Below are 60,948 nucleotides of genomic sequence, written 5' to 3' on the forward strand. Positions count from 1 at the left end.
TGAGATGGGAAGGGGGTCAGCAGAGAAATTGAGAGGGACAAAGATGCTAGATCTGGTATAGGAGAGATAAAAATGAAGAGAGCAGTGAAGCTGGAGTGAATCGTGTAAAAAGGAGAGAGGGGCATAAGCTGGATGGAAAGGGGAGAGGGGCATAGAAAGAAGACAAATACCATATGGATGGGGGAATGGTCAGACAGTAGATGGAAGGGGCAGATGCTGGATTGAAGAGACAGAGAGGGCAGACGCTGGAAGGAAGAGAGTGAAAAGAAGATGAAAGCAGAAACCAGAGACAACAAAAGGTAGAAACAAATAATTTTATTTCTATTTTGTGATTAGAATATATCAGATTTGAAATACATATCCTGCTAGAGACATAACTGTTAGCATGATATTAAGTATTCTGTTAGCATGATATTTCAATGAACTTGGCTTGTTCAGTTTTCTTGATAGTAGAGGGGATATATGTGAAGGGGAGGGGAGACAGGGGTTTTGTTGGTCCGTGTTCTGTATATTTGTATTTATAAAATCACAATTGTTCAGAATATTGTTTCTTTTTATACTTTAATAAAATACATTCAATATAAAATCATAATTGCGGCTTGTGCAGATGGAATCAGATGGTTTGTGGGGACCGAGCTCGCGGAGATGGGGGCGTAAATGGGGTTTTTAAATTTTAGTCCTAGTAGTTTGCCGGTCCACAAAATAATTCTTTTATTTCTGCTGGTCCACGGGTGTAAAAAGGCTTAGGCTGCTTCTGAGACTGGGTGTCCTATACAGAATCCAGCCCCTTATGTCCAGAAGTTTGAAGAGCTTTTAATTTGGGGGAAGGACTTTTACGTTAAGTGCTTGTTTTTATTGTGTTTTACTTTTTCCTGAAGTTTTGGTCTTTTGTACATCATTATGGACTGTTTTCGATATGTGCAGTGTATAAATAAACAGTCTGTATTTGTATGACCTATTTGTTTGATAAATTAGAGGCATTTCCAGCAGCAATTGTTTGGGCTCCTTCGACACAAGTTGGGCTGGAAATTTTTGGGCCATGCGAAAAGACAGAAAAGTTCCAGACTTGGAAAAAGCTCAGCAAAGAAAGACGACGAATCACGTGCGAAGGGAACCAAGCCACGCCTCCCACCCCTACAGAAAACATTTGCAGCAGCCGGGCTCGCTCTGGTTGGCGCGCGCGGCTGGCGGGCTGGCCCGTGATTGGCCGAGCCTGTTGCTGGGTCGCTCCTTCCAGCTGCGGGCAGAGCTCGCGCGAACCCGTACGAACCGGCCGGGGACGTTCGAAGGCATCCTTTTTGTTCTCGCGCTCGCCCGCGTGGCCTCTCCGAGGACGGGAAGCAGCTTTACAGGCCGCCGCCTACGTCCCTGAGTAGCGAAAGCGGAGCCAAGAAGGGGCTCTCTCGGTTTGCCAGCTTGGAAAGGCGTGCATGACCTCGTTGGGACCTTAAGAAGGGGGGATGGGAGGGGGGGGTCTTTGACTAAAGCTTATCACGTGTGTGCAGCAGAGCCCAGAGGAATCAAATGAGCAAATGGGGCTGAAATGAAATGTTCCCCTGGGGTGGGATTTGGTATTTGCAGGGAAAGTACATGCAAAAACAAAAAAAAAACAACCAACTGCAGGGGAAATGTACAGGAATTTATTCAATAAAAACAACATCACATATATAAAAGGAGTACATAAGCTGCAATATTTATATCCAAAAGCTGGCCCCGGACCCCAAAACAACATTGGATCGTTGTCCCTTCTGAAAGACCCTTCAGGGACCCCTAGTGAGGGAGGAACTGGCTCCACTTTATAGAGAAAATGTGGTTGCAATCAATGAAAACAAAAATCTCCCCCTGTCAGCATGCATATTGCTCTGTCATGGTGTTATATACCCTTAGGTGTGTGCTGGGAATCTGCTGACTTTAACATGGAAAAAGTCACCACATCTGATGATGCTTTTATGTTTTCTTTTGACTTTGTTGACCTATGAGGGGCCAAATGAAGAGAATTATTATAAACTGCATGCTTTCTAACACGGGGACAAGTTAGGGCAGGCTTTCAGGATATGCATGAGAGAGGTTGCATATTCGGTGGGGGCATGTTGACTATCCAAACAGGTTGGTGCGCTGGAGAGCCAGAGCTGCCTCCCTCTGCTTTGACACCTCAGCCCCGCAGGGCCCTACCTTCAAAGGCTCTGTTCTGTCTGCAGGATGTAAAGAGGGAGCAAAATGACACCCAAGTTGAGCAGATTGCTGTACAGAGAATGAGATCACTGTTGGCTCAGAACTGCTTTGTTGACACAGCCATTAAGCATGTGGAAGGGAAAGAGTTAGTGCTGCAGCCTCCCATCACAGACCAGATGTGGTGGTGTGGCTCAGACAACTGAGGCCAGGGAAAAGGCTTGGAAAACAAAAATATATTCAGGAGTTAAGTCTAAGTTTTTCCAGCAAACTCTGTGGTGATTCCAGGACTTGTTTTTACCATAGTGCACCCATGGCTTTTCCAGTATCATAGGGAGGCATTTCTCCAAAGGGGAGAGGAAGTCTTTTTTTTTTTTTTTTTTTGCATTATTCAATTGAGCTTTCTATGAGCAAGTAGTAATCAGATGAATAGCAGGCAGTGGCCAAGAAATCCAGGGGGTGCAAATTCCCTTCCCCCAAATGCATACTAGCCTTTTCTTAGAGATTACATCACTGACTAGTGGACACTAGCTGATGCACTCTTTCTCCATATCCTATGGCTATGTGATTTTAGTTTGAGTTTAGACCAGTGGTTTTCAGGACATATCCAGCCAGTCTGATTTGCAGGATAAAAACGGAGAAAATAATGGCAGATAAAGGCAATATGGCTCATTTGTTTATCACACGCTCTGTCTTCCTTCCCCTAAAAGATCTCATCTCTCCCATGCTTTCTTGAATTCAGTTACAGCACTTATCTGAATCAGATAAACTTGCATTGTTGAAGAAATAAGAACTACACATCCCTCCAGTAAAGCCAGGCATGGATAAGCTTGTTCCTATGCTATGGATTGGAGTTAATAACCCTAGTTATAGGCTCTGCTTGCAGAGCTGCCAAGTTGTCCAGGAAAGAGAGATTTTTGGCCATTCTTGGTTTTAAAATTACATCTCAAAGTTATGTAGTATTTATTGTCCCTGGTTTTGCCCATTTAAATCAATGCTGCAGGATCCCATAATGCACCAGAATAGATGGAAATCCAGGACTGGACTTCAATAACATGGCTGCTTTGTAGATGTTGCTTAAACAGATACTACTGTAGGACATGCAGATACATATACAGAGGATAATTTTATAACAAGGCTCATATGTTGTGCCTATTTAATAAAGGCAATGTACTGTACTCCTATGTTCCTTTCTAAAAAATCCCCAGGGAAAGTAGGTGTACACCTTTATACCTTCTCTGAGTCAGGTGTAATTATGTGTCAGTAAGAATTAGCACATATGTGCATATATTATCAACTGCACATAAGTGCCAGTTTCACTCTCATGTGGACTGTTATCCACTCAGAGAAATGTGTACGCCTGTGTTATGTGAAAGTGGGAGCTCGGTGTCTGTGGTCTCGGAGCCAGTGCAAGATTATTGGAGGACCTAGGGAAATCTCCAGTCTTGCTTTCAGGTCCCTAATCTGCCCTCCCAGCTAAAAATCAGAAAACCTGGTTTCGGTTGCCCACCAGTGTGGGTTGTGTGTAGTTGAGTGGCTAGGGGCATTAAAGGTAACAGGGTGGCTGGATGAGTGAGCGATGCAGTTGAGTGGATGAGAGGTTATCTGCATAGACACAATAACATCAATACTGTAGCTTGTTTACAAGAAACACGCCTAGAAAAGTGGTTCTTAAACCTGTCCTGGGGGACCCCTAGCCAGTCATGTTTTCAAGATATCCCCAATGAATATGCATGAGAGAAATTTTCATGCCAACTACCTACTTTATAGAGAAATCTCACTCATTCCTGGTTTTCAGAAAGGTTTGGACAATTTCCTGGAGGAAAAGTTCATAGTCTGTTATTAAGAAAGATATGGGGGAAGCCACTGCTTGCCCTGGATCGGTAGCATGGAATGTTGATACTCTGAGATTCTAGAATCTTGTTACTCTCTGGGATTCCAGAATCTTGCTATTCTTTGAGATTCTGTATGGAATGTTGCTACTCCTTGAGTTGTAACCAGGTGCTAGGGACCTGGATTGGCCACCATGAGAATGGGCTACTGGGCTTGAAGGACCATTCTGACTCAGTAAGGCTATTCTTATATCTTGAAAACCCAACTGGCATATGAAATTGTAGAGGGATTGGACAGAAGAGACAATTTTTTTAAAAAAATTATTTTAAGGGGTGGCAATACTCGAGTAAAACATTGCAGTAAAAATTGCGTTATTTAAGATCTGCACAGATATTTTAGGGCAGGAAATACTTTTGATAGATGTAAATGGCTGGCAAAAAAATTCTCAATCTGATACATTTGGGAGTCATATCAGGTTGTCAAAAACTGGATTATTTATTTATTTAACAATTTGTACCCCGCCTAAAAACCTAGGTGGTCTTCAAACAACATACACAATCAAAAAAAAAAGAAATTCTATATGCACATATATTTGCACTAATGTTTTACTCCTCGCTCACATAAATGCACTTACAAATAAATGTGCCTGTAATAATTTTTTTTTAATTGCCCTGCCAGCGCACAAACATACCTGTCTTGGCAATGCATTGCAAAGTTTCACCCTTGCTGTTGAAAACTTTGAATCACTTTAAATGATGTACGTTAACTACTCTACTGACAACCTCACACTGCTTTTCTGGTCTTAATGCCCTCCCAGGGCGGGACAGCGCCAACATGTCATGAAAACCCGTAGGGGCTACGTGATATACAGTCTGGTGAATTATTGACAACACAGTACAGGAAGCCGGTGCATTTGTCACATGGGCCATCCTTGATGCTTCAGTAATCAACATTGCAGCAGTGTTCATCAAAAGCTGTAAAGCCTTACACTTTGTTTTTCTTGGAGATTTTAAGTTTCCATAAATCAAAAGTATAGAAGGACTGGAGGAATATACCAAGTCACTTCCTTATAACAAATTTCACACTCCAGTAGATTCAAGGAGGTTTATCTAGTAAGCACACTCTAAAAGGGATGAAAGAAACAGCCTCAGATGTCACAGGGAACATATTCCAATGTAACCATAGAAAGTGAGCATTTTAAAAACTTGCCCTTGTTTGCAACATCCATCATAGACATAAAAAAACATTAATACCTTTATTCTTTATATTTGCTATTGAGCACTAAATTCCATCAATATTCATTTCTAAGCCATAGTCCAAAAATGATTTAAATAATTATGCGTATCTGAAGCCAGTACCAGATCCCTCCCAATAGTGGCCATCGTTTCGTGACAGTTACAACCGCTGCTTCAGGGCTAGTGGGCAATAAATATATCGGGCAATAAATATATGCTCTTGCTACCACTCTTTTTTAATTCAGCCAAGATTTTAAGTTTACCATTCCCCTGATGGACAAATCTCGCTTCACTCATTTGTGCCAGACCCTGATGCATGGCAATTATGCTCACTTATCCTGGGCACATGATACCTTTTCACATATTGACTACCTTTTTCACATTTTGTTATTTTGAACAAGTTGATAGAGCAGAAGTGGGACCACTAGGGAAGTGTGTGGTCAAACCCATTGTGCTCCTTGTCCCCCTGGGCAAGTCACTTAATCCCCCCCCCCCCACTGCCCTGGGTACATGAAATAGATTGTGATCCCACCAGGACAGATAGGAAAAAATGCTTGTGTACTTGAATAAATTCATGTAAACCATTCTGAGCTCCTTGGGGAGAACAGTATAGAAAATTGAACAAATAAATAGAGATTTCTGACTATACTCCAATAAGGATTAGTCTAGAAACTAGTGTTGGACAAATGGGAAACATGCCGTCATAAACAGCAACACAGAGGTGATTCCTTACTATTTTGGAAGACCACAAAGTGTTGTTTGAGGGGGTGCTGAAAAGTTCTCAAGAGCCATGAAACGTACAAATTATTCCACCTATTCACCTCTAAGTTCAACATACTTGGCACATTGTGTTTCTGTAACCCTTCCAAAAAATTATTCTAATTTCTGGTCACTGAAATACTGTTCTGCTGCAGTCACCTCCAAATCACTCAAAATTGTTACTCTTTCAAACTCTTTTTAAGGTTTGGAAACAGCAAATAGGCAGATGGAGCAAGATCTGGTGAGCAGGGTGGATGTTCTATGCACTTAAATCCCAACTGCGTCAAAACATCCATCGTTTTGCCAGCCTTGTGAGCGGTGCATTGAATTGCAAAAAGAGAACTCCTTTCTCCAACTTCCCTCTCCTTCTTTCTTTCAGTGCTTCCTTTAATTGGCACAGCAAGTTACAATGGTATTCTGCATTAACTGTGTGGCTCCTTGGAATATAATGTAACAAAGTTGATGGAACACTAATAGTGTATATAACGTGATTTTAATCAAGGGAAAAAAGACCTCAAAATACCCCTAAAGTGTGATCAATGAAGTCACAAATATTTTGGGGTTAGGTATCATCACCGGTCAAAAACCCTTGAATTTTTAATATTTTTAATTTTCATTGATTTTTAGTTTTTTAAAACATTTTTTCTTTTATTATAAATATAGTATATGTCAATTTCATGCTTAAATTTTTCCTTCTAAACAATTGAGCATTCAAATGATCAGCAACTATTGGTTCAATACCATAATAATCATCCTGCTTATATTTAAAAGATAGTAAGCACTTATCTTTGATAATCCAACGGAGGCCCGGTCCGTTTCGCACTAATGGGCTTCTTCAGGGGTAATGAAAAGGCTTATTAAATTGCCAGTTGAACTTCCATTTTGCTCAAAGATCGTTAGTGAGACTTTCATCGACTCCACATCCATAAGCAGGATGATTATTATGGTATTGAACCAATAGTTGCTGGTCATTTGAATGCTCAATTGTTTAGAAGGAAAAATTTAAGCATGAAATTGACATATACTATATTTATAATAAAAGAAAAAATGTTTTAAAAAACTAAAAATCAATGAAAATTAAAAATATTAAAAATTCAAGGGTTTTTGACCGGTGATGATACCTAACCCCAAAATATTTGTGACTTCATTGATCACACTTTAGGGGTATTTTGAGGTCTTTTTTCCCTTGATTAAAATCACGTTATATACACTATTAGTGTTCCATCAACTTTGTTACATTATATTACTATTTGGACACTATTTCGTTTTCCATTCTTTTATTCAGTTGCTCCTTGGAATATAGTCATTACAACAACTTCCTAATCCCAGAACACTGTTACCATGACCTTTCCTGCCGGCTTTTGGGTCTTTTTATTTCCTTGGCCTTGGAAAACCATGCATGGGGCTGTTGTTTTGTCTCAGGATCATAGGTGTAACCATGTATCCTCAACAGTAACTAGTTCTAAAAAGTTGGCACCAGCTTGCAAAATCAACTTGAAAGTGTCCTCTCAAAGTCATTTCTTGTCAGCATTCAAACATTTGGGCACCCACTTAGTTGACAGCTTCTTCATACCCAGCTGCTCGTGGATTACACAACCAACACATTCCCTGGATATCTGTAGTGTCTCAGCAAATGTTTTAGCTGATATTTGCTTATCTGCCAAAATCAGGTCGTGGACATGGTCAACAATTTCAGGAGTTGACACCGTTTGAGGCCTCCCAGACCTTGTTTTATCTTTGGTCTCAAAATCTCTATGCTGAAAGTTTACACACCACTTCTTTACTGTGGAGTATAATGGGCATTTGTCACTCTATCATACATTCATGAATTTCTTTTGAAGTTTGCTGGAATAGGAACTTCTTGATTGCTCGGAGTTCCACACTTGAAAATTCCACTTTTCATTGATATGATTCAATCAGTGATCTAAAACAATGTCAAAATCTAGCATTATGATTCTGCAAATTGGCACTTTGCAAAATAAAATACACTTTTCAGCTACAGTGGCAAAATACTACTACTATTTATCATTTTTCTAGTGCTGCAAGGCATACACAGCGCTGTACATTTAACATAGAATAGACAGTCCTTGCTCAGAAGAGCTAATAATCTAATTTGATAGGACATCTAAGGGATGGGAAGATTATGGTAGAGGAAATGATACAGTGGGTATAGGTATGGTATCTGACATCAGTGAGTGGGAGTTGAGTTGAAAGTTTCAAAAAAGCGGGCTTTTAGCTTGGATTTGAATACTGCTAGGAATGGAGCATGACGTATTGATTCAGGCAGCCTGTTCCAGACATACGGTGTGGCAAAAAAGAAAGGACGGAGTCTAGAGTTTTCAGTGGAAGAGAAGGGTACAAATAAGAGGGGTTTGCCAGATGAACGGAGCTCATGGAGGAGCAAAGGGGGAGATAAGTGAAGAGAGATATTGGAGTTTGAACTGTATTCAGAAATGGATAGGGAGCCAATGAAGTGACTTGAGGAAAGGGGTAATGTGAGAATATAGGAAGTTGAATGGGTTGAGAAATTATAAGCACCCCCTCATATGGGGATATTATTTCTTATACTAGTTTTTAAGCCCATTACATTAACGGGTGCTAGAATAGATCTGTCTGTCCGTCTTACTCTCTCTCTCCTTGGCTGCTGTTTGTCTGTCTTTCTTTCTGTCTGTCTCTCTCTCTCATTGGCTGTCCACCACCACCCCTTGCCTGCTCCTCCTGTCCATCAGCAGCCCTTCTCCCTTCCCTTTACCTCCCCACTGTCCAGCAGTAGCCTTGTAGTAATTTTTTTTCCTTACCTGTTCCCCCTGTCCAGCATCTGCTAGGCCGTGCAGCCTCGGGTCTTTTGCTAGGCTGGCCCAACTCACAATATCTAAGTGGGCCGGCCTAGTAAATATTCCGCGGCTGCTTGAGGAGACCATGGCTGCTGCCGCTGCTGGTCCGGGAGCGAGAAGAAGAGGCATCCCAGCAGCCTGGAAGAAGTTGTGGAAAGCGCCAAACTGCCACAGGCCGCATGCGTGTACGCGCTGCACACTGTAGTACTGTACCATGTCTCTACCACGGAGTTACGGATCACGGAGGCAAGGATCACGGCATGTCAACTGCGCATGTGCGGTAAGGGTTTTAGTTCAGGAAATAGCTTGTCTTTAATCCCAATTAAGGGATGGGTAGTACAGAGTCCGTTGGGCTAAACCGATAGGAGGCTAAACTCAAGGCAAGTTGTTTACAGAGTTAAACAAGATATAAGGAACTGCTTTAGTTACCGTGTGTATAGCAAGCTAATCCTGGTGCAGAATGAATGTATTAAAGGCTTGGGTGAAGGGCCAGGCTTTCACCTGCTTCCTGAAGTACAGGTAGTCTGGAGTTAGACTTAGCCCAGAGCATAGAGGCTATTCCTGAGAAGGCTCACCTGGCAAATATCGTATCGTACAATTTCTTTTGATGAAGGTACAGGTAGTGATGCTCCTTGAGAGTACCTCAGAGGTCAGGAAGTTGTGCAAAGGGTTAGCTTCTTATTTAAGTATTCCGGACCATTTTGTCTGGGGCCCATGAAAATCAAACCTAGAGTTTTAAATTTAGCCCTGTAAGGTACCGGTGTCCAGTATAGTTTTTGCAGAAAGGGTGTCCAGCATCAGCCCCATTGCCGGAACCATTGTCAAAGCTAACCCCATCTACTCCCGTCTTGATATACTGAAGAAAGTCCGTAGAAGTCCTTCCAGCATCAAATTCACTTCCCCAATGCTGAGGCTACATTTAGGCATCACTCCTGCGCGTCATAAACAAAATTATAGCTGATCTGATGATCCTTTTTTTTTTAAAAAAAATCTTTATTCGTTTTCAAACTTACAATAAGTGTATCAATATGTTAAAACAGATTAACAATAAGTATATCACTTAATAATTGAACCTGTAAAATTAAGGGAAAAAATGTTATCTAATCAGTACAATATTTTGTTAATGGCTCCCACACATCTTGAAATTTCCTAAAACACCCTCGCTGTATTGCAATAAATCTTTCCATTTTATAAATATGACATAAGGAATTCCACCAGAAGTTATAATTTAATCTACTCCAGTTTTTCCAATTATAGGTAATTTGTTGAATGGCAACCCCAGTCAGTATAAGTAATAATTTGTTGTTATTTGAAGAAATCTGACTTTTTGCTCTCATTGCCATACCAAACAGCACAGTATCATATGATAATGCCACTGGGTTGTCTAATAAACAATTAATTTGGTCCCAAATTGATTTCCAAAAATTCATAATAAATGGACAATAAAATAATAAATGATCTAAAGTTCCTGCTTCGAGATAACAGTGCCAACAATTATTAGACTTAGAGCTATCCAACTTTTGTAATCGAACAGGGGTCCATAATGCTCTATGTAATAGAAAAAACATGTTTGTCTCATAGATGCTGACATAGAAACATAGAAATAGACGGCAGATAAGGGCCAAGATCCCACGTGTCTATCCCATTTGGCCTTAAAATCAGGCACGCTGCTGGCCTCAATAACCTGAAGTGGAAGACTATTCCAGCGATCAACCACCCTTTCAGTGAAAAAGAATTTCCTGGTGTCCCCGTGCAGTTTCCCGCCCCTGATTTTCCACGGATGCCCCCTTGTTGCCGCAGGACCCTTGAAAAAGAAGATATCTTCTTCCACCTCGATGCAGCCCGTGAGATACTTGAATGTCTCGATCATGTCACCCCTCTCTCTGCGTTCCTTGAGTGAGTACAGCTGCAACTTATCCAGCCGTTCCTCGTATGGGAGATCCTTGAGTCCCGAGACCATCCGGGTGGCCATTCTCTGGACCGACTTCAGTCTCAGCACATCCTTACGGTAATGCGGCCTCCAGAATTGCACACAGTATCCAGGTGGGGCCTCACCATGGATCTATACAATGGCATAATGACTTCAGGCTTATGGCTGACTAAACTCCTGCATATGCAACCTATGATTTGCCTTGCCTTGGATGAAGCTTGCTCCACTTGATTGGCAGTCTTCATGTTCTCACTGACGATCACCCCTAAGTCTCATTCTGCTTCAGTTCTTGTTAGGATCTCGCCATTAAGGGTGTAAGTCTTGCATGGATTTTGGCTGCCCAGGTGCATGACTTTGCATTTTTTGGCATTGAAGCTGAGTTTCCAGGACCTAGACCAGTGCTCCAGTAGGAATAGGTCGTGCATCATGTTGTCGGACATTGAATTTATGTCTGTTGTGCTTTTGCCCACTACATTGCTTAGTTTGGCGTCATCGGCGAATAATGTTATTTTACCTCGCAGCCCTTCTGCCAAGTCTCTTATAAAGATGTTGAATAGGATCGGGTTCAGGACCGAGCCCTGCGGCACTCCACTAATTACCTCCGTCCAAATTTGTGGCCATTGAGACGCAGAAATTTGATGCTTAATCTCAATGCTCCAAATGTCTCTCAGACCAGTGTTTGGTTTCTTTTTAATAAATCCAGTCAGCAATTTATACCACTGGGCAGCCTATCTGATGATCTTTTGAGTTTTGTTTCAATACTATCCTCTTTCTATTTAGGAACTCTTTGTTTCTATCCCATGCATTTTTTTTAACTCAGTCACTGTTTTTGCCTCTACCACCTCCGCAGGGAGGGCATTCCAGGCATCCACCATCTTCTCTGTGAAAAAGTTTCCCTGACATTACTCCTAAGTCTACTACCCTACATCGTGATATTATGTCCTTTTGTTTTACCACTTCTCCATCTCTGGAAAAGATTTGTTTGTAGAAAAGATTTGTTTGTAGATTAATACCATTCAAGTATGTAAATGTCCATCATCTAATCTAATCTAATCCTTAGGTTTGTATACTGCATCTTCTCCACGTTCGTAGAGCTCGGCACGGTTTACAGGAGATGAAATAGGAAGGAACTACAATAAAGGGTTAGAGGTCGAAGTATGAAGAATATTTAGAGGACTTGGGATGCCAGATATGAAGAGTTTTTGAGGACTTGGGATACCAAAGTTGGAGAGAGGCTTACAAATTTTGAGGCTTACAAATCTTAGTATCATCATATCTCCTCTTATCTCTTCTTTCCTCAAGGGTATACATATTCAGATATTTGAACTTTTTCTCATATGTCTCGGTGCAATCCTGATTTTCGATGCCTTCCTCTGAATCACTTCAAGTCTTCTCAAATCCTTTGCAAGATACAGCCTCTAGAACTGAACACAATATTCCAAGTAGGGCCTTACCAATGACTTGTACAGGGGCACTAGCACCTCCCTTTTTCTGCTGGTGATTCTCTCCATGCATTCCAGCATCCTTCTAGCTACGACCACCACTTTGTCACGGTGTTTCATAGCCTTGAGGTCCTCAGACACTTATCACGCCAAGGTAACATAGTAACATAGTAAATGACAGCACATAAAGAACTGAACGGTCCATTCAGTCTGCTCAATATTCACACTCGTTATACATTCATGTTTAAATTGTCTTTTCTTTAATATTTCTGGGCAGTAGACCATAGAAGTCTGCCTGGTTTCCACTGCTGGATTTGCCATTGAAGCCCACTCCAGCCTATCCTAACCATCCTGCCATTGGAGCTTCTATCAAAGCCCTCCTCAGTTCATTCTAAACAAATCACTATATGGAACGTCTAGAACTGCCTTAATCTGTTTTATACCATTTATTTTCTAATTAGAGATCTTCTGTGTTTGTCCCGTGCTTTTTTAAATTCCGTCACCCTAAAGACTGGGCAGACTTCTATTCTCCACCACCTCCCTCGGGAGGGCATTCCAGGCATCCACCACCCTCTCTATGAAAAATAATTTCTTAACATTACTCCTAAGTCTGCCAACCTGCAACCTCAATTCATGTCCTCTAGTTTTACTATTTTCCTTTTTCTGGAAAAGATTTGTTTCTATATTAATACCTTTCTATTTAAATGTCTATCATAACTCTCCTCTCCTCTAGAGTATACATATTCGAGTCTTCCAATCTCTTTTTGTATGTCTTTTGGCACAAGCCCCATACTATTTTCATCGCTTTTCTCTGGACCACTTCAAGTCTCTTTACATCCTTAGCCAGATACAGCCTCTAAAACTAAACACAGTATTCCAGGTGGGGCCTCACCAATTGACCTGTACAGGGGCATCTTCTTTTTTTCTGCTGGTTATGCCTCTTTTCTATACAGCCCAGCATCCTTCTGGCTACAGCCACCGCTTTATCATACTGTTTCGTAGTCTTCAGATCCTCAAAAACTATCACCCCAAGGTCTTTCTCCCCCATCTGTGCACATTAGCCTCTCAGCACATATAGTTCCCTTGGATTTCTACTCCCCAAGTGCATCACTCTGCACTTCTTCACATTGAATTTTAGTTGCCAAACATTAGATCACTCTTCTAATTTTTACAGATCCTTTTTCATGTTTTCTATTCCCTCTGGGATGTCCACTCTCTTACAAATCTTAGTATCATCCTCAAAAGGCAAACCTTAACTCTTCAGCAATGTTGCTCAAATATATTGGACCCAACACCAATCCTTGTGGCGCTCCACTACTCACCTTTCCTTCCTCCAAGCGAATTCCATTAGCCACCACCCTCTGGCTTCTGTCCATCAACTAGTTTCTAATCCATTTCACCACTTTGGGTCCTAAATTCTGCCCGTCAAGTTTATTCAAGAGCCTCCTATGAGGCTTTGCTGAAATCTAAGTAAATTATATCTAGCACACAACCTCAATCCAATTCTCTGGTCACCCAGTCAAAGAATTCAATCAGATTTGTTTGACACAGTTTACCTTTAGTAAAGCCATGTTACCTTGGATCTTGTAACCCATTGGATTCTAGGAAATTCACTATCCTTTCCTTTAGCAACACTTATATTATTTTTCCAACCACCGAAGTGAGGCTTACTGGTCTGTAGTTTCCCACTTCATCTTTGTGACCACTTTTGTGAAGAGGGGTCACATCTGCTCTTTTCCAATCCTTTGAAACCTCTCCCGTCTCTAAGGAGTTCTTGAAACTATCAGAACCAAAACCTCAGTATCCTGGAATGGATGCCATTCAGTCCCATGGCTTTGTCCACCTTCTAATTTCAAGTTGTTCATAAACACTTTCTTCCATGAACAGCACATTGTCCATTCCATTCTCATACATAATTTTTCCTTATCCAGGATTTTTTTCTGTGAAAACAGAGCAGAAGTATTTTTTTAGCAGGTTAGCTCTTTCTTCATCAGTCTCCACATAACGGTTTGAAGCTTCTTTAAGTCTCACAATTCCATTTTTTGCCTTTCTACTTTCACTAATATACTGTACCTGAAAACAATTTTGTTACCTTTTTTTTTTAACTTTTTTAGCCATTTGCTCTTCTGCCTGTGCTTTCACCAGATGTCTCTCTCTTGGCTTCTTTCAATTTCATCCGGTATTTTGTTCTGTGCTTTTCTTGAGTTTGTATATCACAAATGCCAACTCTCTTGCATTTATTTTCGCTGTTACTTCTTTGGAAAACCATATTGGTTTCCTTTTCCTCTTTTGTTTATTTTCTCACATAAAGGTTGGTGACCAATTTTATTGCTCCTTTCAGTTTAGATCACTTATCTTATATTCTCCCAGACTATCAGCTTTTTTTTCAGGTACTCATTCATTTTACAAAATTCTGCACGTTTAAAATCCAGGACTTTTGAGTTTTGTATGGCCAACCCCCACTTTAGCTGTTATATCAAATTAAACTGTTTGATGGTCACTACCACCCAGGTGGGCACCAACTTGGACACTAGATACACTTTCCCCATTTGTGAGCACTAGATCCAGCATCACTTCTTCCTTCATGGGTTCCGTCACCAGTCTGTCCCTCTCCCAGTTGGTGCAAATCAGCTTCTTACCCTAACATATATAGCTCCTTTGGATTTTTACTCCCCAAGTGCATCAGTCTGCACTTATTTGCATTCAATTTTAACTGCCAAACCTTGGTCATCGCAATGGTGACGCCGGGGAAATTTCTAGCTTCCCTAGACTCAACAGAAGTCTACTTGCACATTCCCAAATTTCTGGAACACAGGAGATTTCTGGAGAGACATTATCAGTTCTCAGTGCTTCCCTTTGGGTTGGCAACAGCACCCTGCATGTTCACCAAGGTAATGGTGGTGGTAGCAGCACATCTCTGCAGGGCAGGATTGCAAGTGCATCCATATCTGGACGACTGGCTGATCAGAGCTCCATTGTTATCAGAAGAGGAAAAAGCAGTGGCTCAAGTGGTCCAGGTCTTGCAGAGCCGGAGCTGGATAGTAAATTTTCAAAAGTTCCAACTGGTTTCATCCCAATACCTGGGAGTACTATTCAGCATGGCAGAAGGCTGGATCTATCTTCCAGAGGCTCGTAGACAGAAGCTCTGAACTCAGATAATGGACATGATGGCCAAGCCAGCTCCGTCTGTGTGGCACTATCTTCAAATACTAGATTCCATGGCAGCCACTACAGATATAGTCCCTTGGGTGAAGGCTCACATGCATCCTCTCCAGAATGTACTACTGTCTTGGTGGTCCCCTCAAAAGGACTCCTTTCAAATGACTCTCCCATGGACTCTGGAATCCCGGCACTGTATGAGTTGGTGGCTTTGTCCATAGTTGTAATTACAAGGCATGCCCTTCAGAATAACTTTGTGGGTGATTCTCACAACAGATGCCAGCCTGTTCAGCTGGGGAGGCCTTTGCAACGGATGCTCAGTTCAGAGGCAGTGGTCGGCCTCCCAGAGAGAATGGTCCATCAAGAGACTAGAGCTTTGGGCCATTTGATTGGAGAAGAGTCTGGAAGGGCAGGCAGTCTGAGTCTTCTCAGACAATGCTACAGTGTTGGCGTATGTCAGTCACCAAGGAGGCTGCAGCAGATAATGTCTATTCTTCTGAGTCCAAGGTCTTAGTGCAAGCGGAAGACCTTGGATCTGAGGTAATCATCCTGGACATTGGATATTCAGAGGTAGTTATTGCTACTCTCCTCAGAGCCAAAAAGCCTATGACAGTCTCCGTTTACACTAAAGCATTGGAGACATTTCAACACTTGTACACAAAAGAGAATGTGGAGCTGTTTAGTGCTCCGATCGCAGTGGTGCTTGCATTCCTCCAGGCGGGTCTCGATGAAGGCCTCATAATGGCATCACTCAGGGTCATGCTTCAGAACCTGTGGATGCAAAGCTCTCTGGCTTCTTATCCAGACATAGCCAGATTCTGAAAGGGGGCACTAAGACTCGGACCACTGGTAACACAACTGTTTCCGTCATGGAACCTTAATATGGTTTTGCATGGCCTAGGTCAGGCTCCTTAAGAACCTATTCAAGAGGTGTCCTTGTTGGATCTTACTGTCAAGACCGTTTTCCTTGTGGCAGGACTTGTCATGCAGGAAACCCTTCCTCAAGGTCATGGAGGCGGGAGTTTCCTTGCACACAATCCCATCCTTTTTTTGCTAAAGGTTGTTTCAGCTTTTCATATGAAGAGGTAAGATTACCAGCATTCCAGACCATAGGGTCAAAGAAAGAGGACCGGATTCTGAGAGAGCTGGATGTGAGGAGAGTCCTCTTACGTTACCTGGGAACCAACAATGAGTTCTGACTGTCAGAACATCTCTTTGTGCTCACCAGTCAGGCTAGGCTCGGTAGACTGGTGCCTAAGGCTACCATCTCAAGATGGATACCGATGGCCATCTCGACAAGCAATCGCTGGTCACATTCCACAAGAAGCGTAGCTTTTTCATGGGTGGAAGCTAGAGCAATTTCACCTGGGGAGATTTGTTGGGCATCGACCTGGTCCACTCAGCATACCTTCTCCAAGTTCTATAGAGGGGACATGGCATGTTTAACGTGTTATACTTTCAGAGCAGAACAGATTTGTAGTTCAGGGAGTCTCTCCATACCGCTCCTTATGTGTCCCTTTATAGAGTTATTACCTGCTTGGTACAAACTGAAGGGGGCAGCAGAGCCCTCTGGAGAAGGAGTAGTTGAAAATCTGTAATGGATTCCTTCTGCATGGCTCGCAAGCATGGGGAGAATATCCTACTTTCTAGAATGACACACCTATCTACTAGAAAAGATATTGTGCTCCAATGCTAATTACATTATAGGGCTCATTTTCAAAAAAGGAAGATGTCCAAAATGTGGCACAAAGGAGCAGATGGACATTTATCTCACCAAACCCTTCTAATTTGCTATTTTTGAAACCTGTTTTCTAGACATATCTATGCTGTTCATCTGCAGTTTGTCTAACTCTCAAGGGGGCATGGTGTGGACTGGACTAGGGCAGGCTTATGATCTAGATGTTTTTCTGCCATAATCAAACATTTAAGAATATATCCAGGGCACAATTTACTGTTACACAAGAAAAAGTCTCCCCTCACTCCTGGAGTGAAGGGGGCAGAGACGGTCCTATGAATAAGTGCCAAAAAAGGTGGCCAAGCTGACTGGATGACCACTGTAGGGATATAAGTATGCCCCTCCCATCCCCCAAATATGTGAATGACAGCTTCAGATGTTTAGCCAATATTAATAGAGTAGCAAGCAGGTTCCTGGAGTAGCCTGGTGGTGTAGTGAACCATAGAGATGGGGACTGAGGCCCATAACCCATCCTAACCACTGTCCTTGTAGTGGAACATATGAGCCTTATAAAATCCACCCATGTGAGAGATACCAGACCATGGGAGAGAAGAGAAATGCCAGACCTTAGGAGGGGGAGAGAGAGGGGAAAGAGATGGTGCACCTGAATGGAGGGGAAGGGGAGAGAGAGGAGATGGTGCATAGGAAGGAAAGAGGAGAGGAAATGCTTCTTATGGATAAATGGGGATAGGGGAGGAGATGGTACACATGGATATATGGGAAGGGAAGACATGGAAAAGTAGATAGATTTTGAGAAGAAAGCAGAAAAACAGCAAATGGATAAGAAGGCCCTAGAAACACAGTTAAGAGCACAGAAAGAAGGAAGTGCAACCAGAGCCTGGGAAAAGATGATTAGAAAAATAAAATCATCAGATAACAAAGGTAGGGGAAATGATTGTATTTTCAATTTAGTGACTGAAATGTCAGTTTTGAGAATTTATATCTGCTGTCTTTATTTTGCACTGTTTAGGAAGAAATTTTCTTTCTAGTTCTCTGGTTTTGTACTGCATATATAGAGTGTGCCATCTTAGGATTTCATTTGTGTCTATGCGGTTTACAACTCAAAGAAGCTGGGGCATTCTCAGGAATTACAATGTACAATTATTCGATATAGATCATCATTATTTATTTATTTAAATACACACAGCGGCACCGCCGAGGTCTTTGAATGATCTACTTAAGGTATAAGTTTTTGTAGAAACTGCTGTGGATATAGACCTTAAGAAAAATATTGTGAATTTCTTAGTGCTACTGAAGGTGTGTATTCGCATATAACAGGCATTCATTGTTGACAAATGTAATGTTATCGAGAGAGCTCATGAACCGATTGAATAGTACTGTATTGGGGAGATGGGAGAACCCTGGAAAGCTTTCCAGCTGTTGGAGAAGACTCCATCTTTCTGGACAAGATATTCTTTCTCTCTTTTCTAGGAAGTTGTTAAACCAGCTAAGTGCAGTGCCTGTGATTCCAATTTCAGTAAGTTTTGTTAGGAAAAGGTGATGGTTTACAGAGTCGAAGGCTGTAAAGATGTTGAATTGAAGGAGGGCTGTATTTTAGTATGTTTGATATTTGTGATATAGGTTAATAGAAGGAGTTCCATGCTGTGCTGCGGTCAGAATCCAAACTGAAAGGGATGTAGGTTTGAGTACTGTTTCACATAGGACGTAAATTGCTTACATACATGAGTTTCTAGGAGCTTGGTAAGTATGCCTGCTATGGGTCTGTAGTTTGAGGGGGGTGGATAGATCAGCATTTTGCGATTTTGAAAAGGGTGTAAGAGCTAATTTTCCCTTGGTTTAGAAGGCTGTTTAGGAATTTGGTGATCCAGGTGGTGATTACTTCAGGTGCAGAAGCTAATAAGTACAAGGGACAGTTGTCGAGAGGGCTTCTGCGGGCAGATAATCTCTTCAGAAGACTCGCTGTTTCACAGGTTGTTAGTGGAGTGAGGGTGTTACATATCTGATCTGCTGTGCAGGGGTCACTGGAGTTTTTGGAAACGGTGTGTGTTGTTTCTGGGGTGTTCTGATCTTATGGATGGAGAAGTCTGCGAGATCTTGGGCTGTCGGGTCTTATGTTCATAAGTGCCCTTTTCTGGTGGTGCTTTAAGGTTGCATACAAGGCAAAATAATTTCATGTTGTTAAGGGGTTTATTTTCTATATCTTGGGCATGATAGTTTTTCTTAGGTCAGCAATATTAAATTTGTATTTGTTAATCGCAGAGTTAGGGCACTGGTCTTTGACCAGAGGGCTGCCGCGTGAGCTGGTCTGACCCAGCAGCGGCAATTCTTATGTTCTACATTATTTTGTGGTCAGACATCTTACTTTTTTGCCATTGTCTTTCCTCAGAGTTTCTGTGAACCATAGGGAGGGTTTAGTGCTTTTTACGCTGCAGTGGCATAAAGGGGCAAGAGAGTCTAGAGCAGACTTGCAACTCCGGTCCTCGAAGGCCAGAATCCAGTCAAGTTTTCAGGATTGAAAACAGTGCATGCAAATAGATCTCATGCATATTCATTGGGTAAATCTTGAAAACCTGATTGCATTCAGTCCCTCGAGGACTGGGGTTGCCCGTGTCTGGTCTAGAGTGTTTGTGAGTGATTTGTTCCAATTTGACAACGTTACATTGGTTGTGACCGTTAGATAGCAACTTTGTTTCAGAATGGGTAGAGTTTATTCTGCCTCTTACTAGTTTAGTAGAGGAGGAATTGTTGGTTGTGTTTGCCAAGTGGAGACATAGGTTGAATGAAAGGAGATAATGGTCTGACCAGGGGACCAGTTAGTATTGGTGATGAGACAGGGGTGTGTTGAGGCAATTAAGGGTATGGCCTTTTTCATGCATTGGTCCTGCTATTTTGAGATCTATTTGGCAGTCTTCAAGCAACATTTTGAAGTAGTGAACGGCATTATCAGAGGCTTCAAGGGGAAGATTTATGTCTCCTAGTCTAAGTGTTCAATCACTATTTGGCTGTGATACACAGTTGAGGATCTATATCTAATAACTCAGTAACAGTTCTGTTACGTCCCTTTCAGATTACATACGCTAGATGTTCAATCCCAACCCACAGTCCGGGTGTTGCAGAATTCACATCTTTTCAGAACACATGCTGCACTCCTCCTAGTAGTAGTAACAGTTTCAGTTTCTGTAAGCAGTCTGGGCAGAAGTCTTTTGCTGTTGCTCTGCTTCTGTTTCTTATTTTTTTGCTTAAAGTTAGCTTACTGCTCTTTCAGATCTGACCAGGCGCATGAGGGGAATGCTTCATCCACGTCTTCCCTTGCGTCTTCTTTCCCCTTCATGGACTCTTTAATATCATTTTACAGGGCCTTGATGAAGCTTCCTTTCAACCACTATAGGATGTATTTCTTCTGGACCTGATGTTCACAGTGGTTTTTTCTGGTCACCATTATCTCAGCTTGGTGTATTTTGGAATTTCTGCTCTTTGGTGCAGGGAACCTTTTTTCCGTATGATAGATGCAGGTATTTTCCTCCATACTGTACATTTCTTCTTATCGACAGTAGTCTCAGCTTTCTGAGTCAATCAGGAGGTTAGATTGCCTTCATTTCATATGACAGGTTTGGAGCGCAAAGCTTGGATCTTCTGCAGATTTGATGTCCGGAGGATCTTGCTCATTTGGAAAGGATAACTGAGTTCTGGGCTGTCTGCTTGCTTTTTTGTTCTCACTGCAGCGCCTTGCTGTGGTAGGAAGGTATCCAAGTCCTTGACTGCTTGATGGATTTGAAGGGTCTTTTCCGTGACTTACATCACCCATGGTGTGCACCCGCTGATTTCGCTTACAGCACTCTTGACGGGAAGGGTGGTGGCAGCATGGGCAGTATCTCGCACGATTCATCCTGATGAAATTTGCAGGGTGGCTCTTGGTCCTCTCTTCATACTTTTACCTGCTTTTACCGAATGGATTTGATGGCGCATTCTGCTGCTGCACAGTCACAAAGAAGAAGAAAACAGTCCCTGCTCGAAAGAACTTACAATCTAAACAGCCAAGACAACAGGATGTTATGGATACAGTTAAGGGGAATGGTTAATCAGCTGTCTGGGTTGGAGGGCAGAGAAGTAGGGTTAAGGATTGAAGGCTATATCAAAAAGATGGGTTTTCAGTCTGCTTTTAAACAAGAGAAGGGGCTTCATTGACAAACTCGGGTAATTTCCAGGCAAAGGGGACAGTTAGATGAAAGGAACAAAGTCTGGAATTATCTTCTCAGTTTATGGTCTGGAATAATGGAACTCACTTCCAGCAACTCTTTGGCTTCAAACATCACTAGACAGTCCTTAAAGCCTTTCTATTTAAAGACACCTTCTGTTAGGTACTATTTCCTCTCTATATGCGAGCTTGGATGACATTAGGTAACCCCCCCTCCCCATGTTCTACCCTTTCCCCATCTTTATTGTAGTTCTACCCCTCTTACCTTGTTATTCAAGTCCATATCTCCTATTCTTAAACTATGTTTTAGATTGTAAGCCACTTAGAAGGTTTGTCCTTTGGGTGGGGTAGTAAATTCTAAATAACCTTCGAAATTTGGAAAATAAAATGGTGAAAATAAAGCTACTCTTCCCCTCCTAGTTATATCAATTTTAAGATAGTTTTTAAGATAATATATACTAGCTCTGTGTGTGCTATTTGATATGTATGTTCACAGTAATCAAGTGGTCCTGAAGTAGTCCCATGGGTAAAGCATGCTATATCAGCTGATATCAAACCTGGGAGCATAAAGTAGTGAATGAAGTTTGCTATTATTGTATATAGTCTGCTCTTCTTTTTCACTCTGGTTTTATCAGAATCCACACTGAAAAAGATGGTCTGCTTGTTTCAAGTTTAAAAATAATTTGATGGATCGCCTATCAACATTCTAAGCTATTATACAAAATATAATAAAATCAGGGGAAAATACAGGACAACAAAAAAGCTTATTGCCAAGACAAAACAAAGACCAAACAAATTAATGGGATACAGAAGAGAGAGGGTGAACTACAATAAGATCAAGAAAAGAAAACAAAAAAGGATAGTACAAAAGGAGGACAGGGAATTCATTTGTGCTGCCTGTAAAGATTCAAGATGAGACTAGGATGAAGACTTAGAGTTAGTGCTCAAAGGCATCTCTATACAGGAAACTTTTTAGAGTTCCTTTAAATTTATCTAGACTTGGTTCCTCCCTAATATAAGGGGGTAGGGAGTTCCAGATTAGGGGAGCGAAAACTGCAAAGGATGTAGTTCGACGAGTGCAAAAAGTCTTGAGAGTGGGAACGAAGAGTAGATTTTGGGAGGATAAGAACATAAGATTTGCCGCTGCTGGGTCAGACCGGTGGTCCATTGTGCCCAGCAGTCCGCTCATGTGGCAGCCCCTAGATCAAAAACCTGTGCCTTATTTGAGTCTAGACTTACCTGCATATGTTCTGTTTCAGCAGGAATTTATCCAACCATTTCTTGAATTCCTGAAGGGTGCTTTCCCCTATAACAGCTGCTGGAAGAGCATTCCAGATTTCTACTACTTTCTGGGTGAAGAAGAACTTCCTTACGTTTGTACGGAATCTATTCCCTTTTAACTTTAGCGAGTGCCCTCTGGTTCTCTTCACCCCGGAGAGGGTGAACAATCTCTCTTTCTCTACTAAGTCTATTCTCTTCAATATCTTGAATGTTTCGATCATGTCCCCTCTCAGTCTCCTCTTTTCAAGGGAGAAGAGGGCCAGTTTCTCTAGCCTCTCATTGTACGGCATGATAATCTTTTCAGATCTGTTTGTGATCCCCTTCTTAATCATTCCTAGCATTCTGTTTGCCCTTTTTGCCACCACTGCACATTGTGTAGACTGTTTCATTGACTTGTCTACAAGTACTTCCAAGACTCTCTCTTGGGGGCTCTCTCCGAGTACAGCACCGGACATCCTGTATTCGTGCATATGATTTTTGTTACCGACATGCATCACCTTGCACTTATCTACGTTGAATCTCATTCACCATTTCGTGGTCCATTCCTCAAGTGTGTTTATGTCTTGTTGTAGGTTTTTGTAATCCTTCTGTGTCCTCACTACTCTGATTAACTTTGTATCATCTGCAAATTTAATCACCTCACTTGTGCCAATTTCTAGGTCGTTTATAAATATGTTGAAGAGCACAGGCCCGAGCACCGAACCCTGCGGCACCCCACTCGTGACGCTTTTCCAGTCTGAGTATTGTCCATTTATCCCCACACTCTGTTTCCTATCTGCCAACCAGTTTTTAATCCATGTGAGTATATCACCCTCGATTCCATGGCTCACAATTTTTTGAAGTAGACGTTCATGCGGGACCTTGTTGAACGCCTTCTAAAAATCTAAATATACGATGTCGACCGGGTCACCCTTGTCTATCTGCCTATTTACTCCCTCGAAGAAGTGCAGTAAGTTTGTCAAGCAAGATCTTCCTTTGCTGAAGCCGTGCTGGTCCTCATCAGTTTGTGTCCGTCAAGGTGATCGTTTATCAGCCTTTATCCTTTATCAGCGCCTCTACCATCTTTTCCGGTACCGAAGTCAGACTCACTAGTCTGTAGTTTTCCCCCTCGAACCTTTCTTGAAGATTGGCGTAACGTTTGCCACTTTCCAGCCTTCCGGAATCATTCCTGATTTGATTGACAGATTGGCTATTAGTTGGAGCAGTTCAGCTTTAACCCCTTTCAGTTCCTTGATTACCCTCAGGTGGATGTCGTCTGGTCCTGGGGATGATCTGAGAATTCTAACGGGCGCGTGAGGAACTAATAATTTATCAATGAAAGCTTGCTTTCTGGATTTAAGTGTTTTGAATGTAAGTAATGCAATTTTGAAATTGATTCTATGAGGGATGGGAAGCCAATGGGCAATATTTAAGTAAAGGAGTGACGGTCATATATCTTAGAGTTGGTAATGATTTTTATGGATGTGTTTTAGATTAACTGAAGTCGTCTGATTTCTTTTTGAAAAATTCCTTTATAAAGAGAGTTACAATAGTCAATAGCTTGTACCAGTCATATGATAGAAGCAGTGGCACCATAGCTTACGCAACCAAGCATTAATGAAGAGATTTTGGCAATTTAAAAACAAGGTAATTAAGCTAAAGTTGCTGTTCATGTCAAGAAAAATAATTCAGCTTTTTGACCTATGTAAGAAGCAGGCAGCTGAAAGTGGAGTGAGTGGCTGATTAGAAAAGAGCTCTTTGTGAATTCAGTCTCTGACCCATGAGATAAGACGTGCTTTTTATTTTGCAGTGGCTTATAGTGGCGACTCTGGTTTCTCAGCATTTTCATGGTAAACAAATTGAAAGTGGAAAGAAAAAGAACATGTAAGTTTGCACTCCTAGGACTTCTAAGAGCCTGAAAAATGTGGAGTCTTACAACTGGTCATGACCCAGTGGAGACACAGAGCACAAGATGTGCCTTCCACTAACAGTTCAGTGAGCAGCCAAACTCCAAATACGAGACCTGGCAAAAAATGTGCAGAGCTTGTGCAGCTAATTTAGACTCTTCCAGCCCATTATAAAGGATCTTTGTCAGCTGGAATGGATCAGACCAGCACTTTTAAGCCTTTCTGCTAAGTAAATCCCTTCTGCATGTTAGGACTGGGATTGACCCCCATTAGTTTATGTGCAAAATCCCAGGTTGTTCCGTGACTTCTGGCAATAAAATTCCAGCATGCCAAAAACTGATGGTTAGTTCAAGGTGAAGAGCTGCTGTGATGGAAACCAAGGAGGTTCACTAATAATGGTAGTTATTTAGACCAGGCTGTAGAAAGCAAGTGTAGCAGCTGGATCTGATTGGCCAGCTCCAAGTTCTGCAATAGGTTGAAGTCCTGGTAGAAAAGCAGGTACTGCGGTAGCTAGATCAGTTGGGCAAGTCACACCAGGGAGTTAGGAGGCCAGATAGGTTATGTCTCTGGCCAGTAATACTCCTGTTGATTTGGTCTACTATGGAGCTTTGTGGTTAGACACATAAGAATAGCCTTACTGGGTCAGACCAATGGTCATCTTCATAGTGGCTAATCCTGGTCACTAGTACCTGGCCAAAACCCAAGGAGTAGCAACATTCCATACAGAATTTCAAAGAATAGCAAGATTCCGGAATCCCAGAGAGTAACATTCCATGTGGAATCTCCATGTGGAATCTCCATGCTACCGATCCAGGGCAAGCAGAGGCTTCCCCCATGTCTTAATAACAGACTATGGACTTTTCCTCCAGGAATTTGTCCAAACCTTTCTTAAAACCAGCTACATTAACTGCTCTTACCACAACCTCTGGCAACGCGTTCCAGAGCTTAACTATTCTCTGAAAAAATATTTCCTCCTATTGGTTTTAAAAGTATTTCTTTAACTTCATCGAGTGTCCCCTAGTCTTTGTCATTTTTGACCTAGTAAAAATTTGATCCACTTATACCCGTTTTGAGGACTTCAATCATATTTCCCCTTAGCCGTCTCTTTTCGAAGCTGAACAGCCCTAACCTTTTTAGCCTTTCCTTATACGAAAGGAGTTACATCTCCTTTATCATCTTGGTCGCTCTTCTATGAACATTAGTAGTTCTGCTACATCTTTCTTGAGATAAGGCAACCAGAACTGGAGCAATTCAGAGGCATTATAAAGTTCTTAATCATCCCTTTTTTAATAATTCCTATCATCTTGTTAGCTTTTTTGGCCACTGTCACATATTGGGCAGAAGGTTTCATTGTATTGTCTAGAATGACACCCAGATCTTTTTCTTGGGCATTAACCCCCAAGGTGGACCCTAGCATCTGGTAACTATGATTTGGGTTATTCTTCCTAAGGTGCATCACTTTGAATTTGTCCACATTAAATTTCATCTGCCATTTGGACAGTCTTCCAGTTTCCTAAGGTCTGCCTGTAATTTTTCACAATCTGCACGCGTTTTAACAACTTTGAACAGTTTAGTGTCATCTGCAAAGCTTGGAGAATGGTCTGAAATTTGGCAGCTAGCTGATAACCAATTCCTAACTCGCAGCAGCCAATCAGCCAGCGGCCCTTGTCTTATATTCGAGACAAAACCAAAAAAACTCTGTGGAGTGACGATGTTCCTAAATGGACTTTATTTGAAAGTGTCAAAGTTCCAAAGGTCCACTGAAATCATCCACATAAAAGCCTTTGGAGCTTTGACACTTTCAAATAAAGTCCATTTAGGAACATCATCATTCCACAGAGTTTTTTTGGTTTTCTGTGGATTTTCTTCTTTGTGGATATTTTGGGGTCAATTCCTTTTGGGTTTTTTTTATATTCGAGACAACCATTTTTCCTCCTTTTGGGGGGAAAAATGGGGGTCTTGATATTCAGAACAACATATTCTGGCTTATAACTGCCTGCTGCCTGTATTTGGAGGAGTCTGGACTAGATGGACCCCAGGTCTGATCCGGTGCAGGCATTTCTTATGTTCTTATATTCTTATGCCTGTGCTCACTGCCATGCCCATGCTACCACCGAATTAAACTTAAAAATCCTCCCCCGTCATCCCCATGTTACTATGGGCTCCTTTTACTATACCGCGTTAGGGCTTTAACGTGCGGAATTGAGCTGGCGTTAATTCTAGCCGCGTAGCCTGGGTTCAGCACACGCTAAAAATGCTAACCGCTAACGCAGCTCAGTAAAAGGAGCCCTATGTTTGTGTAAAACTAATTTAGAACATAACAAGAGATTTCTAGATCGCATAGCCGTAAGCTCAATGCGGTTAACAAAAGATTACGTTATGAAGAATGCAAGGATCTAATTTGTCAGAAATTTTGACAAAGAAAGGTTTTCAGCATTTTTCTAAAATGTTTGTAAGAGCAGGATCTAAGTAACAGTGGTCGAAAATCTTTCTCATAGATGCACGTCTCTTTATGAGAGGCATAGAGGGATATGGGTGACTAAAATGACGCCAGGTGTACACCTGGCTGGGCCTCCGCATGTGCTGATCGCCGGACTTGATGGACCGAAGGTCTGATCCGGAGATGGCAGTTCTTATGTTCTTATAGTGAGCTGCCTGATTTGAGAGAGTGTGCTCGTGATATTTCTTACTGTTGCAGCCCCTAGCTGACGGAAACGTAAAGAGAGCATATGTTTTTCTACTATTCTTATGCGACACTATGAGGAACCTGTCGGCAAAATACAGTGAGGAAACTTTATAACATAAGCATCCCAACTTAAAGATCACCCGGGCCTCAACAGGAAGCCAATGCAACTCACGGTAATAGGGTGTCAGGTCATAAATCAATCTCACTGCCGTGTTCTGAACCAACGTCAATCTGGCCATATTTTTCTTAGTACTCATCAAGTAAACAATGTTGCAGACTCAAAAGTAATGAGTGGACTAGAATTTTGAAAGCAGCAGCTTCGAAATAGGATCGAATAGTGCACAATTTCCATAAAGTGTAATATCCCTTTTGGACCACTGCATCGATCTGCTGGACCCTTATTTACCTTATCTTTTTATTTTTTGGTCATGTTATCAATCACCAGTGACCTGTTTGACATTGGGGTATCATGGGGGTAGGGATGGAGGGCTAATCAGTCAGGGTATGAGCTCCAACGTAACCAATGTCAGTGGTTCTTCAGTCTCATTGTCCTTCCACAGAGATGAACGGTTGAGGGTCTGATGCAAAACTAGCTTTTCTCCTCTTTGTAATACCCGTCACTGCAGCTTCTATGGATGTCATTGCAGCAAAAGCGACATGGACTTTGCATTCATAAACTGAGTATGATAATGCCCCAATAAATGTATAAAACCATTCAACTTGTTTATCTGCTCAGCGTTCGGAACAGGCAGTACTCTGCTGTGAAAAACAAGAGCTTATAGCATGCATCTGTGGCTGAGAAATCCTCGAGCGGTTGCTTCCTCATGTGATATGTTCTCTTTGTGATGAAGGAGTAAATATTTATAAGAGCTTGTAGGAAGCATAAGTGTACTGCAGAGCAGGGATTAGCCTTTTATACACTCAAGGCAGATATTCAAACATTCACCTGCTTTTTGAAAAAATTTGCACTTGTAGCATTGCATGGAGCAGTGACATTAATTCTCCCAGGACTTATCAGGCCAGACAATCTGTCAGTCACCGTGAGGCCAAGTCAGGGTGAGAAGGGAAGACAGAAGTAGTTAGGGTGACAATAGGGAAGCAAGTCAAATTGTCTCCACCGCTATATCAAAACATCTCCCCCGTTCTAAATTAGTTACTAAAGGCAATGCATGAAAAAGTATCCAAGAGCCTTCTGTGCATTAAAATCAGCCAGTTTTCTATACCGTCCTCCCTGGGGAGCTCAGGACAGTTTACATGAATTTATTCAGGTCCTCAAGCATTTTCCCCTGTCTGTCCTGGTGGGCTCACAATCTATCTAATGTACCTGGGACAATGAGGGGGATTAAGTGACTTGCCCAGGGTCACAAAGAGCAGCGTGGGTTTGAACCCACAACCTCAGGGTGCTGCTGAGGTTGTAGCTTTAACCATTGCACACTGATAGCATCATTCAGCTTACTTAATTCAATTAGATTTACAAGCTCTATTGAGCAGAGATTGTCTCTTACATGTTTACAGCACCCAATTTTTGAGAGGGAGATTTCAAGCTATGCCCCCAGCCCTGTCTCAGTCCCACCAACATTGCCTCCCGGCTTCACCCCTAGCTCACCAAAATTCTGCAGGCCATGGCACCAACAAGGCCACTTCGCCTTCTAGCAGTTGGAGATGCCTTAATAAATCATCATCTCTTTCAGCCGTGAGACCTATCTTGCAGCAAGAACTGTGAGATTTTCCAGCTCCCACTATGAGACTGGACTGCGGCAGCAGGAGATGACATTCTATTAATATATCTTCTGCTACCGATGGAGGAGGCGGCTGCTGAGCAGGAGTTCTTCACTCCCCGTGGCAATGTGGGAGATGATCTGACAAAGCAGGAGATGTGACAGGTCTGGTGTGAACAAAAGAATTGCCCTACTGGGACAGACCAAAGGTCCATCAAGCCCAGTATCCTGTTTCCAACAGTGGCCAATCCAGGTCTCAAGGAGTAAAACAGATTTTATGCTGCTTATCCTAGGAATAAGCAGTGCATTTCCACAAGCCATCTCAGTAATGGCCTATGGATTTCTCTTTTAGGAAATTATACAAGCCTTTTTTAAACCTCGCAAAGCTAACTGATCTTACCACATTCTCTGGCAACAAATTCTAGAGTTTAATTACATGTTATATGAAGAAATATTTTCTCCGGTTTGTTTTAAATCTACTACTTAGTAGTTTCATCGCATGCCCTCTAGTCCTAGTATTTTTGGAAAGAGTAAACAAGCGATTCACATCTACCCTTTCCACTCCACTCAGTATTTTATAAACCACTATCATGTCATCCTTCAGCTGTCTCTTCTCCAAGCTGAAGAGCACTTGTGCCTTTCCTCATGGGGAAGCCGTCCCAAACTTTTTATTATTTTCGTTGCCCTTCTGTGTAACTTTTCTAATTCCGCTACAGGCAGTCCCCGGGTTAAAAACGCCTGACTTATGTCAGACTCATACTTACAAACCAGGGTCCTGCCTCTCCCTTTCTGTGCCAATATCTCCTTGACTTGTAATCCGTAGACTTGACCAAGCCAGTTCCTTATATTCATGATCCAATATGAAATGCTTAATCAGTTCTGAGGTTCTCCTTAATCCTTATTGTTTTTCAGTTTTAGTTACTTATATTGTTCAATCAGCATCAGCATAAGCCTCCAACAACTCCAGCTGAGTTTCAGTTGAATCCATCATCAGAGAGGTTAAAGATATAAGTACTGAAATTACTTCTGATACAGACCTCCGGCTGAGAGTTCCTGCTGGGAGAGAACCTCAGAACTGATTAAGCATTTCATATTGGATCATGAATATAAGAAACAACTGGTGTGGTCAAATCTACGGATTACAACTCAAGGAGATATTGGGACTTTAATTGACTCATCATCAAGTTAAGTGAGCTTTATTGGGTCTGAATGGCTTCAAAACTTAACATTATTAAGAGCCTTGAAGATTGATTGATGGACTCTTATTTAAAAGCTTTAGACAGTATCTGTAGCTTTTCCCAGCCTATGATTTTGTCATTAATAGCACTCTGCACTTTGTATTATTTGTTACTGTAGATTTTAAATGTAGATGAAATAAATTTTGTTGGTTTTTAGGATATGAATTGAATTAAAGAAATTAATTAAACAATTAATTTTATGTTTTGGTATTCTTGGTATATCATATTTCTATGATCAAAACCTCCAGTTAAGTATACCAAAGATCACAGAGTTGTTTAAATACTTATGTGGCATAAATGTGCATGAGGCGAGTCTCAGTTGAGAGGAAAGCTCTGGAATGAGGAGGCATAGGATGAAAGTAAAAGGGAATAGATTCTGAAGTAACCTCAGAAAATAACTTTTTCACAGAAAGTTTGGTGAATGCTTGGAACGGCCTCCTGATGGAGGTGGTAGAGATGAAGAGTATATCTGAATTCAAGACAGCTTGAGACAAGTATGTGGGATCTGTAATAATAATAATAATAATAACTTTATTTTGTATACCGCCATACCCAGAGAGTTCTAGGCGGTTCACAGCAATTAAATTAAGATTACAGACAGAGAGAAACATTGGAGTTACAGGTTATTGTAGTTGACAGAAGTATGCAAGAATGTACAGTAGTATTTACAGGAAAGTGCGGTCATTGAGTTAAATTGGTTTGGTGGGTACAATAAGAGGGGAAGAAGAAGGTTCTCGTGAGTTGGTGGGAGTTGAGAAGTGAGAGGGAGTTAGGGGTTCTGTCCATGGAATAGGTGGGTTTTGAGTTTTTTTCTGAAGTCAAGGTAGGTAGGGGCGTCAAGAACAATTTGGGATAGCCATGAGTTTAGTTTGGCTGCCTGGAAGGAGAAGGTTTTGTCAAGGAACCTTTTGAATTGGCATAATTTTAGGCGGGGGAAGGCAAACAAATGAGTTCTGCGAGAGTGTTTATAGTTGTGATTTAGCTTGAAGTGAGGGGTGAGGTAGCTTGGGGATAGACCAAATACAGTTTTGTAGCAGAGGCATGCGAACTTGAAGAGTACTCTGGATTCGAATGGCAGCCAGTGGAGTCTATGGTAGAAAGGGGTGATGTGTTCCCATTTGTTTAAGCCAAATATAAGGCGGACAGCGGTGTTCTGAATCACTTTAGTCTCCTGGTGGTTTTTTTCATGGAGCCCAGATAGATGATGTTGCAATAATCCAGGATGCTGAGAATGGAGGTTTGTACTAGCAGGCGGAATGAGTTATCGTCGAAGTATTTTTTTATGGTGCGGAGTTTCCATAGCATTGAGAAGCTTTTCCTGACGGTAAGGTCAGTGTGTTTCTCAAGGGACAGGAGTTTATCTAAGGTGACCCCTAGTATTTTTAGGGTTTGTTCTAGGGGGAAGTCCGATCCATTCACTTGAATTGAGATATCTTTGATTTTGTTGTTGGGGTGGATGGCATGGTTAGGCAGACTAGATAGGCCATATGGTCTTTATCTGCTTCATGTTTTTATGAGACCACTTTTAGAATATTGTATACTATTCTATAGACTGCACCTTCAAAAAGACATAAACAGAACTCAGTCCAGTGGAAGGCTACTAAAATGGTTGGTGGCCTTCGTCATAAAGCGTATGAGGTCAGACTTCAAGACCTCAACATGCATACTTTGGAGGAAATGTGGGATAGGGGCGATATGATAGAGATGTTTAAATACCTATATGACATAAATAAACGAGTCAAGTATCTTTAAATTGAAAGGAAGCTCTGGAATGAGGGGGCATAGAATGAAGTAACCTCAGAAAATACTTTATCACAGAAAGGGTAGTGAATATGTGGAGGTGGAGATGGTGGAATTCAAGAAAGCTTGGGATAAGTACATTGGATCTCTGAGAGAGAGGAAGGGATAGCAGATGGCATGAATAGGCAGATTATGGGCCAAATGATCTTTATCTGCCTTAATTTTTCTATGAAATATCCTTTAAAGTCTGACTATCTTTCTTACAATCATTCACTTTTTTTTAAATCAAAACTTGTATCTCAGCAGTTAGTCCTTATAATCTATTCATATTCATTGAGCACCTTTGTTGCTACATTAATCTTAGGGCATAACGCTTGGCCCAGCTCTAGCATTGCTGTCCAGATAGTCTATAATGTAAAGTGTTCAGAACTTCTAGAGTTGACCAAGGATTTTTTCTCTATAATAATAGGGCTGAGTTTTGAGAAAGATAAAAGAACAGGGGAAATATCCCCCCACCCCACTTAGTTAAGATTAAAGACTCATGACATGGCAGCTCAGTAGACCTGGTTGTTTTCACAATAGTCAATTTGATTTTAGTTGGTGTATAGTAATTTTAAGCAATTCAACTTACTTTTTTCTAACTTTTTCCATCCATCTAATCTAACCAATTTCTGCTTTTATCCCACAGTTTTTACTTGTTATGTTTCATTTTTTAATGAACTGTAAACCGAGTCGAGCTCCTTAGGGAGTAGATTTGGTATATAAAATGAAAATTAGATTAGACTAGATTCTAGTTGAACTGAGAAGGCAAAGGAGCAGTTTCTGTTTGTGGAAGAAGTGGATCTTTCAGCTAGTCCTCTTGCAAGGCATAATGAGGAATAAGTACAGATTGAAGAATGATGAGCACAACAAGTCATTCTAGGTACAGGACAAAACTGACAACCACATTTAGAGAATACAGCATGTGACCAGCTAGCTAAAAATGAAAAAAGGAAGTTCTGTTGGATAGTGATCTGGTCAAGTGTGACTACAAGAGTCTGCAGTACAACACTTTAAAAAGGAACATACTGAGGAAGGGGAAAGTGTCTGGCAAACCATATCAAGATAATATTCAGCCATCAAGTGATGTCCAGATAGTCAACTCTGGGCCATGTCCAAGCACCGCACTGAATATACAGGTATGTGCAGGCCACAGCACTTAACTGGTGGAAGCTTTTTTTTTTTTTCAATACGTAGTTAAGAACATAAGAATAGCCTTACTGGGTCAGACCAATGGTCCATCAAGCCCAGTAGCCCGTTCTCATGGTGGCCAATCCAGGTCACTAGTACCTGGCCAAAACCCAAGGATACAGCGCAAGCAGTGGCTTCCCCCATGTCTTTCTCAATAACAGACTATGGACTTTCCCTCCAGGAACTTGTCCAAACCTTTCTTAAAACCAGCTACGCTATCCGCTCTTACCACAACCTCTGGCAACGCGTTCCAGAGCTTAATTATTCTCTGAGTGAAAAAAAATTTCCTCCTATTGGTTTTAAAAGTATTTCCCTGCCTCACCGAGCTGTGTTCTTTCCTGATTCTCTACCCTTTTTTTCTGCTTTCAATAGGGGGCTTGAGCTGGAACAATAAATAGTGCTTCACTATTTTATTTAATTTTTTTAAATAAATTTTCATTGAAAAGTTGTAATATTTCAACAAGCTAACAGCATAAAGGAGATCGTTTTGAAGTGATACAGACATATTCAACAAACAGTCTTTAGCGCTAGCAAGAGAGCCCTACTCCAGGGTGACGAAGGCATCATTCACTATTCTTGAGACAAGATTTGGAATTGGTCATTCCCAGAAGCAGAGGCTGGAAGACTGATTTACTTCATTTAGCATTGAATACAGTTAGGAGTGTTTTATTGCTCTGTGAAATATGAGATCAGACTGAGGCAGTACTGATTATGTTTGGTTTCGTTTATCTAAGACATAACTGGGAGAAATGTGTAAGGACCCCTAGATGTAAACAAGGACCCCTAAGTTCCTACGGCATAGTACAGAGACTGTTGCTACAGCTTTTCCGAGTGAGCTCCACTCTACCTTCAGCAATGCAAAGATTGTTCTATAAGTGTCCTTAGACCTTTCGGCAGCAGTCGATCTTGTAGATCACACACTACTGTCATCCCCGTCTGCAAAGTCAGTTGGTTCTCATCCTTCCTAAAGGATGGGACTTTTCAGTAGTACTTCCTTCTATTTCACTCTTGTGACATCAGCTTCAATTTACTTATTTATTGATCAGATTTACCGTCTTTTTGAAGGAATTTGCTCGAGGCGATGTGCAGTAAGAATAAGTCAAACCTCAGCAATAGACAACGGTTAAAATATTCAAATAATTTATTTAAAAAATTTGTAGCAATAAACAATAAAACATGCATAAGAAAATGGCAAACAAAAGACATATAAAATCACTGATAATATTTCACTTTAAAACATAATTCAAAACAACTCACCATATTATTAGCAAAGAAGAAACTTACAAAAGTCTGACCTGTTAAGAAAACACTCGCTCAAACAGCATGGTTTTCACCATTTTCCTAAACTGCAAAATGCTTGATGCTTGCTTTATCTCAGAAGGCAACACATTCCAACAAATTGGCCCCTGTACAGTCAACATGGTTTTGCGATACCCTGAGAATCTTACCGCACTCAAGGATGGCACAATACGTACGCTACATTACATTTGCCATCACAATGTGCAACAAAACAGCAAAGGCTGTAGGCAAAGAAGGAGAATATAGATAGAAAAGACAGTAACAGAAAATAAGGGGACCAATTTGAAGAAAGTTGCATTTGAGGTCAGAATGGTGCTTGAAAGTGACCAGCACGTTAGTTGTGGTATACCACAGGGATCAGTATTAGTCTTCATAAAACCTTAGTGCAGGGTCATGGTATGACTGCCTTCTTGTCTCTTAGGTTGACTCTCTCTCCTAATCATCTTGTCCTCAATTGTTCAAAATCCATTGCCGTATGACTCATTGGCTGCATCTCCTTCTCTCTTCTAGTAATTAATGGGGAACTCACTCATTGCTTTAATTGATTATTTTAGATATCCAGGAGTTTATTTCAACAAGCAATTAAGTATCCTTTGATATTCAAATTTCATCTGTAACACAAAAATGCTTTTTTTTTGCGTTTTGTCAATTCAGAGCAGTTGGTCATTATTTGGATCATTCTCCCAAACAAGCTTTTAGTAGCTTCGAGACTGAACTAGTGCAACACCATCTACAGTCATGTGAAAAAATTAGGACACCCCATTAACTATTCAGTTCTTTCTTAAGAAATGTTCACATATCGATGTCAACTGGTTTTTGTTGTTTTTTTTAATCTCTGGAAAAGAAAATGATGTAATTCCAGGTAAACAACAAAAACTTTCCTTGATTTACTTATGAAACAAAAGATAGCCACAAAAATGTGTATTCTAAACTGAGGAATAAATTAGGACACCCCCACATATCCTCCCACTTAAAGTGGCTCAGATAACACACAGGTATATCGCATCAGGTGCACATGATTAGAGCATCGTTACTCAGCATTTTGAAGGAGGTTTGCCCTACTTAAACCTCAGACATTTAGTTTGGTGTGCTCATGACTGCTGCGGTGAGAGTGAACACCATGCTGAGATCAAAAGAGCTGTCTGAGGCCTTCATAAAGAAGATTGTAGCAGCTTATAAATCTGGTAAGGGATTTAAAAAGATCTCGAAAGAAACTGACATTAGCCATTCCACGGTCCGGAAAATTGTGTGCAAGTGGAGGACATTCCAAACAACTGCCAATATGCCCAGGTCTGGCTGTCCAAGCAAATTGACTCCCAGAGCAGACTTCAAGATGTTGATGTGAAAGTGCATTCCTCTACAATCAGAAAGAGATTACACAAATTTAACTTGCATGGGAGATGTGCAAGGAGGAAACCTTTGCTCTCTAAGAGAAACATCAAGGCCAGACTGAAGTTTGCCAGAGAGAACATAGACAAACACCAGGACTTCTGGAATAGTGTTCTATGGACAGATGAGTCTAAAATTAAATTATTTGGACACCAGAAAAGAGGTCATGTTTGGTGTAGACCAAATACAGCATTCCAGGAAAAGAACCTCATGTGAAGCATGGAGGTGGAAGTGTCATAACATAACATATAACATAACTTTATTCTTCTTTACCGCCATAACTGACTGATTACACCAAAGAAGACTGGACAATCAGTAAAATACAAGATGATAGGAAGATACAAAATATTTCTTATAAGTACAAATATTCTTTAAGAAAATACTGTGTAAACTTTCAGTTAGAATAACAGTTCTTAATAACGCAATCGCTCTAAGAAATTAATTTTTCAAACAATGTCGTCTTGATCAATTTCCAAAAAATACTGTAGGACGACTTGGCATGACAAATACACTTACCCAACCAAGACTGCTGTTTACCTTCTTGGAACGCAAAGGTCCTATCCAGGAAAGTCTTGTATTTACAGTCATTAATTTTTGGGTAAGCCAATAACTGTTGACTTCTAGTTGGAGACAGTCCCAAAATTAACTTGAAACAAATACAAGAAAACTTCAACAAGACTCATGCCTCCATCGGCAGCCAATGCAACAATCGATAATAAGGACTAATATGATCATTCTTTTTCAAACCAAAAATCAATCTGACAGCTGTATTCTGAATTATCCTCAATTTTCTTAATAGTTTCTTAGAGGCACCCCAATAAATAATATTGCAGTAATCTAATATGGATAAAACTAATGCCTGCACCAATAATCTAAAAGATAATAGGTCAAAATATTTTTTTATAGTCTGGGAGGCAGTCTTACATATGCGCTCAATGCGGAGAACTGGAGAGCCTGAAGAAACAAGTCAGACTCCTGGAGGGCAGAATACTGGAACTGGAGGCACTTCAAGCAGTGGAGGAGGAAGACAGAGATCCAGAGAACATCAAGACAGAGGATGCAGAGAACATTAAGACAGAGGACACCATCGAGGAAGAAGTCCAAGAGCTGGAGAAATTCATAGAGGAGGCATACAGGGAGGCTGTGGAAAATCACCAGCAACAGTGGAACTGCCGAGATACACCTACAGAGAGTGTGGACCACCCGATGGACAACCACCAGGAAGAAATGGGTGACACAGCAGAGAGATCTGGAAACAGCGGAGGGAACCCACAAGAAGACAAATCCGGTGCAAGCTAACGCCAAGATGAGAGAAAATGGGTGGGAACGAAGGACACGGACCTACGGCAGGAGAGATGGACATATACCAGGGCCACGTACCTGCGGCTTGAGAATCAAGAGAAGATAGGACAGCAATCGTCGTGGGGGACTCCATCATCAGACAAGTCGACAGCCACATAGTGAGAGGAAGACTGGATCGGCTGGTGACCTGCCTACTGGGAGCCAAGGTAGAAGACATAGTGAGCCGCATCGACAGGATCATCGACAGTGTGGAAGAAGATACGGTGATGGTGATCCATGTTGGGACAAACTACATGAGCAATAAGAACTACAACAGGGAAGTACTGAAGAACCAGTTCCGGATGCTAGGAAGGAAGCTGAAGACCAGAACGCAGAGGATACCATTCTCAGAGATCCTGCCGGTATCCAGGGCCGATGAGAAGAAGCAGATGAAGCTGCAAGCAATTGGACGACATTCTAGAGAAGAGCAGGAAGAGCAGGCTCCACCTCAGCAGAGATGGAACGAGGCTACTTGCAAGCAACATCAAGAGAGAAGTTGAGAAGTTTTAAACTAAGAAGGGGAAAGCCGACAGTTGACCGAGAGAGAGAGTCAATGGTTCGGGAACCGGTATACCCGGAGGATACTGTGCAGGAAGATAGAGGGGAAGACTCACCAGATCACAGGCAAGACAGATCGAAAGGGACACAAGAGGGAAGGAAATGCAAGAAAGGAACAGGCTGCAAACTCAAGTGTATGTACACGAACGCAAGGAGCTTAAGGAATAAGATGGGTGAATTAGAAGCTATGGCACAAAAAGATAACGTAGACATCATCAGCATCACGGAAACATGGTGAACTGAGGAAAACATCTGGGACACTGTGCTACCAGGATATAAACTATACCGCAGAGACAGAGTGGCTCAAAAAGGTGGGGGTATTGCCATATACGTCAAAGAGGGAATTGAATCTACTGGAGAGAACACGCCACAACAGACGGATAAGTTAGAGTCTCTATGGGTCATAATTTAAGGGAACAAATGGACTGGAAATGAAGATCGGCATCTACTTCTGATCCCCAGGGCAGTCTGAAGAAATTGATGGAGAAATGACGGACAAGATTAAATGCAACTTCAAGGGAGGTAACACAGTTATCATGGGTGACTTCAACTATCCAAAGATAGACTGGAACCTAGGCACCTCCAGCTGCGCTAAGGAGACCAAGTTCCTGGATGCTGTAGGCGATTGCTTCCTGGAACAACTTGTCAAGGAAAATACAAGAGGAAATGCAATTCTGGACTTAATTCTAAATAGATTGCGAGGACTGGCACAAGGTGTAGAAGTAGAAGGGACGCTGGGAAACAGTGATCACAACATGATCCACTTCGACCTGGACGCAGGGGCGAAACATCGGTCCAGAACGACGGCCACGGCACTGAACTTCCGAAAAGGGAATTATGAAGGGATGAGACTCATGGTGGGGAAGAAGATTAAGAAGAGGATAAGCACTGTAAAAACGCTAGAGCAAGCTTGGTCCCTTTCTAAGGACACAGTCACTGAAGCACAAAATCTATATATACCATGTATCTCTCGAGACTACGACGGGAGCTCACTATGACGGCAGCCATTTCCTATTGGTGATATGCATGGGGCAGGGGCATGACTTTGTTCTGCTTTTGCACTGTTCTGTTTGTATGCTGGTTGTACAACAATAAAAATGCAATTTCATCGAGTGTTCCCCAGTCTTTGTAATTTTTGACAGAGTGAAGAATCGATCTACTTGTACCCATTCTACACCACTCAGGATTTTGTAGACTTCAATCATATCTCCCCTCAGCCTTCTCTTTTCCAAGCTGAAGAGCCCTAACCGTTATAGTCTTTCCTCATACGAAAGGAGTTTCATCCTCTTTACCATCTTGGTTGCTCTTCTTTGAACCTTTTCTAGCGCCACTATATCTTTCTTGAGATAAGGAGACCAATATTGAACGCAATACTCCAGATGAGGTCGCACCATGGAGCAATACAGAGGTATTATAATTTCTTTAGTCTTGTTAACCATCCCTTTTTTTAAAATAATTCCTAGTATTCCGCCACACATTGGTTGGAAGGTTTCATTGTATTGTCTTCGACACCCAGATCCCTTTTTTGGGATCTAACCCCCAAGGTGGACCCTTGCATCCGGTAACTGTGTTTTAGGTTATTCTTCCCAATATGCATCACTTTCCTTTTGCCCACATTAAATTTCATCTGCCACTTGGACGCCCAGTCTTCCAATTTCCTAAGGTCTGCCTACAATGTTTCACAATTCGCATGCGTTTTAACAACTTTGAACTTTTTGGGGTTTTGTTTTTTAATTCAGAAACATTCAGAAACATAGTCCAAGTAGAAAAACAAGAAAGTCTATACTTTGAACTGTTTAGTGTCTGTCTAATTTGAACAGTTTAGTCTTTAATTTCAGCCACACATTGCAATGAACTTTTTCCAGCATATACTGGCTTGTACTGTTCAGTACTGGCCTTCTACTTAATCTGCTCCCTCAGTAGATGTTCCCACTTCCTCATAATCTTCCTCAAGGGCAGCCAGGGGCTATCTAAGAGGACTGAAACAGATGATTTTCTTGGCCTTCCCCCCCCCCTTGCTTTTCTCTGCTTTAATATTGAACATGAGGGGATCACCAAATTAAATCTTCCTCTAGTCTAATGGGTCCTGACGCGTTTCGGCACTGGTTGCTTCAGAGAACTCTGTTGGTCTTGAAAGGCCTCTGCTCACGCTGTCTCTACAAAAATTAAAGTCGTATTAAGAACAGCTAGTGGAAATACACATTTCTTCACATCATTCAAAACTTCATTCACGGCACTAGTAAGGACACCATACCTGCTTCAACTATTCCAAAACTTCAAGAAAAAGCCCTTCCTTGTAAATGGTGAGCATTTATACCCTTCTATAGTTCAGCAGGTTAGATAGATAGATGACCGTGTTCTTGCCTTGGATAGGTTTATGAGATTTGGTGATAGGTTCTCTACTAAATCCTAGCTGTGTTTTCCTTTCTCTTAGTAACCTATTTTCTTATGCATAGCTTGTATCATAGAATTGCTATTTGGATTTTCTTCAGTGTTGTTGTGTTCATCTATGAATATGTACATATGTATTCATGTAACTAAGCTTTGCATTACTCTATATACATGCACGATTATTCTCTGTTGGGCTAGCAGCACAAATAAAAACGATTGCTTTTCCTCAACAGCGTGGTCATTGTTTACAAGCGAATAACCAAGCAAAAAGCAGGTCCTAGGGCAACGTAAGACCGTGCTACCCCTAGACATACGACCAGTAATTGTATAGCACTGATTATCCTATACTCTCCTTGTCAGTTGTTTTGTCTATGTATTGCATTGTTTTTGGTTTTTACCCAAAGATATATGGATATATGATATATGGAGATATATCTAATTATAAGTATTAAATCATAAGAACCTAAGAATTGCCGCTGCTGTGTCAGACCAGTGGTCCATCATGCCCAGCAGTCCGCTCATGCGGTGGCCCTTAGAAACATAGAAACATAGAACATGATGGCAGAAAAGGGCCACGGCCCATCTAGTTTGCCCACACTAATGGCCCACCCCCTAACTACCTCCATGAAGAGATCCCACATGCCAATCCCATCTTTTCTTAAAAGCTGGAGTCTTTACAGACAAGTTTGGTCACCCAGTTTACCTTTAACTTTTCACGTGTTTAAAAAATGAAGATAAATCATAGAAACATAGAAATAGACGGCAGATAAGGGCCACGGCCCATCTAGTCTGCCCATCCCAATGACCCTCCCCTACCTTTCTCTGTGAATAGATCCCACATGTCTATCCCATTTGGCCTTAAAATCAGGCACGCTGCTGGCCTCAATAACCTGAAGTGGAAGACTATTCCAGCGATCAACCACCCTTTCAGTGAAAAAGAATTTCCTGGTGTCCCCGTGCAGTTTCCCGCCCCTGATTTTCCACGGATGCCCCCTTGTTGCTGCGGGATCCTTGAAAAAGAAGATATCTTCTTCCACCTCGATGTGGCCCGTGAGATACTTGAATGTCTCGATCATGTCACCCCTCTCTCTGCGTTCCTCGAGTGAGTACAGCTGCAGCTTATCCAGCCGTTCCTCGTACAGGAGATCCTTGAGTCCCGAGACCATCCTTTGTTGAACTTTTTTAGAATGGACTGTTTAGCAATAATGTCTAGGATGGAAAGAGAGACACATGATTGAAGGCAGTGACTTGACATAAGAATATAAGAATAGCCTTACTTTGTCAGACCAGTGGTCCATCTAGCCCAGTATCCCGTCTTTGTGGAAGCCAATCCAAGTTGCAAGTACCTGGCAAAAACCCAAATAGTAGCAGCATTCCATGCTACCCATGTCTATGTCAACAGCAGACTATGAACTTTTCTTCCAGGAATTTGTTCAAACCTTTTTTTAAACCAGCTACATTAACTGCTCTTACCACAACCTCTGGCAATATGTTCCAGAGCTTATCCTCTGAGTGAAAAAATATTTCCTTCTATTGGTTTTAAAAGTATTACTCTCTAACTTCATCGAGTGTCCCTTATTCTTTGTGAAAAATCGATGCGCTTGTACCCGCATGTGGCACAGTGAAACATAGAAAGATGACGGCAGATAAGGGCTACAGCCCATCAAGTCTGCCCACTCTACTGACCCACCCCATTAAGTCTGGGTGCTAATGACTTAGTTCTTTAGCTCGACCCTCGTAGTGATCCTACGTGGATGTCCCATTTATTCTTAAAGTCGAGCACGCTGGTGGCCTTGATCACCTGCATCGGAAGTTTGTTCCAGTGATCCACCACCCTTTCTGTGAAGAAGTACTTCCTGGTGTCACCATTAAAGTTCCCTCCTCTGAGTTTGAGTTCGTGCCCTCTTGTGACCGATGGTCCTTTGAGAAGGAAGATGTCGTTTTCCACCTCGACACTTCCTGTGACATATTTAAATGTCTCAATCATGTCCCCCCTTTCCCTGCGCTCCTCTAGAGTATAGAGCTGCAATTTGCCCAGTCTTTCTTCGTATGAGAGACCCTTGAGTCCGGAGACCATTCTAGTGGCCATCTGCTGGACCGACTCGGCTCGAAGCACATCTTTACGGTAATGTGGCCTCCAGAATTGCACACAGTACTCCAGATGAGGTCTCACCATGGCTCTGTAAAGTGGCATTATGACTTCAGGCTTGCGGCTGACGAAGCTTCTCTTGATACATCCCATCATTTGCCTTGCCTTGGATGAGGCCTTCTCCACTTGTTTGGCAGCCTTCATGTCTGCACTGATGATTACTCCCAAATCCCGTTCTTCTGAAGTCCTAGCTAGTGCTTCTCCATTCAAGGTGTATGTTCTGCATGGATTTCTGCTGCCGAGATGCATGACTTTACACTTCTTAGCGTTGAAGCCCAGCTGCCATGTTGAGGACCAGTTTTCCAACATGATCAGATCCTGCGTCATACTACCCTTGAGACTGCTTTCACTTACTATATTACACAGTTTGGCGTCGTCGGCGAACAGTGCTACCTTACCCTGAAGCCCCCGGGTTAAATCCCTTATGAATATGTTGAAAAGAGATGGTCCCAGGACTGATCCTTGCGGCACTCCGCTAGTCACCTCCGATGTCTCAGAGAGGGTGCCGTTGACCACCACCCTCTGAAGTCTTCCACTCAGCCAATCATTGACCCATGCAGTTAGTTTCTCACCTAACCCCATCGATTTCATCTTGTTTAATAGTCTACGGTGCGGGACACTGTCAAAAGCTTTACTGAAATCCAAGTATACCACGTCCAGAGACTCTACCGAGTCTAGCTTTCCTGTCACCCAGTCAAAGAAGCTGATAAGATTAGATTGGCATGACCTGCCCCTAGTGAATCCATGTTGACAGGGATCCCTCAGATTTTCCTCATCCAATATCATGTCCAATTTACCTTTAAGTAAAGTTTCCATAAGTTTACACACTATTGATGTGAGACTCACCGGTCTGTAATTCGCAGCCTCCGCTCTGCAACCCTTTTTGTGCAGAGGGACAACGTTGGCTGTTTTCCAGTCCAGGGGGACTCTCCCCGTACTTAGAGAGAGATTGGTTGGAGCTACAGCCTCAGCCTGGGGCTGTGGGTTCAAATCCCGCATTGCTTCTTGTGACTGGATAAATCACTCAGTCCTCCATAGCCCCAAGCACGTTAGGTAGATTGTGAGCCCACAGGGACAGATAGGGAAAATGCTTGAGTACCTGATTGTAAAATCCGTTTAGATAACCTTGATAGGCTGTATATAAAATCCTAATAAACTTGAAACTTGTAGATTTCAATCATATCTCCCCTTAGCCGTCTCTTTTCCAAGCTGAAGAGCCCCAACCTTTTTAGTCTTTCCTCATACAAGAGGAGTTCCATCCCCTTTACCATATTGGCAGGGCCGGATTTAGATGAAAAGAGGCCCCAGGCTATTCCACTTATGAGGCCCTTTCACCTCCCATTTTTTAAGTTTGTAAATTACATGAGAGATAATAAAATACATCATTACTGTGATATATATCAATATGTTAAATGAAACATGTTGTTATTGGTACTAACCTTTATAAAAAATGTGACACGGATAATAAATAAAAAAAAGTCGAGAACACTTATTTGGACATTTATTCTCAGCACCATATATAGTACTTGTAACAATAACTAATCAAACATAACACATAACATTGCCCCTTCCTATGTCCATAGTGCCCCCAGTGCGTCCTTCCTCACCTCACCCCCCCTCCGATGCCCACCTGCCTCCCATCCCCCTTCCATTGAACACCCCCCATGCCATCCTGCCTGCCTACCTTCCATTAACCCCCCCACCCCCCCTCCGATGCCAGCCTGCCTGCCTCCCATCCCTCCACTGAAACCCACCCCACCCCGATGCCAGTCTGGGCCTCCCTGTCCTGACGGATCCACGTTTTGCCTCTCTCCCAGTGGGGCTGGGCTTTGCCCAGCTGTTTCCGGACTGACGTCTTTCCCTCCCCGATCCTCCTCCCAGGGCGAGAAAAAGAAAGGGAAAAGCCAAGTCGGCGCCCCGTTGCGGCCGGAGCCTGTTCCGATCCCAAAGCGTAGGATGATCTCGGGGCTCAAGGGTCTCTCGTATGAAGAGAGACTGAACAAATTGCAGCTCTACACTCTCGAGGAACGTAGGGAGAGGGGAGACATGATCGAAACATTTAAGTACCTCATGGGACATGTCGAAGTGGAAGATGATATTTTCTTTCTCAAGGGACCCTCGGCCACAAGAGGGCACCCGCTCAAACTCAAGGGCGGAAAATTTCATGGCGACACCAGAAAGTATTTCTTCACAGAGAGAGTGGTTGATCATTGGAACAAGCTTCCAGTGCAGGTGATCGAGGCAGACAGCGTGCCAGACTTTAAGAAGAAATGGGATACCCATGTGGGATAAGGAAATTGGGTCATTAGGGCATAGACAGGGGGTGGGTAAGCAGAGTGGGCAGACTTGATGGGCTGTAGCCCTTTTCTGCCGTCATCTTCTATGTTTCTATGATGGGTCATTTGGCCTTTATCTGCCATCATGTTTCTATGTTTCTATAATCAGAAAGTTCTATGACATCACAATGCAGGTTTAAAGAGCCTTAGCCTATAGGAAGAGGAGATGCAAATGTTAAGAGCCTTAGCCAATAGGGAGAGGAGGAGAGAGTGGCTGCTGCAGACACCAGAAAGTATTTCTTCACAGAGAGAGTGGTTGATCATTGGAACAAGCTTCCAGTGCAGGTGATCGAGGCAGACAGCGTGCCAGACTTTAAGAATAAATGGGATACCCATGTGGGATAAGGAAATTGGGTCATTAGGGCATAGACAGGGGGTGGATAAGCAGAGTGGGCAGACTTGATGGGCTGTAGCCCTTTTCTGCTGTCATCTTCTATGTTTCTATTTTCGGTTCAGTGTTTTAGTGTTCACTGTTTTTAGAATAGTGTAATTTTAATTTTGCTAACAATTTGAATGTAGGCCCCTCTTGATCTTGAGGCCCTAGGCTGAAGCCTAGTTAGCCTATAGGAAAATCCGGCCCTGCATATTGGTCTCTCTTCTTTGAACTTTTTCTAGTGCCGCTATATCTTTTTTGAGATAAGAAGGCCTGGAATAACTTTGTGTTACAGGAGGCCCAGTGATCCAGTTCTAATTAACATGTCTGATACTTCTCTTCCACATGTTGTAAAAGTAATTGGTGTTACTTTGGAGGGGGATTTGTTTGATAAGTTTGAAAGCTTCTGTCCCCTTCTTTTCTTGTTTTGTATGTTTCATAGTTTGGGACAGTGCATACACACTTTTTGTGTGGGTTTCTTAACCTTCCTGTTGATTTGGATCCTGGCAGCCATCTGGCAGCAAAACTGAGCAGATGACAAGCAATTGGGCAGATTAAATCCTGCACAGAGACACTGCAGAATGGTGAGAAAAGAAGCAGACATGAATCCTTATTGAATACAGATTTTGTTTGTCTTTCATGCTTATGTACAGTTCTTTGTGGTGTAAGGGTCCTAGAGAGCAGAGGAAGGTTTAAATGTGTCCTGAGATTTGCTGAGGATTTGGGATTCACAGGTCCAGGAGAGGGAGCAACTTTCTCCGGATTTAGAGATCAATTCACAGCACTGACAAATCTATTTGGTAAAGATACAAGTACTCCACTTTCATAAGAAGGGGTCACTGGATTTGAGGATGTCTCCCTAAGGCAGTGGTCTCAAGCTCAAACCCTTTGCAGGGCCACATTCTGGATTTGTAGGTACTTGGAGGGCCTCAGAAAAAAATTAGTTAATGTCTTATTAAAGAAATTACAATTTTGCATGAGGCAAAACTCTTTATAGTTTATAAATCTTTTTGGGGGCTAAGTCTTAATAAGAATATTGTAATTTATAGCTAAAGAGACATATGATCAAGAAACGTTTATTTTACTTTTGTGATTATGATAAACACACTGAGGGCCTCAAAATAGTACCTGGCGGGCCGCATGTGGCCCCCGAGCCGCAGGTTTGAGACCACTGCCCTAAGGTACACAGATCTTGCTTCTTTCAGTTTGGGAATTTGCAGATCTGTAGTAAAAGCATACAGAAAGTTCTCTTCTCTGCTTTCTTTTCACACTCAAGTCAATAGTCCAACCGAGAGTTATTGAGGAGTAAAGAACCTGGGGTCAGAGATGGAGAAAGGGTTGAAACACACCTGATTTTAAATGGTGACACAAATAAAATACTATAAAAAATTGTTTTGGTATCAGCTGGGTGGTGGAAACACATTGGAAATGGTTTAGCCTGATTGGGCAAGCCTAGGGTAACCATCTGACTCCAGAAAAAAAGGAGGATGGATTGAGGCATTTTTTATTTATTGATTCAGTTTTCTATACTGTTCTTCCAGGGGAGCTCAGAACAGTTTACATGAATTTTTTCAAGGACTCAAACATTTTTCCCTGTCTGTCTAGGCGGGCTCACAATCTATCTACTGTACCCAGGGCAAATCTGACAAAGACGGCAAAACAAAATTTACAAAGTATGGTAAAGATATAATATGACAAGACATGGCATAAGACCCCTTACTGGGTTAGACCAATGGTCCATCAAGCCCAGTAGCCCGTTCTCAAGGTGGCCAATCCAGGTCACTAGTACCTGGCCAAAACCCAAGGAGTAGCAACATTCCGTGCTACCGATCCAGTGCAAGCAGAGGCTTCCCCCATGTCTTAATAAACAGACGTTTCCTCCAGGAACTTGTCCAAACCTTTCTTAAAACCAGCTACGCTATCCGATCATACCACATCCGCTGGCAACGCACGTTCCAGAGCTCAACTATTCTCTGAGTGAAAAAAAATTTCCTCCTATTGGTTTTAAAAGTATTTTCCTGTAACTTCATCAAGTGAGACATAGCACGGTAAACATAGTGTTACAAAGTAAAAATGGTTAGGCAAGCATGCATGATGAAACATAGCATGGAAGACATGGAACGGCAAACATTGTGTGGCCAGCATGGTATAGTATATATGATGTATAGTAGGCCAAGGATGGCGAACAGTGTGACAGAGTGTGGTAGAACATTGGATGACAAAACATGGCATGGTCAGACATAGGGTGAAGCACACCAGCGTTTGAGACTCTAGATAGTAGAGAGTCGGGCCCTATGTCAGAAGGTCTGGAGAATTTGGGTTGGCGCACTCTCATAGAGGGTCAGGAAGAGGTGAGTTTTTATTGCCTTCCTGAAGTGCAGTGAACCTTCTAACGATCTTATGCGGGTGGGTAGTTTGTTCTATAGGCGCAATAGGTAGTTTTATCTCATTGCTTTCAATAGAAGTAAAACCTGGATAATAATAATAATAACTTTATTCTTTTATACCACCATAACCAAAAATTCTAGGCGGTTTACATTAAAAAGAGCTGAACAATCAGCGAAATACAATAATACAGTAAAAAATACAAATATTTGTAAAATAAAATTTCAATAATAAAACTCTCATTAAGTAATAAACTTATCGACAAAGCGGTCTTAATTAATTTCCAAAAACAGCAATAGGATAACAATCCATCCATCATGTATCAACAATCCATCCTTTGGGAGGACGGGCTAAATAAATAAAAGTATCAATCCATCCTCCTTTTTCTAAAACTATATGGTAACCCTAGGCAAGCCCAAGCTGGTCTGATCTGGATTCTCCTAGTCACTCTGCTGTATAACTTTTAGTGCCTAGCTTATCTGATGAGTCTATTTATGGTAGGTAATTAGAGTTGTATGTTATTATCCAGAATGTCTTGTTGCTTTGCATACCTTTTCCTCAGATCAGGATGCCATCATGATGTTCGCTTATGGCTGTCTTTGTGGCTCTTCCTCTCTTCTGCACCTCCCAGTTCTAGTCAGTGTGTCTGTTGAAAGCACCACGAATTATTTTCAAAGTTTCTTGTGTTACTGCTGTTATTGTCACCAGGGTAGACTTAACTCCAAATGGTGAGACCGTGGCTTACCAAGATCCTCTGTCATGCTGTACTAGCCATTTTTCACCTACGTTTTCCTGAACCCATGCCTCACAAGACACTTCCATATACCAAAATACATCTACAGCGAGCACCATAACAGCACATCACAAGAAATGTCTTCCTTATGGATTGTCTCGGATGTCTCTCTTGGGATCTCATGTGCTTCCCATTCTCTGTGGCTCTTTCAGTCTTTCAAGAGAGCGGCACAACTGTAATGACAGACCCATGACTAGGAGAAACAGAGAGTCAATCTTAATGCTCTTTCCTGAAAACAAAATGATTCCCATCCTTTTCCATATCAATGAGGCTTTGACTTGTGCCTAATTACTACCACATGACCAAAGATGTCCTTAAAAGCATAATAAAAAAAATAATAATAATAGCTTTATTTATATCCCCTCATACCTATTCAGTTCAAGATGGTACACAGTAGTGGATAATAATAATAATAATCATCTTTATTCTTGTATACCACCCAACCGTGAGTTCCAGGCAGTTCACAACCATGAAGGACTGTACAATCAGTGAAACATACATGTAACAGGGTTAGAGAAATAATCATGTTACAAACTTATCAAACAAGTCAGTTTTCAACAACTTTCTGAAGGCATAATATGATTGTGTTTGTGGAATCAGAGAACTTAACCAGGAATTCATTTTTCCTAACTGGAAAGCAAAAGTCTTATCTAGAAATCTCTTATAATGACAAGCTTTTACAGATGGATACATAAACAGTCATTTTGAGTATTTTTATTTGACTTATATAACTTATGGGAGGATAAGTACCTGGAGCCAGACCAAAAAGAGCAGATGCAGCCAAATTTGAACAAAATTCTCGCTTCAAATAGCAACCAATGGAGTCGCTGATAGAAAGGACTCACATGGTCGCATTTTTTTAACCTGAAGATCATGCCCACTTCCATATTTTGTATTACTCGAATACGGTTTAAGATTTTCATGTAAAATGCCAAGTAAATGATGTTGCAACAGTCAAGGGCAAATAGAATTAGAGACTGAACTACTAATCTGGAAGATACTAAGTCAAAATATTTTTTAATAGTTTGAAGTTTACAAAGAATCACAAAACTTTTTTCATTAGATCAGTGTGGTCTTCTAAAGTAACGATCTAATGTCACCCCCAAGATCTTATTTGAAGTGGCTACATCAAAATTCTGACCTTTGATTTGAAGTTTTTTTTATCTGTAATTATTGTTCAGACTAGCAAGAAAAAAATTAGTTTTTTCTGGATTAAGCTTAAGTTTAAATTTGAACATTCAGTGTTTTATCTGTGCCATGAGAAAAGCAATCTGATCTTTAATATCCTCTGAAAAAGCTGACATTGGCAAAAGTATAGTAATATCGTCAAGTAGATATAGAATTTGACTTTCAAGTCTTGCAATAAATTGGCCAAGGAAATCAAATAGATATTAAAAAGAGTGGGAGACAACGGAGATCCCTGTGGCACTCCTGATGGATTGCTCCAAGAGGATGAATATTGCCCAGCCAAATAGACTTGATAAGACCTATTTTGCAAAAAGCCTTTAAACCACTTCCAAACGTTCCCAGTGATTCCAATAGTATCTAAGCAGAACAATAAGATCTCATGATCTACCAGATCAAAAGCACTACTTAGATCTAACTGAAGAATCAAGACGCTTGAACCTAAACTGAACTGACTATAGAGATAGTCCATTAACAATGCCAGAACTGTATCTGTACTATAACCCGAACAAAATCCTGATTGATGATCATGAAGGATCTAAAATTTATCTAGATATTTTACCAAATCTGCATTTATCAGTGCCTCCATCAATTTTGTGAACAGCAGAATACTGGCTATGGGCCTATAATTGGTTTCACAGGTAATGGGCTCTTTTAGATTTTTTTACGATAGGAGTAATGGTGATATGGCCTATCTCATTTAAAAATATACCCTCTTTAAGTGAGAGTGTAATCCATCTAAATAGTTTGGCTTTAAAAGCAAAAGGAGCGTTTCTCGGTAAATTTGGAGGACAGTTGTCAAGTCTACAGTTAGATTTTGCATACTTCATAAATAACATACAGAAAAATAACCAATCTGGAGAATTAAACTGTGTCCAATTCATATCTGCCCCCGAACCCTCCACCAGTTGCATCATTACGCGTGCATCATTTTTAGTCACTGAATAAAAATTAGATCTTAACTGAATAATTTTATTTTTTAAAAATTAAACAAAAATATCTGCAGATGGCATGCAATCTACAGTCGAACGCTTTTTAGCTTCTGTATCAAATTAACTAATTTAAACAATTCTCTACTATTACTATTTGCTGCTGTGGGAGCAGGTATCGATACAGTTGAGGGGAATGGGAGAGAGAAGTAGGATGTGACGGGAGGAGGAACGGGTGGGGAGAGAAGCGGAATGTGAAGGGAGGCGGGGAGGAGGAGTGCTAAGTCAGAGATAAGTGGGTTTTCAGTACTGTTCTGAGAGTTTAGTAAGATGGAGACCCTCCCCCTCAAGATAAATGCACTTCAGATCTTGCTTACATAGAAACATAGAAAATTGACGGCAGAAAAGGGCCTTAGCCCATCAAGTCTGCCCACACCAATGACCCACTCCCTAACGTTTATTCCCCTAGAGATCCCACGTGAATATCCCATTTTCTCTTAAAATCTGTCACGTTGTTGGCTTCAATCACCTGCTGAGGTAGCTCGTTCCAATGATCGATTACCCTTTCGGTGAAGAAGTACTTCCTGGTATCACCGTAAAATTTCCCTCCCCTGACTTTCAGCGAGTGCCCTCTTGTAACCGAGGGCCCTGTAAGACAGAAGATAGCATCTTTGACCTCTATACGTCCCGTAATATACTTAAAGGTCTCAATCATGTCTCCCCTCTCTCTCCGTTCTTCCAGCGAGTACATCCACAGTTTTTTTAGCCTTTCTTCGTACGTGAGTTCCCTGAGCCCCAAGACCATCCTGGTAGCCATTCGCTGAACCGACTCCATTCTCAACACATCTTTCCGGTAGTGCGGTCTCCAGAATTGAACACAATACTCCAGATGAGGTCTCACCATGGATCTGTACAACGGCATTATGACTTCAGGTTTTCTGCTGACAAAACCCCTACGGATGCAGCCCATCATTTGTCTTGCCTTGGACGAAGCCATCTCCACCTGATTGGCAGCCTTCATATCATCACTAATGATCACTCCTAAATCACGTTCTGCCTTGGTCCTGGACAAGGTTTCACCATTTAGTGTGTAAGTTCTGTGTGGATTTTTTTTACCTAGGTGCATCACTTTACATTTTTTAGCATTGAAGCTTAGCTGCCAAGTTGACGACCACTGTTCCAGCTGCCGTAGGTCCTGCGTCATAATGTCAGGCACACTGCTTTTACCTACTATGTTGCATAGTTTGGCGTCATCGGCAAACAGTGATACTTTTCCTCTAAGCCCTTGGGTAATATCTCCTATGAATAAATTCATAGGATGACCAGCCTCAGGTGGCTCTGGTGGAAATGGGCTTTCTGGAGCATTATGCAAGGTCTGTCCTTGGTTGTAGCTCCGACCTGTAGTGGTGGGTCAGGAACTGAGAACTTGTGACTTTAGAACTAAGAGGGCTTGAAATTAGCCTCATTACATCAAAGGACAGAGGGCTCAAATGTGACATAGTATCATAGTAGATGACGGCAGATAAAAACCCGAATGGTCCATCTAGTCTGCCCAACCTGATTCCATCTAAAAATTTGTTGGGTTTTTTTTTCTTCTTCTTCTTCTTAGCCAGGGGTGTTAAAGTCCCTCCTGGAGGGCTGCAATCCAGTTGGGTTTTCAGGATTTCCCCAATGAATATGCATGAGATCTATTTGCATGCACTGCTTTCATTGTATGCTAATAGATCTCATGCATATTCATTGGGGAAATCCTGAAAACCCGACTGGATTGCAACCCTCGAGGAGGGTCTTTGACACCCCTGTTCTTAGCTATTTCTGGGCAAGAATCCAAAGCTCTGCCTGGTACTGTTCTTAGGTTTCAACTACTGAAGTCTCCGTCAAAGCTCACTCCAGTCCATCTACACCCTCCCAGCCATTGAAGCCCTCCCCAGCCCATCCTCCACCAAAAGGCCATATACAGAAAAGACTATGCAAGTCTGCCCAGTACTGGCCTTAGTTCTTCAATATTTATGATTATTTTCTGATTCTAGATCCTCTGTGTTCATCCCATGCTTCTTTGAACTCTGTCACCATTTTCCTCTCCATCACCTCTCTCAGGAGTGAATTCCAGGCATCCATCACCCTCTTTTTCCTTACATTGCTTTTGAATCTACCACCCCTCAACAGGTGGAGAAAGAGCGACTTTCACTTGAGAAGTGTGCTGCCACAAACCAGCGAAGGCCAGCTGAGCCCGGCAGTAGGCGAGAAGGTGATGCAAGACTCTGGCTTCACATGATGGTTCTACACCTGTTCTCGGAGTTCCCCGATCCCCACATTCTGTTAGGGTACGTCCATTCCTTTCCCTGACCATTAAGGTCATCAAACAAGTTGTGGTGACACCTTTTTCTTGTTGTAAGAGTACATCTGTGACTAGCTTTGTAAAATTTGATTACTAAGAAGCTGCAAATTCTGCCAGCACTCAATATGTTGTACTGTTACTTGGGTGACAGAATTGAAGTTGAGGGTCACATGTTCCAAGCGGAGCTAGTAGCAGAGACCTGAAATTGGAGAAGGATGTCAACTGTGAGTGGCAGAAACTGATGTAATATTTCACAGGCAGCTGCTAGTTAATATTTTGTCTGGGATTGCTGCCAGGATCCCTCTCTTTATTTTTGCAAACATTTAAGGAAGTTACACACACTACTCTTGAGATAAAGTGTGTGTGGGGGGTGATTATTGGCTCTGATGAGTCTCCTGCAACCAAGGACAGACCTTGCATAGCAGACCAGAGAGCCAGCTCCCACCAGTGCCATCTGCGGCTGGTCCCCTCCCTCCCCCTCCAAGGACATTACACGGATTGATAAGAGACACTCCTCAGCTCGCTCTATAAAGTGTATTTTAAAACATGAAAGATAGGACAGAAAAGATTCCCAGATTATTCTTAAAATGTTATGTGCAGGAGCCCCTGAGCTGTCTTCTTTCAGTTTATCACGTCTCATACAGAGGCAGCAGTGGCGTACTAAGGAGGGGTGTGGGGTAAGGAGCACCCCGAGTGCCATCTTTGGGGGGGGGGCACTGGTACCTCTACTTCTTTCCACCCCCTATGTACCTCTTTAAATGTTCACTAGTGTGATCAGCATCTTCCACTTGCTGCTCACACTGGCGTCAGCTTCCTTCTGATGTCATTTCCTGGTTGCAGAAAATTCTGCTCATGTTGGCAAACAAATCTGTGGGTAGGGTTACCATTTTTTGGACCTCCAAAATCCGGACACATGGCCTTGCCCTGTTCCGCCTTCGGCTCTGCTCTGTTCAGCCCCAGCTCCTCCCAGTTCGGTCTCCAGCCCTGTACTCACAAGCCTCTCTTCTTCCCCGACAAGTTCTGGCTGCGTCTAGAGGGCCTGGAGCATGTGCACATGCATGACGTCATCCACGCATATTCAGAGGCCCTCCAGATGTGGCTGGAGCTTTTCGGGGCTTTCCAAAACCCGGACAAACTGCCAGGTTATTTAAAGTCCATCCGGGGCCCCGGACAGTCTTCTAAAAGGGATTTCCCAGAAATCTGGTAACCCTATATACACAGGGGGGGGGGGGGTGCGGTTTGTGCTGAAGCAGCAGGAAAGAGTGGGGGGAGCATAGCGTAACAATGCTGGCCGCCACTGCCCCGAACGATAACTTCCCTTGCTACGCCATTGTCTGGCAGATTCCTTCTATTCCACCTCAATCTTAACCAGTTCCAGCAGGACATAGGTCACAGTTTTCTTAGGATTCCTTCCTTTCTTTCTCCCCCTCTCCATTTAATGCAATTTGGTGGTTCTGTAATTATTAGAGGAGAGGGCTTTAATATTTATACGGGGTTTTGTCAGTCGGAAACCAGAAGTCATAATGCCGCTGTACAGAACCATGGTGAGACCTCACCTGGAATACTGTGTGCAATTCTGGAGGCCACATTACCGTAAAGACGTGCTTAGAGTCGAGTCGGTTCAGCGGATGGCCACTAGGATGGTCTTGGGGTTCAAGGGTCTCTCGTACGAAGAGAGACTGAGCAGACTGCGGCTCTACACTCTAGAGGAACGCAGGGAGAGGGGGGACATGATTGAGACATTTAAGTTCATCACGGGACGTGTCGAGGTAGAAGATGACATTCTCTTCCCCAAAGGACCCTCGACCACAAGAGGGCATCCGCTTAAACTTAGAGGGGGGAAATTTAGTAGTGACACCAGGAAGTATTTTTTCACAGAAAGGGTGGTGGACCACTGGAATGAGCTTCCGGTGCAGGTGGTCGAGGCCACCGGTGTGCTCGACTTTAAGAGAAAATGGGACACTTACGTGGGATCCCTACGTAGGTCGAGTCACTAGCATCTAGACTATTGGGGTGGGTCAGTGGAGTGGGCAGACTTGATGGGCTATGGCCCTTTTCTGCCGTCATCTTTCTATGTTTCTATGTTTCTATGTTTCTATGTTCGATATTCAGCCGGCAGAATTGAGCATTTTGCTGTCTGCCGATGGAGTTATTCAAAGGACTTTCGCTTCATTGAATATTAACAGCTAGCCTCGATCAAGCAATTTAACCGATCTGCAGCCGGCTAAGTTGCTTTGAATTGTCGGGCCCACTAAATTTTTATTTACTTCACAACTTTGAGAATTCACATGATTGTGAGACAATCGCTGGGCTCCCACACTGACCGTGACAACACTGCATTTGATAAGTTTCAAGTTTATTAAAAATTTGATTCATTCCTGCCCGAAATGCAGCCAGGCTCATGCTTCTTTGAGCCATATGTTTTGGACATGCCCCAAAATTCAACAGTTCTGGAGTCACCTGGGACGCTATGTTACGTTGCTTTGGGGAAGGCGTTGGCTCCCACAACCGAGAGCGCTATTTGGTTTTTATAACATAGCCACGCCTAAACCCAGGGGAATGTCAGCTTTTATCACCAGAGTGCTTTTACTGGGGAAGAAATCTATCCTTATTAACTGGCTTTCGTCTGATCCTCCGACCTATGCACAATGGAGATCCCTGATGATAATTCATGCCACGCTGGAGCGGAGACTGGTGGGTGACTTGGAACATGGCCCGGGTCGTAGATTTTGTCAGACTTGGGAATGCTTTTGGCAGGACCTCACACCCCGAGCTCGTAGCAGACTTTTGAACATTTAAGGTTATCTCTCAACTTTTGGCATGGCTTTGGACTCCCGGGATGGGGGGGGGGGGGTGGGGGGGGGGAGGGGGGACATGTTTGTACTGTTACTTTTGATTGATGCTCTTTCTTGTTCTTGCCTGTTATACTTGAAATAATAAAAAAAGCATTTGAACATATTGTAATTCTGATCAATATTCAAGTTGATGTGCTTGTTTAAAATGTAAAAATTTGAATAAAAATAAATAAATAATAACTACCAAAGTAAAAAAAAAAAAAAAAAAATTTGATTGGATCGCTTATCAGATTTCTAAGTGATATACAATGCCTTAAAACTGGGGATAATACATACAGCATATTTGAGTACAACATGACTTGGACAAGCACTCAAATCAAGGTAAGGAGGAGAAAGAATGACAATAGTTACAAGTCAGGAATTGGAGGGGTGTACCTTTCGGATCCTCAATAGAACATATTTCACCCAGGTACAGGCATTTTATTCTGGTATGGTAGACACTCCATTATGTAGATGGTGTGTACAGACTGCTAATACCCTCTCCCATGCAGTGTGGCTTTGCACGCAAGTTCAACACTTTTGGCATGCCATCCTATCCTATTTCGGTAGGCTCTGGGGGGTGGCAGTGGTTAGTTCACCCAGGCACTTATTTTTGGCCAGGCAGGAAGATGTCGGATATATGGGGTTGGAAGATGCTCACTGTTCCATAAGGCCTGTATGATAGGACATAGATGTACTCTACAATACTGGTTGAAAGATTCTCCACCTGGTTTCTGGCATTGGAGGAATCAATTTCATCTATTGTTGACATATGAGGCTCGGGAAGCTTGCTCAGCTCCTTGCCGCAAAAAATTGTTCACGCAGACATGGGAGCCGTACATACAATCCTTGCCTCATAGGGCTCAGAGCTTGATCTTGAATGCACTGGACCTGTGAAGACCTCTATGTGTCATTATGGATGGGTTAAGAACATAAGAATTGGTACTGCTGGGTCAGACCAGTGGTCCATCGTGCCTAGCAGTCCGCTCCCACAGCAGCCCTTAGGTCTAAGACCAGTGCCCTAACTGAGTTTAGCCTTACCTGCAAATGTTCTGGTTCAGCAGGAACTTGTCTAACTTTATCTTGAATCCCTGGAGGGTGTTTCCCCCTATAACAGCCTCCAGAAGAGCATTCCAATTCTCTACCACTCTCTGGGTGAAGAAGAACTTCCTTATGTTTGTACGGAATCTATCCCTTTTTAGCTTTAGAGAGTGCCCTCTCGTTCTCTCTACCTTGGAGAGGGTGAACAACCTGTCTTTATCTACTAAGTCTATTCCCTTCATTATCTTGAATGTTTCGATCATGTCCCCTCTCAGTCTTTTCGAGGAAGAAGAGGCCCAGTTTCTCAATCTCTCACTGTACAGCAACTCCTTCAGCCCCTTAACCATTTTAATTGCTCTTCGCTGGATCCTTTCAAATAGTACTGTGTCCTTCTTAATGTATGATGACCAGTGCTGGATGCAGTATTCCAGGTGGGGGGCACACAATGGCCTGGTACAGCGGCATGATAATCTTCTCTGATCTGTTTGTGATCCCTTTCTTAATCATTCCTAGCATTCTGTTTGCTCTTTTTGTCGCCGCCAGCATTGCGCGGACGGCTTCATTGACTTGTCGACCAGTATTCCCAAGTCTCTTTCCTGGGGGATCTCTTCGAGTACCGCACCAGACATCCTGTATTCGTGTATAAGATTTTTGTTACGGACATGCATCACCTTACACTTATCCATGTCAAACCTCATTTACCATGTCGCTGCCCATTTCTCGAGCATGTAGAGAAGGCCTCATCCAAGGCAAGGCAAATGATGGGATGTATCAAGAGAAGCTTCGTCAGCCGCAAACCTGAAGTCATCATGCCACTTTACAGATCATTGGTGAGACCTCATCTGGAATACTGTGTGCACTTCTGGAGGCCGCATTACCGTAAAGATGTGCTTCGAGCCGAGTCGGTCCAGCGGATGGCCACTAGAATGGTCTCCGGACTCAAGGGTCTCTCATACGAAGAAAGACTGGGCAAATTGCAGCTCTATACTCTAGAGGAGCGCAGGGAAAGGGATGACATGATTGAGACATTTAAATACGTCACAGGTCGTGTCGAGATGGAAAATGACATATTCTTTCCCAAGGGACCCTCGGTCACAAGGGGGCACCCGCTTAAACTCAGAGGAGGGAAATTTAGTGGTGACGCCAGGAAGTACTTCTTCACGGAAAGGGTGGTGGATCATTGGAACAAACTTCCGAGGCAGGTGATCAAGGCCGCCAGCGTGCTCGACTTTAAGAATAGATGGGATATCCACGTGGGATCCCTACGAGGGTCGAGCTAAGGAACTAAGTCATCAGCACTCAGACTTAATGGGGTGGGTCAGTAGAGTGGGCAGACTTGATGGGCTGTGGCCCTTTTCTGCCGTCACCTTTCTAAAATTTTTCTAAAATTCTAAAATTTATGTCACGTTGCAGGTCTTCGCAGTCCTTCTGTGTCTTCACTACTCTGAATAACTTCGTATCGTCTGCAAATTTAATCACCTCGCGCGTCGTACCAATTTCCAGGTCGTTTATAAATATGTTGAAGAGCACGGGTCCAATCACCGACTATCAACCAGGTCATATACCAGGTGCTGATGTTCTGGAGACAGGTATGTACGTTTTTATTCAGATATTTGTAGCAGTGTGAGGGGGTCAGTGATCACTGGGGGAGTGTGTGGGTCTTTACATTGCAGTGGTTATCTGGTCATCTGCTTTTGCATCGTCTAACTCACAGCACACATGTTTCGTCCAGGAAGTCTTGTGAAACCTTCGATTATCCCTGCAGGAAGACTAAGTCTAGGTTGGCCTACATTCCGCCCTAACCACTCCTCCTGCTACGCCCCTTTCAGCTCTGGGCACACAGCGGCATTCAGAGGCCTAAAAAGTCCCAGATTATCGGCACTTGGACGACCTGTAGTTTAGACATGTTTAAGTTTCGATGATGAGCCCCTTATTGAACAAATCTTTAAGTGGACCCACCAGAACCTCTCTGAGCTCCATTACTATCCTGAGAAGGATCCCGCCCGGTCCCATTGAATGCACTCTTTAAATATTGGCTGTTTTTATTTGGGTAGGTATTCCTCATACTTAATTATTTCCCTTTCCAATTTGCTCCTAAGGAGAGTGCAAACAATACATAAAAAAATAAGCTTTTCCTCAATACGAAGGCTGCCCTTATAGTAAGAAGAAAAAGAAGCCATATCCATGCCCTTAATAATAATGAGGTTACTTTAACATCAAGGAAAGGTCACTTTTGAAAATTTTATAAAGGTCAAGTGAAATTGCTTACCTGTAACTGGTGTTCTCCCTGTGAGTGGCATCATTGCACGACACCTTGCACAGAGTATCAAACTAGGGATTGCCTCTTTGGACAGGCTCACAGTGGGACCTGCTTAGTCTAATATCAAAACACTGAATAGAAAGGTGACAAACACCACCGGGATTTTGAAAACACCTCCCGACCACCACCTTCGTCACCATTAAGCAGTTCAAAATCAAGCTTCCCACTTTGTAAGAAACCCTGGGGTATGCAGTCGGCAGCATTTCATGGCTGCTGCAGAATTAACCCCGCATATCCACATCTGAATAACAGTATTGAATATCTAAGTATATGTGGCCAGTTAAACTTATGCAGTTAAGTGGGAGAGAAGAAGTGGCCTAATGGTTGGAGCTGCTGCCTCAGCCCTGAGGTTGTAAGTTTAATCCCAGCCTACTTCCTGTGACTCTGGACAAGTCGTCTAATCCCTCCATGGCTCCAAGTACTAGTTAGATTGTGAGCCTGCCAGGACAGATGCACCACTCTAGAAATCAAAATGTAGTGAAGGACAATCAAGCCATTGTGACATCACTGATGAGGTTGGCTCTTAGGCATTGGTGGAATGAGGCATTATGATGTCACAATCTCAGCTCTGGTTATCAGAGCTCAGAACAGTTTACATGAATTTATTCAAGTACTCAAGCATTTTCCCCGTCTGTCCTGGTGGGCTCACAATCTATCTAATGTACCTGGGGCAATGAGGGGATTAGGTGACTTACGTGGGGTTTGAACACACAACCTAAGGGTGCTGAGGCTGTAGCTCTATCACTGCGCCATGTACTGAACCACATAAAGAGGAGCCTATCTTTTTCTTACACATTAGGTGCTGTATATTACCACATGAGTGCCAACTCTGCCCTGGTCTGGTTTCCACTTAGGTGATAAACAGGTCACAGAATTTGCCCAGAGCCCCAGAAGAGTAATTCAAACAGCCAGGAACCATTTCTGGCTCTTTAAATTGTTTTGAGTATAAACGGCCCTGTGCATAGTTTTATCCACGGGATTTATTCCAGTATAATTAAACCAAAACTATGCAGAGTGTTTGCTGGGATTATTCCCCCCCCCCACTAAAAAAAATTACTTACAGGAACTGCATCTACTTGTTAGGTTATATGATAATGATGTTTTACTGTGTTATATGTTTTAAGAAAGGTTTGGACAAATTCCTGGAGGAAAAGTCCATAGTCTGTTATTAAGACATGGGGGAAGCCTCTGCTTGCCCTGGATCAGTAGCATGGAATGTTGCTACTCTTTGGGATTCTAGAATCTTGTTATTCTCTGGGATTCCGGAATCTTGCTATTCTTTGAGATTCTGTATGGAATGTTGCTACTCTTTGGGATTCTAGAATCTTGTTACTCTCTGGGATTCCGGAATCTTGCTATTCTTTGAGATTCTGTATGGAATGTTGCTACTCTTTGGGTTTTGGCCAGGTACTAGTGACCTGGATTGGCCGCTGTGAGGACGGGCTACTGGGCTTGATGGACCATTGGACTGACCCAGTAAGGCTGTTCTTATGTTCTTATTATGAATGTTAAGTTATTGTTTTAATTATGAATGTATTGTTCGAATCCGCTTTGTATAAAGGCAGAATATAAGTAATAAAGTACAAACTTTTCTGAGGTCAGCAACAGCAGCACTGTTGCCATGGCGACCCAATGGTACCCACACCGAGGCTGTGCAGTCAGTGGTGTAGCGAGGGTAAGCGGCACCCGGGGCAGTGGTGCCCCTCCCCCGCCCTCATCTCCGCCCACCCCCTGCCATACGTGCATTCCCCCCCCCCAATACCTCTAGAGCAGCACCTTGCGACCCCTTCGGCTCTCCCTCTGACATCGTTTCCTATGCGTGGCATCCGGAAGTGACATCAGCGGGAGAGACGACGCAGTCGCGAGGACCACGTTGAAGCCAGCGCCCTCCACCCTTAATACGCCACTGTGCGCAGACATGAAAAATCCATTTTCCAATTCAATTAGAGGCCGAGGTTTAACCGTCTCCTCAGCTCCGAACCTGCCTGATGCAATGTGCTGGAAGGGCTCCAGTATTTGCTCAGAGTTGTTGTGCAGTTACCAAGAGCCCAGCCTACAGCCAAGTGCTGATATCACAGAAACACAGTATCTGCACCGTTTTCAGCCATCCAGTCCACAAAGATTTACAGCTTTCTCGTCACACTAACTGCTTTCTCCTAGCGTAAACAAGCCGCCACCCCAAACCATGGGAGACAGATGGTACATTTTGCGAAAGCACACTGCCTTGTGGATTAAGCAACACTCATGTTTGTGGCT

At 42.4% G+C, this 60,948-nt stretch overlaps 1 long non-coding RNA gene across 1 annotated transcript; it reads right to left on the reverse strand.

Moving 5' to 3' along the window:
- Positions 1-39,431: 39,431 nt before the first annotated feature.
- On the reverse strand, positions 39,432-60,508 carry LOC117356397. The gene is made up of 3 exons (XR_004538633.1): positions 60,455-60,508; positions 47,804-48,238; positions 39,432-39,774 (listed from the first exon to the last, which is right to left on the reverse strand). It is a non-coding gene; the product is annotated as an uncharacterized LOC117356397 (long non-coding RNA).
- Between the last annotated feature and the right edge of the window lie 440 nt (positions 60,509-60,948).

Source organism: Geotrypetes seraphini, chromosome 3 (assembly GCF_902459505.1).
Source record: "Geotrypetes seraphini chromosome 3, aGeoSer1.1, whole genome shotgun sequence".
Classification (NCBI taxonomy): domain Eukaryota; kingdom Metazoa; phylum Chordata; class Amphibia; order Gymnophiona; family Dermophiidae; genus Geotrypetes; species Geotrypetes seraphini.